The sequence below is a fragment of the Oryctolagus cuniculus genome, chromosome 3, assembly GCF_051225735.1.
Source record: "Oryctolagus cuniculus isolate XC-2025 breed Fujian yellow rabbit chromosome 3, ASM5122573v1, whole genome shotgun sequence".
Taxonomy (NCBI): domain Eukaryota; kingdom Metazoa; phylum Chordata; class Mammalia; order Lagomorpha; family Leporidae; genus Oryctolagus; species Oryctolagus cuniculus.
This window is the reverse complement of record NC_142869.1, coordinates 144,461,430-144,533,518: the sequence shown is the minus strand read 5'-3', so window position 1 is coordinate 144,533,518 and position 72,089 is coordinate 144,461,430. Positions and strand designations below refer to the sequence as shown.

At 40.0% G+C, this 72,089-nt stretch overlaps 1 long non-coding RNA gene across 1 annotated transcript; it reads left to right on the top strand.

Annotated features, from left to right (window-relative positions):
* The first annotated feature begins 13,956 nt into the window (after nucleotides 1–13,956).
* Nucleotides 13,957–67,394, top strand: LOC149127542 (uncharacterized). Its single transcript, XR_016231720.1, has 3 exons — nucleotides 13,957–14,461; nucleotides 26,288–26,485; nucleotides 66,369–67,394. It is a non-coding gene; the product is annotated as an uncharacterized LOC149127542 (long non-coding RNA).
* Nucleotides 67,395–72,089: the final 4,695 nt, after the last annotated feature.

Below are 72,089 nucleotides of genomic sequence, written 5' to 3'. Positions count from 1 at the left end.
GTGGAGTTTCCTCTGCCATTTTCTCCCTAACTCTTCCCTGAGTTTGCATTCTCTCCACGTTGTTTTTAATTGTCTTCCCCTAGACTACTGCATCTCTATTCTGTCATCTTGATTCTCTCCAACATTACATCTTAATTCAGGGATTTACTTCAGTTAATTAAGAAAACTACCTGGCTAGCATAAATACATAATGACAGATTCTATTCACTGTTTCTTTTTATAGACTCCATGGAATCAGTACCCTTTTGCTATGACAATATTAATTTGAATCTTTAAAAAATTAAATTATTTGTCTAATATCAGCTGAAATATGATTGGTCAACATCAGCTTTTGAAAAACTTTAATCACTGAAGGAGACATTTGAAGGATGGACTTTGGTGCTTAGACTTTGGTACAGTTTACTATGCAGCTCCTATGAGGATTGCCAGTGATCCATTCCTCTTGATGTTGGTGCCATTGTGGGATCCTTGTGTGGCCTGGACTTAACAGTGAACTAAAATGAATGTAATGTGGAAGAAATGGGGGTAGGCAACAGCCATGTACATACCAGAATGCCTGCATTTGAAGGGCAGCTCTGGCATCTGACTCCAGCTTCTTTCTAATGAAAACCTTAGGAGGCAACAGGTAATGTTTCAAGTAGTTGAGTACCTGCAATTCACATGGGAGACCCAGACTGAGTTTCCAGTTTCTGGCTTCAGCCCAGCCCAGGTATGAGGAGTGAACCAGAGGATCAGAGTTCTGTCTGTCTCTTCCTCTTGAATAAATTGAAAAGGGAAGGGGAGGGGAGGGAAATGGAAGGGAAACTGTGGCTTCTGTCTTACATACTCATTAATTCATTCTGTCTCTCTCTTTCTCTCTCATTACTTTCAGTTCAACAAGCTACCCTATAGTGAGAATCCAATGGAGAAGCCTATAGGTGAAAATCTGGAGTCTTAGACAATCAAAGAGAACTTCATAACCTTGAAAACAACATGTGAATGAACTTGTAAATGAATCCTTCCATTCCGGTTGAGTTCTGAGATTATGGCAGTATTGCCTGATAGCCCAACCACAACTCTGAGAAGACCTGAGCCAGAACCAGTCAGCTAAGCCATTCCTAGATTCCTGACCATCAAAAACTGTGAGATAATAATTTTTGTCTTTTTCTGCCACCAAATTTGAAATAATGTGTTATGTGTCAATACCTAATCAGTAGGGTATGTGAGCTGTGACAGCATACTACCTTGAATATTTTTAAAACACAGATGACAGATTATGAGACCTCATTTGAATATTAAGATGATTGCTTATCAGTTTACACTAGTTGCTTTAATTACTTTCATTAGATTTAGAAACAGTCTATTTGAAAGAACACTTTATATATACTTAGATTTTTAATATTAGTTGGAAAGCATAAAACCTTACTTGCTTTCAACTTTCTGTCAAATCCGTATATATTGAATTCTTTTATATTATTTGTCTTACATGAAAGAACTGTATTAGTGATTTTTGTTTAGGTTCCTTTTGGGGAATAAAGAGAATCAGCCCTTAGCATTCAGCATATTTAGGGGCTGACACTGTGATGTAGCAGGTTAAGGCACTGCTTGCAATTCCAGCATCCCAAATTTGAGTGCCTATTGGTTGTTTGACTTGTGATCCAGCTTTCTATTAATAGACCTTGGAGTTGAGGATGGCCCAAATAATTAGGCCCCTGACACTCACGTGGGAAACTACCATTGAGTTCCTGGTTTCTGATTTCAGCCTGGCCCAGATCTGGTTATTGCAGTCATTTGGGGAATGAACCAGCAGATGGAAGATCTCTGGCTCTCCCTCCTTCTCTGTCATTCTGCCTTGCAAACAAGTAAATAAATACATTTTTAAACAAAAAGTGTGTGTGATGCTACACATGCAAAAGATTTTAAGCAATTTAGCACGTTAATAAGAAAAACATCTTTTGGTTTTGGCTCTCATGAGTTGCTTACTTCTGAAGGTAATCACACTCTCTTTAGCTTTTATAGTAACCTGTTTATATCCAATTAAGATAAATGCCAATGATGGAATAAAGACAGTTGCTTCCAAGAAACTTTCTTACACTACCTTATGTGTAACCCTATTCCTAATTTTCTATATACAGTCATGTAGGAAAAGAAAGGATTTTGGACTTAAGTTATATGCCACTTTAAAATGCTTATGCAGTCAACCTATTATTTATATTCATGTCTGTTAAATTCTCAGCTTATAAATCTGCTGGTTATTGATCAATGATGGTTTGGCTTTGACAGCCAAAATTTTATGTTGATAATGATAAATTTTGTGCTTTATTACATCTATCAAATAGTGTATTACTTTACTTTTGGGGTAGGTTTAACTAAACCTAGTCCAAGAAATATACTGACTATAGAATTATTATATGGCAACATCCCAATTCAATATGTGACTTAAAAAAAAAGAGAAAGGCAAATGTTGGGGTACACCAGGATAAGCTGGCACTTGGTGACAGCTGCATCCCATATTATAGTGCCTTTTCAAATCCTGGCTCCTCCACTTATAATCCAGCAGTGGGTGGTGGCCCAAGTACTTGAGTCCCTGCAGCCCATGGGAGAGCTCGTTGGAGTTCCACCTCTTGGCTTTGACATAGCTCAACCTCAGCTGTTGTGGCATTTGGAGAGTGAACCGGCAGATGGAAGATATTCATTCTCTCTCTCTCTCTCTCTCTCTCTCTCTCTCTCTCTTTCTCAGCACTCTGCCTTTCAAATCAATCGATCAACCATGAAAAAGAAAGGGATATAAATTAAATATAAATTATGTCATTTAATAATTTTTTTCACAAAATAGCAGCATCTAGTGACCTATAAAGAGCCTCCGTCAGGGTGTTTCTGATGTATCTTTGCTCTTCAGTTTGAATCTGGCATTAGTTGTCACAGTGAGTTCAGCTGACAGCCAGATTATCAGGATCTCTTGCTTTATAGATTCAGTTTTTTGTGAAACTAAATCGACCTCCCCCCCAAAAATTTATTTATTTATTTATTTGAGGGACAGAGACAGGACAGACAGAGCTTCTAGATATGTCCACAGCACTCCTCAAATGCCAGCAATAGCCATGCTGAAGTTGGAATCTGGGAACTCAATTCAGTTCTCCTATGTGGGTGGCAGAGACTCAGTACTCTGGCCATCACCTGCTGGCTCCCAGGATGTACCTTAGCAAGAAGGAGAAATGTGAAGTGGAGTGGTGACTTGAACACAGGCACTCTATTACTCTAAGCAGCATCTTAACTGCTGGGCCAAATGTCTGCCCTTGAGCTTTTAATTTTCAGTTGTGTTTTTAGCCTAATGTCCATATTGCTATTCTTCCTACTATTTTAAAATTATCTAATATAGACCCTTGTATGTAGACAGTGCCAATGAGTTTCTGTGACTAAAATAGATAAATTACTTTTGAAAAATCAAACTAAAGACTATCTTTGAACAAAGAGCTATAAAAAGAAATTTGTCTTTGAAAGTAATTAAAATCTGCCTTTTCAGTTTTTATAGCAGAACAAAGTAATGTAAGCTATTTTTATCACTGATTGGCTTAATAGTATATGAATATTCTTTAAACTTATTGCTTGATAATCCAACATCCTGACTATAATGTATTCATACTTTGAACTTTCTTAAATACTGCTTATTTGAAGAAAGTTCCTGACATTATCTTTAATTATGATGAATAATTATGGTGTGCACCAGTTTGATTAAAAAAACAATGTAAATACTGTCTTTTATATGCAAAGAAATTAGTAGTAATTGAATATTTTTTTCTGTCAAAATCCCTTTGCCAAGATCTGCATGATACAATCAATAAGACAATGTGAGACTGATTTCAAACTCAAGGCCTTACTCTGTGTTTCAGTACATTTTGCTCACTTATCTTGAACATTACATGCAGGGATAGGATCTCACTCTCACTGTATTCTTAACTCTGAAACGATTTTAAATAATTCTCATGGAAATCACCTCCAAAGTACGTGGAATGGCAATTGCTAACTTAAATTCATGTTCACACCTAGTTCCACATTAACTGTATAAAACAAGGGCAAGCAGTAGTTTCTGTCCAACTCTTTCTTTATCTGAAGGCTGCTTATATTTTGTGTAAATTAATTGAACTGCATAACTTGTTATGTATATATATTATAAAATGCTTATTATATGTTAAATATTTATGTTCAAAAACTGAAAGAAGCGCTAGCTTTGTGGAGCAGCCATTTAGGCCACTGCTTAGGATGCCATCATCCCATATCAGAGTGCTGGCTTAAGTCACAGCTACTCTGCTTCCAATCCAGTTTCTTGCTAATGTGCTTGGGCAGGCAGTGGAAGATGGTCCAAGTATTTGCATCCCTGCCATCCATGTGAGAAACTAGGATAGAGTTCCTGGTTTCTGGCTTCAGCCTGGACCAGTCCTGGCCATTGTGGCCATTTTTGGGGGGTGAACTAGTGGATGGAGGAGCTCTCCTTCTCTCTGAAGAAACTTTCTGCCTTTCAAATAAATAAATAAATAAATAGATGAAATTTTCTGCCTTTCAAATAAATCTTCAAAAAAACAGGAAGAGGCAAAAATTAAGAATTTTTGAGACATCCTTGATATTATAAGCACTGTTTTGCAGGGTCTTAGTCCACCCATACAAGGATGGACTGGGTCCAAGGAAAGGTAAGTGCTCGCCCGTTCTGCAGCCTCCTGATCCCAGAGACAATCAGACGCAGCGGGGAGTCAAGTCGTAACAGAGCCTTTTATAGCACAAAACTGCAAAGTCATTGGGGCAGGGCTAAGGACCAAACAATCACTTAAATGGTCATTTTACAGGGTGATTTCTATAGGACTAGCCATATGTCTATACACTTGTTACTAGTTTTGTTACCTCCCCTGATGTTGCATGGCCAGTTAGCTTTAGTGGTAAACAACTTTGGATTTCACCCACCTTACTTCCTCTGGGCACCATCTTTGAATTGCTTTGTGTAACTAATTTCCCCACACTGTTTGAATCTTTCAAGATTAATGGAGGGTATTTTTTAATGAAATAATTATTTTAATTCCTTTAAAATTTAATACCAAAAATTTCCTTATCAATATAATTTAATTCCATATTAATATTTACTTTTGTACTTGCCTTATAGACCAGGGGTGGAGAACCTTTTTATTTTATTTTATTTTTTTGCCAAGGGCTATTTGGATATTTATAACATTTTTCACGGACCATACAATGTTGTCAGCTTAAAAACTAGACTGCTATAGATTTATTGAATTTCTGGTCCTAAACAGAAGTTGCCTGACAGGGACAGACCAAATGATTTTGTGGGCTTATATGTCCCACTGCCTGGACATTTCTTATCCCATTTATAAATAATAGCTCAATTAATAGTTTGTAAAACATAGCCTTTTTAACACTGATCTATCCCTCAAATTCAGCATTAGTCATTTAGTTAACACGACATTGTAATTAAAGTTTGGAGTTTTAAATAACTTAAGTAGACTCATCTATTCCTGAGGTAACTTTAAAATAGGCAGCATTATCACTCAGTAGAAGCCTGCAGTAAAATTTAATGCCAAAGTGACTTTTCTAACTGTATAGATTTCACAACTGATTCACACAAAAATATTATTCTATTTGATGGTCCCCAAAATAGTAGATATAGAAATGGAAAAGAATCATTGAGGGAGGAGTTCGAATTGGAATTTTATGATTAGGCAGCAGGAATGTCGTGTAATTCGCTTTAGTCATCAACTTTCAAGACATCAAACAGACTGAAAGGTACAATTAGAACAAAATATAGTATCAGGTAGTTGCTAATTTGGGAACTATTTCAGGAAATGATTCAGAAGTCCTCTCTGTAAATATTCATGAAATGATAAGCTGATGGTCCAAAATGCCCATGTCTTTAAAGAATTTTCTGCCATTTTAAGCCACATATCAAGTTGACATTCATTCTAATATCAACTACCAGATAACGCTTCTAAATGACCTTTTCTTCTTCTAGTTAAAAAAAATACTCTGAAATGTGGACACAGAGGTGGCACTCCTGGCTGACTCCTTGCTGAGAGATGTGAATTCGATGGGTGTTTTGGAGGTGTTAACCATTACATCTGCTGGAGCAGTTTTGGAGGGGGTGGTTGTCACTGTTCACTTGCCTCCTCAGAACTTCCTGGCTGTACTTACCTTCTAGGTTCTTTCCCACCAGAAACACCAGTGCCATTGCAGAATGTGGAATCAGGTCCATCCTGGGCTCCCCTGCCATCATGGGACTGGATAATACAACATAGAAGTGCAGGGGAAATGTTTCTCAGGGCAAATGTTGGCCAGTGCTTGGCAAGAGACACAAGAGACCACTTAAATTTCCTCTCTGTTCTTCCCAATGAAGGCACCTTTTCCATACCTGTCACCTTAAAACTGTGGAACACTTAGTCAGCATTTTCTTTCCAAATTTGCTTGCTTAACTTTCTTTTTCTCTCACTCTTTGTGTTCTGTGATTGTACTACAAATTAACACGTTCACTCCAAAATTGTATACTACTAATGTAATCCATTAAAATATAAAATCTTGAATTGGAATTGCTATAGATTTAATATATAATTTTATCCACTTAATAATCTCTTTTCCCTTTAAATTTACCATCCTAGAGTTGCATTTACTGAGACATGAATTGTTTTGGTGGTGATGGAGAGATATTAGGAATTCATTTTTGGATATTTAAACTTGAGGTGACTACTAAACAATTAAGTATAGATATAATGAAGGTAGTTGATTATGAGTCTGGATTTTGGAACAAAGTATTCAAGATGGAGATGCCAATGTGAGACCTTTAGCATCCAGATGGTCAATCATACTGAGTTTGGATGAGATTTACTAAGGACTGAATGTTGACAAAGCAAGGGACCCTGCATGACAAATAGCTAGATTTCTAGATTTATAGGTTAAGAAATGATACAGGCCCAGCATTGTGGCACAGCAGGTTAAGCCAGCAACCGTGATGCTGTTATCTCATATTGGAGTGCTGGTTTGTATCCCGGCTGTTTTGCTTCTGGTCTTGCTCCATGCTAACATGCCTGGGAAAACAGTGGAATATGGTGCAAGTACTTGGACCTCTGACACCCAGGTGGGAGACTGGGATGGAGTTTCTGGCTTCAGCCTTGGCTATTGTGGCCATTTGAGGAGTGAACCAGTGGATGTAAGATGTCTCTCTCCCCCTCTTTGTCACTTGCTTTTCACATAAAGAAATAAATCCTTTTTTAAAAAAAGAAATTACAATAGAACATCAAGCAGACTGGCAAAATGTCCAGAGAGGTAGAAAAAAACACATAGAGTGTGAAGTTTTGGATTTCAAGAGGCAAAAAAGAATGTAATGAGGGACAGAAAGTCGGTTAATGAATTCACTGATAATGACAGGTCAAGTATAAACAAATAAGACTGAGAATCCAAGAATGGATATTTCAGAGTGAAGCATAATGTGAATTTCATTGAAGCATATTTTGTTGAGTAGAAGGAATGAAAAATTAATTAGAAGGTTCAAGGGCGAATGTGTGAAGGAGAGGCAGTTGTGTAGACAGACACCTCATTCAAGGAATTTGGGTGTAGAAGGAAAGAAAAAAGATACAAGAAGGAAGAGCAAAGATATTTATTTAAAAATTAGCATATATTGAGGGAAATGACCCAGAAGAGAAAGAAAAAGTGAATGCTTTAAGACAGCTAGCAAAAGAAGTATCAGTGGGGCAATATTCTTTAGGGTGGGAGCAGGATCGACTCTCCTGGCCACTGGAAACTATGGACAGTTCACCCTCAGTAACAAGAGAAAATACAGAGATTCAGATAGGGTATACATATATAGTGTTGTGGGTCCATGATCAGTAGTTTATGATTATTTCTATTATCTTAATTTGATAGAGATCATTAGCTGAGAGTATGGCTTGAAAGGGAATTTTTGAAAAATCCCATATGGGACTTCAGAGTTGCAGGCAGTGACTTAACCCATTATGCCATAATGCCAACCCTTCCCTGAAGATCTTCATTATGGTTGTAGAAACGAGTACTACAGTGAAATTGTGATTTAGTGAAAATTCAGCATTTCTTTTAGAATCTGTTATGTCAGGATTTATTATAATTTTGATTATATTTCTATTGTAATTTATTTATTTTTTATATTTCACAGGAATTTTATACACTTTTTATTAACATGTAATGAGTGTATGTATTTATGGTGTTTAGTGTGATTTTAAGATGATTTTATGGTGAATACTGATAAAATCACAGTAATTAGCATTTCCATCTCCTCTATGAGTCCTGTGACAGAAGTTTTGATTTTAAAAATATATTTTTTTAAATTTGCTTTTGAAAGTCAGAGAGAAAGAGGGAGAGACAGAGAAAGAAGGAGACACAGAGTTAGACAAATAGTGATCTTCCATCTGCTGGTTTATTTCCCAAATGCCTACCAAATCCAGCTTTGGCCAGGCTAAAGTCAGGAACCTTGGGGCTGGTACTATAGGGCAGTAGGTTAATCCTTTGCCTGCAGTGCTGGCATCCCATTTGGGCACCGGTTATAGCCCTGGCTGCTCCTCTTCCGATTCAGCTCTTTGCTATGGTCTGGGAAAGCAGTAGAAGATGGCTCAAGTGCTTGGGCCCCTGCACTTGCATGGGAGACCCAGAAGAAACTCCTGGCTCTTGTCTTTGGATTAGCTCAGCTCCAGCCATTGCGGCCATTTGGGGATTTCAGCCATTTGGCCATTCCAACAGATGGAAGAACTTTCTGTCTCTTCTTCTCATTGTCTGTAACTCTATCTCTAAATAAATAAATAAAATCTTAAAAAAATGCAAGGAACCTGGAACTCCAGCCTGTTTTCCCATATGGGTGATAGGGAAACAACTACTTGATACACCACCTACTACCTCCCAGGGTGGGCATTACCAAGAATTTGGATTTAGAAGTGGAGTTAGAACTTGAATGCAGGCATCCCAAGCAACATCTTAACTACCATGTTGAGCACTTACTCTAACAGAACTTTTAATAAATATGCTTATAAGAGTCAATTTTCATGTTTGAAATTGATATTACATACATACACTGTATGCTGGTCACCAGGCCACAAGCTGAGATACACTCAGTAAACTTAAAATCTGATGAGAGAGATTAAACTTTAAAAATCATTTTAATCTTCCTATAATGGAGGTATGTATAAGCATCTATGGGAATGGAGAGATGGGATAGGTAATTCATTTTTTCTTGTTTAATTTGGATATTTTTTGAAGAGTTTATTTATTTTAAAGGCAGAATTTCAGAGAGGAGAGATATTGAGAGATCTTCCATTCACTGTTTCATTCTTCAATTGTCCACAATCGCCAGGGCTGGGCCCTGAAGAAGCCAGGAGCCAGGTGCTTCATCTGGGTTTCTTAGGTGGATGCAGGGGCCCAAGGACTTGGGCCATTTTCTGCTGCTTTCCAAGGCATATTAGCAGGGCGCTAGATCAGAAGTGGAGCTTGAACCGGGGCCCATGTCTAAGGCTGCAGCTTAACTTGCTGCTCCACAATGCTGGCCCCATTTTAATCTTTATAACAATGATTCTTATATTTCTTCTCTCACTCATTCGAAGGTTGCAACTTATCTTCTCTCAATCTCAGTAACTTTCTTACTTAAGTATGTATGATGACAAGTCATCCTGTAGACATGAATCAGAATCTCCAAGTAGGGAGGGGACATGGAAGTTGGAAAAGCATTGCACCCTTACATGAATGTTCTCTGTGAGAATTTGGCTATGTAAGATAATTATTTTTTTTGCTAGTATTGAGAAGAGTAAATTTCAAGGGAATAGCTTATAAGTCCCCCCCTCCCCCCATACACATACACACAGAAAGTTGGAGATAGGGCATGGGTCAGAAATGGTTGTGGCAAGGGTGAGGTGGAATAAATAGAGACCAGAATCTAGTATGTGTTTAATTGTAGGATGACAAGGCTGGATTTAATTTTCTGGAGATTACTGGAGACGTGATATACTCATACTCATAATATTTCAAAGTGCTTTTTAGTAATAAAGGATGATTGTGGGATGTTAGTCTGCAAATTTGGAGACCAACTGAAGAAGTCGCTGATTCAAGTGAGCAACAAGGATGGCTGAAGATTGAGGAAGTGCTGGGGCCGGCGCTGTGGCACAGTGGGTTAAAGCCCTGGCCTGAAGCGCCAGCATCCCATATGGGTGCCAGTTCTAGTCCCGGCTGCTCATCTCCCGATCCAGCTCTCTGCTATGGCCTGGGAAAGCAGTAGAAGAAGGCTCAACTCCTTGAGCCCCTGCACCCAGGTAGGAGACCCAGAAGAAGCTCCTGGCTCCTGGCTTCGGATCAGCGCAGCTCTGGCAATTGCGGCCATCTGGGGAGTGAACCAGTGGATGGATGACCTCTTTCTCTGTCTCTGTCTCTACCTCTCTCTGTAACTCTGTCTTTCAAATACATAAAATAAATATTAAAAAAAAAAGATTGAGGAAGTGCTGAATTGAATGTGTGGTCAATGACAACAGAAGCAGGTGCTGACGTTGCAGTACAGTAGGGTAAAATGCCATGTGGAACACCTGCTTTACATATTGGAGTGCCAGTCTGAGTCATGGCTGCTCTATTTCTACTCTAGCTTCTTGATAATGTGCCTGGGAAGGCAGCAGAAGGTGACCCAAGTGTTTGAGCTCTGGAACAAACATGAGAGGCCAGTTTCAGCCTGGCCCAGCCCCTGCTGTTGTGACCATTTGGAGAATGAATCAATGGATTGAAGATCTCTCTCAATCTTTCTATCATCTATCCCCTTCTTCCTTTCTCTCTTAAAAAAAGAAGCAGGGAAAGTTTGTCCTTTTTTAAACTTCTGCTGCACGTTTCAGCAAAGATACTTTTGTGTACATTACCATTTAATCTCCACTACCCTGAGAAATTAATGTTGCTTCATTTTTAAAGAAGAGGAATTTGAAGAACAAAAGATTTTTCTTTTGACATCCCAATGATGGCCAGTTAGGTATTGCAAAAGCTGGAATTAAGTCAGGTTGCTTTGGTTTCAAAATACATGCTCTCCTCATTATATAATTGTTTTTAGATTTATGAAAGGAACGATAGGAATATCAGAGTTTTTGCTTGATCAGTGAGTATTAGGCCCATTAAAGTGTGCAATACTGGATGCAGGAGAAGATCATGCATGCAGTTTTGGATATGACAGTGTGAGTTATCTGTGAGTGATCCATTTAGATATATATAGAAGGCTTTTGCACATGAAACTCTATAGTCAAAAGATGTACCCTCTGGATGTAGATTTATAGTCACAGAAATTTAACAGGCTTCCAGAGATAAGCAATAGAAGGATAAGAAAAGAGAGCCTAGACAGAAATTTGAAGATCAGCAATCTTTTAACAGAGACAAAATGAGTCTACAAAGGAGACAAAGCTAATCAGACAGCAAGAGCACCAACAAGATTTCTCAGACTGTGAGAAAGGAGAGAATTTTAAAGCATCTCTGGTGGTTCACAGGGGAAAATGCAGCATTATATTCAAGGCACGCACATTCAAACATTTTCCATACTGTCAGAAATTGGGTCAGCGGAGCTGGTGAAAAAGGCAGTTCATTGGAATGGCAGAGGTAAAAGAAGGATTTTTCAACTTACTAGCACAATGCTTTCAAAAAGCTGGACTGTGGGTGTGGCCCTGAGGTTAAGGGGCTGCTTCCGAAGACAGCATTCCATTTCAGAGTGTGGATTTAAGTCCTGGCTCTGTTCCCAGTACCAGCTTCCTTTAAACCTAGAGGCTGCAGGTGATAGCTCATGGAGCTGGATCCCTGTCATACACATGGGAGACCAGGATTGAGTTTCTGGCTTGAGCCTGGCTCAACCTCAGCTATTGCAGGCATTTGAAGAACACACTTGTTGGTGGAGCTCTATCAGTCTGCTGTCTCTCTGTCTCTCTCTATGTTTCTATGCCTTCCAAATAAATGAAATAAAGAAATAAAATGAAGCAAAAAACTTATTTGTGAAGGAAAAAGGATATGAAAAGGAATATACAGACGTGGGACATCTGAACTTTTTAAGATGGGCTAGCTTTAAATATACTTTTATTTATTTTATGTGTGATTATTTTAGCAAGCACTTCCTATGTGTTAAACATTGCTTACACTTTGCCTGAATTGTTTCATTTACTTCTTTACTTACTTACTTATTTACTTAATTTAAAAGACAAAGAGACAGAAAGGCAGAAAAAGAGAGAGAGATCTAACGTCCACTAGTTCTATCCCTGAATGTTACCTACAAGCAGCGGTGTGCCAGATCAAAAGCAGGAGCCTGGAACTCAGTCAGGTTTCCCTCATGGGTGGCAGGTGTCCAAATTCTTGGACCATCACCTGCTGCCTCCCAGGCTGCGCATTAGTAGGGAACTGGATCAGAAGTGGAAGAGCCTGGACTCGAACCAGGCACTCCAGTATAGGATGTGGGCATGCCAAGTGGCATGTTTGCTGCACCAACTGTTCTTCTTTCAAATGCAAGCAAGGGAAGCACAAAAAGGTCACCAAAATTTGCACAAGATCAACTTGCTGCAAAGAATAAGAGCCATGATTTACCTCTGAGCAGTTTGACTCAGGAGCCATCCTGTGTAACCTTTGCCTCCTGAGGAAGTGTTCAGAGGGGAGCAGATGGAAGACCCTTGGGGGAGAAGCCTTAATGGGTGCAGTGAGAGCCGATCCACCCCAAGGGCAGTTCAGGGGAGGGAGCATGAGGCAGTTGAACTTTGTCAAGTGGGGCTTCCCAGCTGACCAGAACCTCCCTTTTCATACAAGAGATTTAATGTAAATACAGAGCTCCTTCCAAAGATTGGTTTTATAAGCTATCATTTTCTTTTCTAGACTGTGTTGTGTTTGTGTAATATATTATATTAGTTATATAATTATTTATATAAATTAACTACTGAAAGTGATTCAACTTATCAGTTTATTCATACATAATACTAAGCCCTGTTAGTGATTACGGTTTTACTTTGCATTTTATTTCATTCATGAAACAAATACTGAGTATCTACTATGTGCTTGGTGTATTGTTTGGTTATTCTTTGTGGATAATCCTCAGGCCTAGGCATATCCTCAGAGCCTAGGAGAGGAATAAAAAATACACTGATTTCTTGATACATATTCCAAACAGAATATTCCTGCTGGCTGCTCATGTCTCCTTTAAAAACCATTCTAGCTCAAATGCTAGCTTTGTCCCTATTGGGAAGCAAGGCAAGTATGCTATGAAGGTCAAAGTTTACAGAGGAAGTAATAATCCAATGAAAGAGTCTATTCTCAGAATATTTACATTCCTGTTTTCTAAATGCAGTTGGTTTTCAGAAAACAGCTGAGACTGAGATAAACATTTGAACTCAGAATGTTTGTCCAAACTAGATCTTGAAAGTTATAGTCATTTTAAGTATTTCCTGTTGATTCGTAAACCCAGTATTTTCTCTTTACCTGCTGCCTCTTCTCTGCCTAGCAAGACTAAATATCTCCTGTGTAAAGTGTGCCTCTTGTTGGTGCAGGCAGGATTAGTCACTCTGTCTTCTGTGCTCCCCCTGCCCCGTGACCCCATATTTATATACATACAGATGTCCTTCATTGCCATTGCTGATTTGTTCCAGGTCCTTCTGCAGATACCCAAACCCACAAAGCCTCCAGTCCCTTCTGTACAACACTCTAGAGTCTGCATATAACCTGTGCCTATATTTCATACACACCAGATCATCTCTAGATGATTTATAACGCCCAATGTAATATAAATATGTAAATGTTTAAATATGTACACAGCTGCTGTACTGTATTGTTTAGAGAATAATGGCAAGAAAACAATCTATGTGTTCAGTACAGACACATTTTTTCCCCAAATATTTTCTCCCTGTGGTGGGTTAAATCTGTGCAATCTGCAGCTACAGAGGGGCTGCCTGTACTTAGAAGCAGATTTGCTGTGAAGAGAAGGAAGCTTACTTTTCGGGATGAGCCCCAGGGAGAAAGCTAGCCACATGTCCACATAGTTATATGTTTTCATGAAATTGGCAAGTGGAATTTTTTAAAATCACAGCCTGGGGGCCTAACATCCTGTTGCACTCCCATCTTTTCCTGCTGACCACCTCCCTTGTGACCACCGTCTTGCTGAGGCTGTCGACCTTTCAAAGATCTGAGAAGGAACATATGGCAGTTAGTGGGCTGTATCTGTGTGCCTCACTGTCACTTCCAAGTGCAGTTGCATTGCGACCAGCCCAGCAGCTCCAGGCAGAAACATTCTCCAGGACTCCTGCTAACCCTGAGCTGGTTCCTGAAAGTGCAGCTCACAAGTTACGTGGTGGCAGGTAGGTGTTCTAAGGGCATGTCAAAGCATGTGAAAAGAGGAAGAAGAAAGAGGCAGATTCTGCTTCTGTGGCAGGGACCCTGGTGGCTGTGGTCACAGACTTGGAGGCAGCCAACAAGTGTGACTGAAGCCTAAAAGGTAAGTGACAAATATGAAATTTGATTGTGGGCTGCCCACTGGGTTGGGATGAGCAGTCCCAGGCCTGCTTTGCAATTTTACTTTTCCTCCACCCAATGCTGACTCTTCACTTTCCCTTTCACAGTTATTACTCTCTAATCAATGTCTTATACCCCAGTCTCTGTCTTGGCATGTGCTACTGGATAGTCCAATATTTGGCAATTGTCTTAGTTTGGAAAAATAATTTTCAGAGTAAATGTAAAATCGTGGCTCTCCTATGTCTCTAAAAGTGAATACATGTTAAAGAGGTTTATTTCACTTGTGGAATGAGTGAGCCAGGCAGATATTATGACCAATTCAAAGGAAATGTTAAAGCAGCATAAGTTAATACATATTTTGAAAGGAATTGCAAATGAAATCAGAAGTCACTTTTCCACATGGTGGATGAAGCCGATTAAATAACCTAGGGAGAAGAAAAATCTGGAATCAGTTACCTACAACTCACAGCATTGTAAAATTTCTCAAAGCTAACAAAGAGGCCTAGAGGATGATCACTGGGACGTGTATACTATAGAAGATGCATAGTTTTCCATTGAAACACACATTTTGGGGATACGTTTAGTACTTTTTGAACTTCTACACTTTTACTTTCAAAAGAAAGGATGGATGAAGTTTAGTCTGCAAATTCTGTTGGGTTTTCAGGACAGAGATGACAGATAATAGATACATGTTAGATAGACACGCAGACAGACAAAAGGACTTTTTGAAAGACTTGCAAACAGTTATAAATTAAATAATAAAAAATCCAACAAACATAAGTAGCTATAAATGACTCTTTGTCACCAAAATAATCAATATTCACTCTCGTATTTACCTTATCACTCAAATACAACATTTCTACTAAACAGAAATGTAAGTAACTCTCTCAAACAATTAAGTAGAAAATATCATGATCAAATTTAGCATCTTTTAAATAAAAGTATGAGTTACATGCGTGCTAAAACAGAAATATCTGGAATACAGATGGATGCATGATAATGTGCAATAATATTTTCACCATGTGGTAAGTGAAAGAGAGGGTTTGGAAATGCATAAAATTATATCTGAACAGACATTTCTTTAAGGTACAATCCGTTTGTTGCTGGGAACAGAGTTAGAATTTCACAAACAGGATTGGGGTCTGATTTGGTAGATTTTCAAGTCCGGTTTCAAAAGTATAAGTCCTGCCATGATTGAAACTTTAGGAAAATATGTAGGTTTTTCTGGAAATTTGTGGACTTTTAAAATTAAATTTTATGAAGTTGGAAATGGTCCATGGTATGTACTGTATTAATATTCTGTAATGTTAATGCTTAAATTTTCCAATTCAAATGTTTGAGGTGTGACAATAGATTTTAAATGATTGATTTAAGTAATTTTAAATGATGTGTTTGATATTTTAGGAGTGTTATTTATTCCTCACAATCAAGTGATGTGTATGAGTTGTTATTTGTACAATTCTTCACATTGAATGGAAGAATAGAGTCCTTTGTATTCAAGAAGATATTTGGGAGCCTGGTCTAACGATACAAAATTGCTCTTGCAGAACACTAAGACAAAACAGGCTGTATTGTTCTTTCTCAAAGAGCACAAAAGGCAATCAAACATGTGAGCTAGAATATGGTAATTATTGAGAATGTTGATGGCACTGTGAAGAAGATTACACCACAGAAGATAAATGCTTCTCTGTGGATGAATTTTCTGAAAAATCTGTGGGGGAGGGCTGGCACACTTCTTGTTTCTGCCTTGCACACAACCATCCATTTGTGTAATCTACCGAATCATATTTCTTGATTTAGTGATTTATTTTGGAAAGCATGGAGGTCACAATCGATTTATTCTCTAGCAGACACATCATAAAGGAAAACCAAAAGGTAGAGAAGGAAGAATTGACACGAACATGCTAAAGGTGCTCTTTTGCAAAAGAGCCTTGGCAGGTTGGGAGCCAAAGGAGCTCATATCGGTGCAGTCAGTTTGGTTTACAAGGCAGCCTCTCACCACCAAGACAGATCCAAGACTCAGGGACAGATGTCCTTGGTGTGACTTCCCTGACCATTATTCTCTCTGAAACTGCTAAGAGATTGCATAGATGAAACCTATTCTTATTCATGTTTTTGCAAAACTTGAAAATGAATTTCTGCCTGCTGCTTCTCAGATACTGACAACTGAATCCAAAATGTCAGAACTCAAAGTGCTAGATTTTGAAAGAATAAAATAGGAACAAAGAAGGAATCATTATTCCATATTAACGCTTTTAATCAATAGTGGCAATGGCTGGGCAATCACATCAGAATTTATAATCAGAGTTGGGAGTCAGGGGTGGCTTGCTGCCATCTGAAATCCCCTTGCATTGGTGATGGATTACTACTGATGAAAATGTCAGGGGGGCTAGGTTGTAAAACTTTGTGACTATTGCACATTTTCCCAGTTCTTTTTATTTTCCCAACCCTCCTATTTTTGACAAGATCAAAGGATTTCTGGTTTGTTCTCAAGCATAAATACTGCTGTAACTTCATCCCTCTCATTAGATCAGTGGACCAAGTAATAAATCTAGTTACTGTCCCACACAAGAGGCGGAAGACCTCTTGAGAAGTCCCTCCCTTCCTTTTAAAAGAAAGAAGCGTGCATTACCTTAAACCAGCTAATCCACCCCACCTAAAAATTTTGATTATGAACATGTTCATGACTTAAGAATAAGGATATAATATGAGGACTGAGGGATTTATTAGGTCTGTATATATCCATATCTACCACAAGCATGTGATTGCCCCATTTCATTGGATATAAACTTACAGAAACTTTACTATTGAGACTTCCACTGCCCCTTTAATTGGGACTATGCCCATTCTTACATATGGATGCACACTTATACTGAAATTTGGCTTGACTTTTCTGGTTGTTTTGGGTGATCACAATTTCTCATTTCAATTCCAAAATTAAATGAACTTGATTTTCAGTTAAGATTTTGACTCTTTCTTTCATTAGCTTTATCATTATTCTACTGCTTCCACTGTCAATAACACCACTTACTTGTTCAAAGAATCTTTTATGAGCATCGCTTCTGTCCTGGCCACTGTTCTAGGTCAAGGATGTTCAACAGCAAATCGGGCATCCATAGTCCTCCTTAAAAAGATATATTTATCTATTTTGAAAGTCAGAGTAGCAGAAAGGGAGAGGTACAGAAAGAGATCTTCCATCTTCTGGTTTACTCCCCAGATGGGTACAGCAGCCAGTGCTGAACCAGGATGAAGGCTGGAGCCAAGAGCTGCATCCAGGTCTCCCAACTGAGTGGAGGGGGCCCTAACAGTTAAGTCATCTTCCACTACTTTTACCAGGTTATTGGAGGGAGCTGGATTGAAAGTGGAGCAGCCAGGACTTGAACTGGTATTTAAATAAGATGCTTGCTTTGCAGGCGGTGGCTTTACTGGCTATTCTACAGTGCTGGCCCCATGGTCCTTTCTTTGAAATAGTCTGCAGTCTGTTTATGGGAAAAAGATAGCAAATGTTTAAACAAACCAAAAATAATTGTCATGAAATACAAAAATAAAACAAACATGTAAAAAGCTGGGATTGATTTCTCTGCAGGGACAGCAAAAATCTGATGATATCTCTGCAGATATACCTATTTCATCCACATGGAAGAAGCAATATTCGGAGTTATAGCAAATGCTAGGTTTTTGGAATTTAACCAGGTTTTACTGAAGGCTTAAGAACAGCTTGAATCGAGCAGATGGAACAAACAACTCTCTATAGCAAGTTTCAGGAGCTTCTGGACAAACCCTTTTTGCAAAGCATGTACTTTTTCCTGGTAGGCTTCTATAGAGTTATCTGCAGGCATTTCTACAGCTTATAACCTAGGCCCACCTCCTTGTGGACTAACAAAGCACGGTAATATTTTCTAATCAAAATCCAATACCTCAGATGACTGAGAGAGATTCTATTCTTTTCCTTAAAGGGAGTTTGCTCTCAGCATCAAGAACAGACCAAGAGATGCTCAGCAGTTCACAGTAAGCATCCACAACCCACATCATTCAGCCTTTCATAACAGTATTCCTAGGATGAAGCCCACTTACTCTAGGTAAACTTTCTCTAAATTCAGTCCAATTCCTTGTCGAAAACTTCATAGTGTTACAAACAGAAGAGAATCTCAGTTTTGTGTGTCTATCCTGTTATATCCTTCAGGAAAATTCTTGTACAAACAAACATAGATATCTCAAGAACATATACTTCAGGGCTGGCACTGTAGCATAGAGGGTAAAGCCACCACCTGCAGTGCTGGCATCCAGTTTGAATCCCTGTTCCACTTCTGATCCAGCTCCCTGCTAATGCACCTGGGAAAAACAGCATAAGATGGTCCAAGTGTGTGGGAGAACCAGAAGAAGCTTCTGGCTTCTGGCTTTGGATCTGCCCTGCTCTGGCTGTTGTGGCCATTTGAGGAGTGAACCAACAAATGGAAGATCTCTCTCTCTCTCTCTCTCTCTCTCTCTCTGTAACTCTGCCTTTCAAATAAATAAATAAGTAAATAAATCTTTAAAATACGAGCACATACTTCTTGAGATACAAGTCAGCTTAAACCCATACTTCAGTAGAAAATGTTTCGCATGATTTACATGTGAATTTGAAGTATCTGGTTTTCAGTCAGCTCACTAATGGTCAGGACTTGCCAGAAGCATGAATACAGGGTTACTTTATTCAATCCCATCTACAAGATATCATTAAGATATCACCTTTAAGGACAGAGTAAAGAACTTCCCTAAAGACATTTCATCAAAAGCTAAAACTGCTCATGATTTCCTCTGAAGTATGTTTTTTCTAGTTTAGTGTAACTGGGTACTTGCCTAATTGTGCTTGACCCTATTCACAACTGTGCCACTTAAGGGTCAAATGTTTAATTTTTTTTTTTTTGTCTTTTTGCTCTAGAATCTAGTCATTGCCTAGGACTAGATTCAAGGATTCAGTAAAATGATTTGCTCAGATTGAAGCAATCATAGGGAGGAAACCCTATAGGAATGATGATTTCTAGATGTAATCCAGCGAGGTAAGCAATATTTCATAAAAACCTGAGTGAAAGAATGAAAAAGTTATCTTTCAATGAAAGTGCATCCACCTGGCAGCTTCATGAATGGACTGAGAGAAGTTTCCTTTTTTTTTTTTTTTTTTTTGACAGGCAGAGTTAGACAGAGAGAGAGAGAGAGAAAGTAGTAATTCCTTTTTCGTTGGTTCACCCCCTAAATGGCCACTACAGCCGGCGTGTTGCGGCCGGTGCGCTACACAGATCTGAAGCCAGGAGCAAGGTGCTTCCTCCTGGTCTCCCATACAGGTGCAGGCCCAAGCACTTGGGCCATCCTCCACTGCCTTCCCAGGCCACAACAGAGAGCTGGACTGGAAGAGGAGCAACCGGGACTAGAACCCGGGGTGCTGGCGCCGCAGGCGGAGGAATGGCCAAGTGAGCCGTGGCACCGGCCAGAAGTTTCCATTTTGGTTATCTATAACTTTGTAGTGTGTTACTCCTTCCCTGATGTGACTTCTGTGAAAATTAAATGTTTAGCACATCATAAATGCTAGCTAATGTTATTTTTTTTTTTTTTTATATTTTAGCTTTCTTAAAGATTTACTTATTTGTTTGAAAGACAGATTTACAGAGAGGGAAAGGCAGAGGCAATGGCTGGGACTGGCCAGGTTAAAACAGGAGCTAGGAGCTTCATGAAGGTCTCCCGCACACAGGGGCCCAAGCACTTGGGCTATCTTCCGTTGCCTTCTCATGTGCATTAGCAGGGAACTGGATCAGAAATGGAGCAGCTGGGACTTGAACTGGTAGATTCGAGTCTGCCGACGCCACCCTGCAGAGTAGTGGCTTAACCTGCTATGCCACAGTGCCAGCCCCTATATTTTAGTTTTTTAAAAATTATCTATCTGTTTATTTGAATGGCAGAATGAGAAAGAGAGATCTTCTTTCCTCTGGCTCACTCCCCAAATGGCTGCACCAGCTGGATCAGGGCCAGGCAGAGGCTAGGAGCCAGAAACTCCATCTGAGTCTCCCAAGTGGGTGGTCTGGACGCATGTAGTTAGACCATCTTTTACTGCCTTCTCAGGCACATTAGCAGGAAGCTGGATCAAAAGTAGAGTAGCCAGGACTCTTAACTGGCACTGAGGTGTCTCAAGGGGTTGTTTAACCCACTGTGCCACAACACCCACTCCTATTGTTTTTAATGAAGGATGTTGCTCTGGTTAGTAGTATATTCAGAAGCAGTGGAATCCAACCAGGAAAGAGTCAAGGTGGGAAAAGATTCTAGGACTCAATAACATGATTCACTCAAAGTAAAGAAATCCTATAGGCACAATGGTAGAGTCCAAATGTGAATCAGTAAGCAGGAAACATTATTATGACCAAAGATATCCACACACTCTTTCATATGAATTGTTAGCCTTTCTGTTTTTATTATTATTGGCTAGCCATGGGTCCTTCCTTTTCTAACAGCAAAGACATGCTGGAGGTGCTCTGAAAGGTGGCCATAAAGAAATAGATTTTGGGGACCAGCACTGTGGCATAGTAAGTTAAGCTTCTGCCTACAGCATCCCATATGGGCACTAGGGAGTCCCGGCTGCTCCACTTCCTATCCAGCTCCCTAGTAATGTCCTGGGAAAGCAGCAGAAGATGGCCCAAATGTTTGGGCCCCTGCACCCGCACGGGAGACCCAGAAGAAGCTCCTGGCTCCTGGCATCCAATCTGCCCAGCTCCAGTTGTTGTTGCCATTTGGGAGTGAACCGGCTGATGGAAGACCTTTCTCTGTGTCTCTCCCTCTGTCTGTCTGTAACTCCACCTCTCAAAAACTCTACTTTTCAAATAAAATCTTAAAAAAAGAGAGAAATAGACTTTTTCACTTGCAAATGAGCCTCAGATCCTAGGGTTGTTAACAATTTTTCAAAATCTCAGGTCATTTAAAAATTTATTTATTTGAAAGGCAGAGAAAGAGGAGAGAGAGAAAGAGAGAGAGATATTCTTTTTGCTGATTTACGTTTCAAATGCTCACCACACAGAAGCTGGTGTTGGGCCAAGTCAAAGCCAGGATCCAGGATCCAGGATCCAGGAGCTTCTCCCTGGTCTCCCATGTGGGTGTAGGGGCCCAACCACTTGGGTCATCTTCTGCTGCTTAAGCAGAAGAGCTGGATAGGAAGTGGAGCAGTTGGCACTCCCCGGCTTCCATATGGGATGTTGGTGCTGCAAACAGAAGCCAGGAGTTGGGAACTCTATCCAGTCTTCTACATGGACAGAAGGGACCCAATTATGGATGCTTTATCCATTGCCTTCTCAGGCACATTAATTAATGGATGCTTTATCCATTGCCTTCTCAGGCACATTAATTAATGGATGCTTTATCCATTGCCTTCCCAGGCACATTAATTGAGGATCTGGACCAGAAACAGAGGATCCTAGACTTGAGCTAGGCACTTCAATATGGTAGGTGGGTGTCCCAAGCAGTGGTTTAATCTAGTGCACCACAATATCCCCATTAATGTTAATTAATGTCTGAAATATCATTGATAAGAATGTTATTGATAATATTAAACAAAAACACTAGTTGACAAGGAGAAACTTCATTTAGGTCAAATCTATGATCATTCTCTCCCTCTCTTCCTGCCTCGTTCTAGCTTCCACCTTCCTCTGGGAAATGTCCTGGAAACATTGAGAATAAATCACAGGTGATGGGGTGGTTAGACAGCAATGGTGATGTACTTAATTCTGCTTTCTCTTTCTCTCCAGTCATCTCTCATCAGCTACCTATGCCTACTGCAATGAATCAAATCTCTCAAAAATCTGGACAGTTGGTTATTTTTAACTTAGAATTAATGTGAGTCTTGGAGGAGCTCTGTGCTGGAGTAAGGAGTGACATGTTAACTTATTCCTTTGGAGCTGTATGTAATCTTTGGTTGGAATATGCTCAAACGTCAAATCCAATTTGTTGCTGATAATTTTGCTCATTGACAGGTTTAGGGAGCAGGTTAGGGCTTACATTTTTGAATGTAAAGAAAAACTTGGGGTGGTGCTGTGGCGTAGCAAGTAAAGCCACTGCCCGAAGAGCCGGCATCCCATATGGGCACCGGTTCAAGTCTTGGCTGCTCCACTTCTGATCCAGATCTCTGCTATGGCCTGGGAAAGCAGTGGAAGATGGCCCAAGTCCTTGGGCCTCTGCACCTTGTGGGAGACCCAGAAGAAGCTCCTGACTTTGGAATGGCACAGCTCCAGCTGTTGAAGCCAATTGGGGAGTGAACTAGTGGCTGGAAGACCTCTTTCTCTCTCCCTCCCTCTCCCTCACTCTACCCTCTTAAAAAAAAAAGAAAAACTTGTGCTTTGGTGGGAAATTAGAGATTGACTAGACTCTACATTATTATATCCCTTTGGGTTTTCTGTTTCTGATTTTATGGAAGCTATTTTATGACTCTGTAAAATGTAGATAGCTGATAAGAATGCAAAATGTTCTTGTCCATAGGCATAAAATTGTTTCCTGTCTGAGGAGAGGCTTGGTGGACTTCATTGTCCCTCCCATCCTTGTGGAAAGAGTTTTGTGTTCATTTGCACATTGACTTCAGTATTCCCGGCCTATGCATATTTCTGATTTTTGGATTATTTTTTGAACCAGTTGTAATGTCTGCCTGGTTCCCTCACTATGAGTTAAATAACAACCTTAACATCTGTTCATTCTTGTATCTGCATTAGAATTATGATTTTCCCTTTTGTGAAAATTATGATCCCAAAGACTAGAAAGACTTATTTATTTTCCTTTAGACATAAGGGAGAGACAGAGTCAATTTATCAATCTGTCATTTACCCAGGCCTGTTTAACAGATAGGAGGAAATTCTCATCAAAATTTCTATCTGTGATCAATATTGTTTCATTGACTAAAGCATGCTAATATGTAAAATGCTATTTTTTTCCAATGTGTTGTCTTTGGAAACTTTATTTAGTTGAAAGTTCATACTGTGGATAATTTGTTAACCAACTTCTGAAAGATAACGCAAAATGAACCATTGGTAATATATTAGTTTTTCTCAGAAGAAAATTTCCACTGCAAATAAGTTACTAGGAAATAAAGTGTACTGCAGATTTTGACAATAGCTAGCTAACTAAAATTCAAACTATCTCCTATACAATAAGATTAATATATTTTAATTTTAAACAAAATATGACACTCCTCTTCTTATTTAAATGTTTATGGATGCCACTAGTATGTGATTGCCATGTGTGGAGAGAGAGAGAGAGAGAGAGAGACAGAGAGAGAGGAGAGAGAGGGAGATGCCTGGGGAGACATTGTTGAAATGATTGAATTTCAAAATGCATGCTTTAGCTTCTACAGTGTCTTTAATAAGCACTTCTGAGATGGATTAAGCATTTTCTTATAAATGTAATGCTGCAAACATGAAAAAAGAATCATGTTACTACTGGATTTGGCAGACAAGGAGAAAATTTGCAGTACCTGTTGTTGCAGAAACAGTTCAGAAATTTGTATATCTGTGTATCTTGGAAAATATGCAAAGGCCAGCCAAGGCTTCTAAATATGTATACTGAGTGTATGCATTAATCATGCTACATCCATCAAGATAGCTGGATACATGGACTGAGGTAGCAAGTGTTGAGGATAATGTACAATGAGTTTGTTCAGTCACTATGCCATTGCCAAGATCCACACAAAGCTCTGTCAGTTTCTCCAGGGTAGGCACTAATCAGGATTCTCTACAGAAAAAAAGGCAACAGGAAGTATGCGATTGACTGCTACTACTGTGGAGACTACGAAGTCCCAAGATCTCTTATTGGCAAGCTAGAGAGACACAGGATCAGTGATGGTATAGTTCCCAACAGAAAGCCCTCAGGCTGAAGATCTAGGAAGAATTCATGGCTAGCTGGACTCCAAATGCAGGAAAGAACTGACATCCCAGCTCAACACAGCCAGACAGGAAGAATTTCTTCTTCCTCAAAGAGGGGTCAGCCTTTGTGTTCTCCTTATTCCCTCACCTGACTGAATGAAGCCCACTCACATTAGTGAGGGCAATTCCCTTTGGCCAGTCTACTGATTCCAAAGCTGATCTCATCTGGAAACACCCTCACAGTGCACCCAGAAATAATGTTTAACTAAATGTCTGCATGCTGCATGATCCAGGAACAGAAAATTAAGCATCATGGTAGATTAGCAAGGCTCAGAACCTGAAAGAGTGTGTTACAAATGTTCTATAACATGTGGCCGGCACTGTGGCGCAGCAGGTTAATGCCCTGGTCTGAATCATTGGCATCCCATTTGGGCACCGTTTCAAGGCCCAGCTACTCCACTTCTAGTCCAGCTCTCTGCTATGACCTGGGAAAGCGGTAGAAGATGGCCCAAGTCCTTGGGCCCCTGCACCCACGTGGGAGACCTGGAAGAACCTCCTGGCTATTGGCTTCAGATTGGTGCAGCTCTGGCCATTGCAGCCAGTTGGGGAGTGAACCATCGGGTGGAAGACTTTCTCTCTCTCTCTCTCTCTCTCTCTCTGCCTCTCCTCTCTGTGTAATTCTGACTTTCAAATAAATAAATAAATCTTTAGAAAATGTTCTATAACAACATGTGCCAACTACAACATCTCTAGATAAAATAGGTATAGAATATTCACTTGCCTATGGGGAGTTCTCTTGGTCAAAGTTGACTATGGGTTGTTCTGACTTGCTTTGATAATGTGGACTTGGCATTCAGGTTGGGTCTGTTGGTCATGAATTTACATTTGATTTTGAATAATGATGATGGTGTTCACTTTCCTGTTTCTGGAATCTGATACTTCTATGATTCCAGAAAATGTTGATAAATGAAATAGTTTTTCAGAGAGAGATCATGTAAGAAGTAGAAGATAGCATGTTTCCTAGTCTAAACAGAAATTGGGACAAAAGGACATATAATCTGATATATTGATATGAAGAAGGTTAAAAGAATGTAAATCAGTATTTATAGTCCTTGGGCCCCTGCAACCTCCTGGCTCCTGGCTTCAGATCTGGATACAGTGTATCCAGAAACTTATCACAAGTTGAATAATTGAATTCTCATAATAATCCCTTATTTGGTAGGCTTTGTGATTCCTCATTAATTGATAAAGAAACTCATCAAACCATACTTGGAATTGGTACCTTGATCTTTTTATTTTGAGTACACTATTTTCTTCCTACCTCATCATATAGTCTCACTGTATCTTCAGATTCAATCCTTCTCACTCCTTTTCCCTTTTTTTTAAAGTATAAAGTATGGAAATCATGTAAGAGCTGAATATTTTCATGTGTTTATTACTTCGTCTATGTTTCGTGATCATTCAGACCACTCTTTTTTTTTTTTTTAAAAGATTTATTTTATTTACTTGAAAGCCAGAGTTACAGAGAGAAGTAGAGACAGAAAGAGAGGTCTTCCATCCGCTGGTTCACTCCCCAGATGGCCACAATGGCTGGATCTGCGCCAATCCAAAGCCAGGAGCCAGGAGCCTCCTCCAGATCTCCTACGTGGGTGCAGGGTCCCAAGGACTTGGCCCATATTCCACTGCTATACCAGGCTATAGCAGAGAGCTGGGTTGGAAGAGGAGCAGCCAGGACTAGAACTGGCACCCATATGAGATGCCGGCACTTCAGGTTAGGGCTTTAACCCATTGTGCCACAGTGCTGGCCCCCAGACCACTCTTTAATTCAGAATATTTAACATGTGGACGTATGTCATCTTCAAAGCATGAATGTGTGTGTGTGTGTGTGTGTGTGTGTTTATGTATGCATATATTTTGGTAACTTGATTTTAATGAATTCTTTACAGAACCTGTCCATCACTAGATTAACTGGTGAGATTAAGATTCCTGATTTACAAAATTGAAAAGCAGACTGTGTATCCATGGTGACTCCACGAATGTGCTGACACCTGGCAAAGCTCACTCGGAAACATCTTGTCAGCCTCTTTCAGAAATGCACATGAAAAGAGAAACAGGATAATGAAAAATCCATTGCAAAGCATCTCGTGAGTAACAGAAAATTTGAAAAATACAGCTAAACACATGTTTACTTCCCATGTGCAAGCCACTACTGAAGCAAAGATGAATAAAATATAATCCTTGCCCTCAAAGAGCTAATATTTTTAATAGGGAGAGATGAGGATGTGCAAAAATCACAATGCACGTAAATCAAAACACAAAGTTAAATGGATCATCGATGGAAGAAATTTGAGTTGGGGCTTAAATAAAGGACACTCTTTCTGAAGGGGCTTTGGTAGCAGTGCAGTGAGAAAGTGATGTGATGAAGTACCTCGGGGTGGAGGTGAGATAGTCAGGTGTGTCACCTACTATCGTCTGAGAGTTTGAAATAATTTATTGTACAAGCACAATGACCTTCGTGTGGTTAATTCCAATGGACATATTTCAGTTACTATTCTCTGACATGTCAGTGGAAATTGGGATTATTCATCACTTCCTGCGTTCAGAAAAGCCTCCTTCCTTTAGCTTCTTTGACTTCCCAGTCTCTGCACATTCTTATTTTCATAACTGCTCTCCAATTCCTTTTTCTATCTATGCATTCTCTGAGCTCCATATGTCACCACTGCCAGGCTCTCTATAGGCAAATGAAAGTAAACTGATGTTCTTTATCATGCATTCTACTGCAATGTATGGCTGGGATCTCTCTGATGTTCTTTTTCTAAGCAAACAGGGTGTTCCTCTAACTAGTAGCTAAAACCAGAACTTCAGAGGTCATCCTGGATACTCACCTCCCCCCCCCCCCGCTCCCTAACAACACCAGGTCTAGTACATCAAAACTCAAGTCAATTTTTATTCCCAAGAATTTCTCTGCCTCCCTCAAAGTTCTTCAGCTGTACTGGCTTGTTTTGGTTTCTAGAATGTACCCTGCTCTTCCCTGCCTTGGTGAGTTTGAATGTACAATATACATCATTTGGGATTTTCTATCCCATACCTATTTTCAGATCACAGCTCAAATGCTGTGATTGGAAATGACTTTGATAATCCTCCTCATTAGATCCTTTTTATTAGTTATATCTTCTCATAAGTCCTATAGTCTCCTTCATATCAGTCATCCCAATTGTACTTACAGGGTCAATTTTGTAATCATTCATTAAATTAGTTCATGAATTAGCTGAGGACAGAATTCTCTGTCTTGTGCCAATGCCTAATTGAACTTAAATATGTATTTGCTGAATGAATGGCAGAATACATTAATAAATGAAATGGAAGCAGGAAGGTTGGAAAGGCAGCAGTAATCTAGGCTTGTAGTAGTACAGAAGTAGTTAGGTCAGAATAGATGGGAAAATTTTGAGATATGGTAAGAAAATAAAGTTGATAAAACACATTTACTATTTGTCTGTAGGTGTCTTAGGGAAAATGAGAATCTAGGAGGACCCCCCAAGTTTAAACATTAGCTGAGTTTGTTCATTGGCTACTTAGTGTGAGAAATGCTCAAAGCTGAGGCTAGAGATTAAGGAATAGCAATACAGAGCGATTTGGGGCAGCAGCAGAGGAGAATCAAGAAGAAAAACCTGGGGGAAGAGAAAGTTTTTGTAGTAAATGATAAAAATATACTACTCCTTATAAAAATTCCAGTGTAGGGGTGGGTGTTTGGCTCAGCAGCAAACATGCCACTTGGGATGCGTGTGTCACATATTAAAGTGCCTACACTTGAGGACCGTCTCTATTCTGAATTCTACCTTCCTGCTGATGCACACCCTGGAATGCAGCAGGTGATGGCTCAAGTAGTTACATTCCTGTCAACCTCGTGGGAAATCTAGACTGAGTTCCTGAGTCCACAGCATTTGGAAAGAAAACCAGTGGATGGTGACAACTAACTGAGCACCAAAGGGGAAACTTGTTGAAGTGAAATGGACACTATGAGAAACAGTGACTTGATCAGCTCTTGTCCTGATGGTTGATGTACAATGTAATACTTTATCCATGTTAGTATTTTTTTTTGTTCTAGTACCATTGGTTGAACTCTGTAATTAACACACAATTATTCTTAGGTGTTTAAATTTTAACTGAAAAGTGATCCCTGTTAGGAATTTGGAAAACATTATGCTGACTGAAATAAGCCAATCCCAAAGGGACAAATACCACTTGTTCTCCTTGATAGGTGACAACTAACTGAGCACCAAAAAGGAAACCTGATAAGGTGAAATGAACACTATGAGAAACGGTGACTTGATCAGCCCTCACCCTGACTGTTGATGAGCAACTTAATATGTTATCCCTCTTAGTATTTTTTTTGTTTGTTTGTTCTACTTAATACTTTTGGTTGAATACTGTAATCAATACACAATTCTTCTTAAGTGCTGAAACTTAACTGAAAAGTGATCGCTATTAAATACAAGAGTGGGAATAAGAGAGGGAAGAGATGTGCAATTCGGGACATGCTCAAGCTGACTTACCTCAAACGGTAGAGTTAGAAACATGCCAGGGGATTCCAATTCAATCCCATCAAGGTGGCATGTACCAATGCCATCTCACTAGTCCCAGTGATCAATTTCTGTTCACAATTGATCATAATGATAGGACTAAGAACCAAAGGGAGCACATAAACAAGAATAGTGTCTGCAAATACTAGCTGATAGAATCAAGAAGGGAGAGTGATCCAACATGGGAAGTGAGATACACAGCAGACCCATAGAATGACAGATGTCCTAAACAGCACTCTGGCCTCAGAATCAGCCCTTAAGGCATGCGGATCTGGCTGAAAAGCCCATGAGAGTATTTCAGGCATGGAAAGCCAAGACACTCTGGGGGGAAAAAAAAAAAAAACCTTAATGAAAGATCTCTGCGAGTGAGATCCCAGTGGAAAGAATGGGTCATCAAAGAAGGAGGTACCTTTCTCTGAAGGGAGGAGAGAACTTCCACTTTGACCATGGCCTTGTCTAAATATGATCAGAGTCAGTGAACTCAGGGGGCTTCCATAGCCTTGGCAGCTCATGAGAAGAGCCTAGGGTGATTACTGATGCCATAAACAAGAGTGTCAATTTGTTAAGTCAACAACAGGAGTCACTGTGCACTTACTCCTCATGTAGGATCTTTGTCCTTAGTGTGCTGTACATTGAGATTTAATGCTCTAACTAGTACTCAAACAGTATTTTTCACTTTATGTTTCTGTGTGGGTGCAAACTGTTGAAATCTTTACTTAATGTATGCTAAACTGATCTTCTGTATATAAAGAGAATTGAAAATGAATCTTGATGTGAATGGAAGGGGAGAGGGAGTGGGAAAGGGGAGGGTTGCGGGTGGGAGGGACGTTATGGCAGGGGAAGCCATTGTACTCCATAAGCTGCACTTTGGAAATTTATATTCATTAAATAAAAGTTAAAAAAAAAAAGAAAACCAGTGGATGGGCTTTCTCTTTCTTTCACAAATATGCTATTTTTTAAATTCCAATATATGTAATTGGTAAACTAGTTGTTATGGATTCATGGAGCTTGATTTTATTCAATGGTTATCATGGATGAATGTCATTATATATTTTGAGGCTCAAATGATCCAGAATTTAGCCCAAGGGAGCCCTTTCAATCCAGCTTCAGTGACCTTTTGTCATGTGCCCATCATTGAGCATTTCATTATTCCTGACCACAAATATGTTTAAGGCTCAGCTTATACCTTATACATTTTTTTTAACCTAGCCTTGAAATCAGCCACTTGTTTTTAAACATGAAAGTTCTGGCTTTTCCTGTAATAGAGGATGATATGAGAAATGAAGATCTGGGCACTGGGTGTATGTATACTCATGCAAGCATCATAGTGGACCAGCCTAACTGAGAGAATCAAAAGCTCTGACACAGTTTATAGTCACCAGACTTGAAATACTTGATCATAGTAATTTTAGATAACCTAAGATCTCCTAATCTATAGGCACATGGGAGGACACTTCAAAAAATTCGTGTGAAATAAGAGTAAATGGAGGGGCCGGCACTGTGGCACAGCGGGTTAACACCCTGGCCTGAAGCACCAGCATCCCATATAGGCGCCAATTTGAGACCTGGCTGCTCCACTTCCAATCCAGCTCTCTGTTATGGTCTGGGAAGGCAGTGGAGGATGGCCCAAGTGCTTGGGCCCTGCACCCGCATGGGAGACCAGGAAGAAGCACCTGGCTCCTGACTTAGGATTGGCGCAGCTCCGTCTATTGCAGCCAGTTTTGGGGGAGTGAACCAGTGGATGGAAGATCTCTCTTTCTCTGCCTCCCCTCTCTCTGTGTAACTCTGACTTTCAAATAAATAAATAAATCTTTAAAAAAAAGAGTAAATGGAAAGTCTGGTGCAAACATTTTTTGAAATCCATCCATAAACATTTTTTATACTGCGCACTTTACATGAACTTTTTTGAAACCTCTCTTATACAAGAACTTTAATAATAATTTGTTGCAGCAAAATAAACATATTTTAATCTGATTTTCCATGAACTGTTTGAAATACCCTTATATGTACAATTTGTGGACTGCATTGTACCTCACCCACTCCCCCAAGTTCACGTGCTGTAAGCTCCAGTGTGCCTGGATTTGGAGAAGGGCTTTTAGGAGGTTATAAAGGTTAACTGAGGTCATTAAGCGTGGGGATACTAATCTGATTGAACTGGTGGCCTAAAATGAAAAGGGAGAAAGAGAATGTCTCCATGTAATCTCCATGTAAGCATACTGAGAAAAGGCTGTGTGATGACACAACAAGAAGGCAGCCGTCTACAAGCCGGGAAGAAAGTCCTAGCCAGAACTGAATCTGCAGACACTTAAATCTTGGGCTTGCCAACCCCCAGAACTGTGAGCAATAAATTTCTATTGTTTTAGGCACCAAGTCTCTGTTCCAAACCCCCAGTGGATGTGTGAAACCATGGATAATACCAAATCCTATATATACACTGTTTTTTCTTACTCATATATGCCTATGAAAAAGTTCAGTTGAAAAATTAGGCACAGTAAGCTATTAACAATAATAACTAATATAAAATGCTAATTGTAACAATATATTTTAATAAAAATTATGGAAATGTGAGCTCTCTTTAGATCAAAATATCTATTGCATTGTACTGTACTCTTATTTTTGAATCACTGTTGACTGAGGATAGCTGAAACCCCGGAAGGCTAAACCCAGATAAAGGTTTAGTATTGTGTATATGTATATACATTTACATTTGTATTTTTCTATCATCTATCTGTCTATCATCTAACTCTTAACCATGATTCTTTATCTTTTAAAAAGAAAAAATACTTCATTGAAAGACAAAGTGACAGAGCAAGAGTGAGAGCGAGAGTGAGAGTGAGACTGAGAGCGAGAGCGAGAGAGAGAAGGAGATATCTTCCATTTTCTTGTTCACATCCCAGATGGGCACAACGACTGGGGCTGGGACAGACTGAAGCCAGGAGTCAAGAACTCCATCCAGTGGGGCTAGCACTGTGGTGTAGAAGGTTGAGCCTCCACTTGCAGTGCTGGCATAACATATGGCACCAGTTTGAGTTCCAGCTATTCCACTTCCTATTCAGTTCCCTGCTAATGTGCCTGGGAAAAGCAACAGAGGATGGCCCAGGTGCTTGGGCCCCGAACCCGTGTGAGAGACCTGGAGGAAGCTCCTGGTTCCTGGCTTCGGCCTGACCCAGCCATGGCCATTGCAGCCATTCGTAGAGTCAATCAGTGGATGGAGGCATGTGCTCACTCGCGCTCTCTCTCTCTCTCTCTCCTTATCTCTCTGTATCTCTGTTTTTCAAATACAATAAATACATCTTTTTTTTTTTTTTTTTTATTAAAGAACTGCTTCCAAGCCTCCCATGTGGGTGGCAGGAACTCAAGTACCTGGACCATTCCCAAGTGCGTTATCAGGAAGCTGGCTCAGAAACACAATAGTCGGGACTCAAACTAGGCACTCTGATACGGGATATGGGCATCTCAAGCTGTGGCTTAACTCTCTGTGCCACAACATCTAGCCCTGGCTATCATTGTTCTTAGTATACTGGTTAATTTAATATCAATATCCCGAGTGCAACAAATCTTGTTCCACTGTCACCATTTTCCCTTGCACAAATGGCTGTATTTCCCTACTCTGGATATGATTCTCTTCACTGGTGGATTTCTGCATGGAAACCCTCCTGATTCTTACTCCTGATACTTGGAGCCAGATCACCATCCTATTATAGAGCCCTCCTCACACTGCTCATGGTCCCATACCCAGTGTGAGGCCACCTCCCACTCTCCATGCCATGCTCTCTCCTTTAGGGATAGGGTGCCTCTCACTGGTTTATATGCCCACTGGACATGTGACCTCTACAAGTCACTGGGGCTCCCATTTCCTCTCTGCCAAAAGCTACATAGATCAGACTCAGCCAGTAGCTTTTGGGCAGAATGGTAGTAGAGACCCAAATTACCTACTCTTTATAATTATTTATCAGATATCATTATCATCTCCTACACCTTTGCACAACTGTCTACTGCATGACTTCTTGGCTAATCCATTTTATCCATGCTTCTATTTGTATAGGGCAGTGTGGGTTTTTTTTTTTTTGAGGTGATTGGAGTGATTAAGGATATTTTTTTTTAACTTTTATTTAATGAATATAAATTTCCAAAGTACGATTTATGGATTACAATGGCTTCCCCCACATACCGTCCCTCCCACCCACAACCCTCCCCTTTCCCACTCCCTCTCCCCTTCCATTCACATCAAGATTCATTTTCGATTATCTTAATATACAGAAGATCAGCTTAGTATACATTAAGTAAGGATTTAAACAGTTTGCTCCCACACAGAAACATAAAGTGAAAAATAATAGATGATTTTTTTTTAAATGATGATGAAATCAGATCAGACCTATTGTAATTTCTTTTTTTTTCTTTTTTTTTTTTTTTTTACAGAGGATCAGTTTAGTATACATTAAGTAAGGATTTCAACAGTTTGCACCCCCACAGAAACACAAAGTGAAATATATTGTTTGAGTACTCATTATAGCATTAAATCTCAATGCACAGCACATTAAGGACAGAGATCCTACATGAGGAGTAAGTGCACAGTGACTCCTGTTGTTGACTTTACCAATTGACACTCCTGTCTATGGCATCAGTAGTCTCCCTATGCTCCAGTCATGAGTTTCCAAGGCTATGGAAGCCCTCTGAGTTCTCCGATTCTTATCTTGTTTAGACAAGGTCATAGTCAAAGTGGAGGTTCTCTCCTCCCTTCAGAGAAAGGTACCTCCTTCTTTGAAGACCTGTTCTTTCCACTGGGATCTCACTCGCAGAGATCTTTTGCCAGAGTGTCTTGGCTTTCCATGCCTGAAATACTCTCATGGGCTTTTCAGCCAGATCCGAATGCCTTTAGGGATGATTCTGAGGCCAGAGTGCTATTTAGGACATCTGCCATTCTATGAGTCTGCTGAGTATCTCACTTCCCATGTTGGATCACTCTCCCCTTTATTTATTCCATCGGTTAGTGTTAGCAGGTACTAGACTTGTTTATGTGCTCCCTTTGACTCTTAGTCCTTTCATTATGATCAATTGTGAACTGAAATTGATCACTTGGACTAGTGAGATGGCATTGGTACATGCCACCTTGATGGGATTGAATTGGAATCCCCTGGTATGTTTTTAACTCTACCATTTGGGGCAAGTCCAATTGAGCATGTCCCAAATTATACATCTCTTCCCTCTCTTATTCCCACTCTTATGTTTAACAGGGATCACATTTCAGTTAATTTTTAACACTTAAGAATAACTGTGTATTAATTACAGAATTAAACCAGTCATATTAAGTAGAACAGACAAAAAAACTACTAAGAGGGATAATGTATTAAGTTGTTCATTAACAGTCAGGGCTATGCTGATCAAGTCACCCTTTCCCATAGTGTCCATTTCACTTCAGGAGGTTTCCTTTTTGGTGTTCAGTCAGTTGTCACCGATCAGGGAGAACATATGGTATTTGTCCCTTTGGGACTGGCTTATTTCACTCAGCATGATGTGTTCCAGATTCCTCCAATTTGTTGCAAATGACTGGATTTCGTTGTTTCTTACTGCGGTATAGTATTCTAAAGAGTACATATCCCATAATTTCTTTATCCAGTCTACCGTTGATGGGCATTTAGGTTGGTTCCAGGTCTTAGCTATTGTGAATTGAGCTGCAATAAACATTAGGCTGCAGACCGCTTTTTTGTTTGCCAATTTAAATTCCTTTGGGTAAATTCCAAGGAGTGGGATGGCTGGGTTGTATGGTAGGGTTATCTTCAGGTTTCTGAGGAATCTCCAGACTGACTTCCATAGTGGCTTGACCAGTTTGCATTCCCACCAACAGTGGGTTAGTGTCCCTTTTTCCCCACATCCTCACCAGCATCTGTTGTTGGTAGATTTCTGCATGTGAGCCATTCTAACCGGGGTGAGGTGAAACCTCATTGTGGTTTTGATTTGCATTTCCCTGATTGCTAATGACCTTGAACATTTTTTCATGTGCCTGTTGGCCATTTGGATTTCCTCTTTTGAAAAATGTCTGTTGAGGTCCTTGGCCCATCTCTTAATTGGGTTGTTGGTTTTGTTTTTGTGGAGTTTCTTGATCTCTTTGTAGATTCTGGTTATTAACCGATTAAGGATATTTGAGTATAAAAATTTTGATTTTATGTAGGCCATGTAATCCATGCACTTAACAGTCATTTTTTTTATTCTTTCAAGAAGAGAAATGTACTTTGAGTGAAGATATTTTAGTTTGAATCACAATTTTGCAGTCTGCTCTTCCATCCTAAGACTTTGGATTCTCCTCTTGAAATGAGGACGTTGAATTTACTTTCTCATGAGGGATTTGATGCTGGTTTGTTCCTTCTACCTGCTTCACCCTGTTCCAGGATGTTGCATATGTGTCCTCTGGTTGTTCAAGTCTCAATTCTCTGAAGAGTCGGGATTTAAATAGGGAATTTTCCTTACTTCCTGTCTGTGTTTGGTGTGTGGCGCCTCAAATTAGCTGGCAAAGTGATCTCATTCTCTGAGAGTCAGTCTCTTACTGAAAGCCCTCCTGGGGATCCTCGCAGTGTTCAGCTTCTATGACCACAAGTAACAGTGTGCCTCGCATGCAATGAGAGTTTTTCAAATCTTGATTAGCGAGTTAATGACTTGGTGGCAATGGAGGGTGCAAATGATGTTTAAAAATAGCAATCAAATAAGGAAAATGCTGTTTCAGTTTAATGAACATAATACATTGACTGAAAATGCTGTCACGTTAGGGGAAATAGTTGAAAATGGCAATGATGATGGAAGTGGGGCCAAATATCAAATACACTTTGAGGAAGCTTTTGTAGGATATAGGCCACCCAGGAATACATAATGTATAGATCTCCCCATGGCCTCTTCCTTGAGGGACTTAGGGATTCCCATTTAAAGTTTTTTGTGAACTTCAAGTGTGCTGGATTAGAGAAATTATGGAAACAGAGCTCCCCTCTGACTATATTTCTCCACGGCCTAGCTCCTCCTAATCCATAGTCTCAATTTCTTGTTCTACTTAATGTACTCAATATAGCATGCCTCTTAAGACCCTGGACCTACTTCCTGACACCATTTCACCTCTGGTTCCCACTAATAATCACTTCATTTTACCCCCAGCTCTCCAATTCACATCTGAGAGAGAACACAATCACCTCGGCCATCAGAGGAAGTGCCCTATCACTCCCACACCCATCCGTGGCCAGAGGGGATGTTGTTGGTTTTCACGGGTCTTGGCTGTAAATGGCACAGTTTTTTTTAAAGAGGATAATGGCCAAGACAGTCCCTAAAACTGAGATGCCTATCCTAGAACCAAAACAATAATAACAATGAAAAGAAAAACAGAAATGGAGACTGGAAGAACATTGATGTTAGAGTGATGCAGGTGATCTAGCTCACCCACTTACTTTTTCCTAAGTACACAGAATCATTTAGTCATTGGTATCATGATGAATTTGATTCTTCATTGATACAACATTAACAATGTTCCAAAGGCTTTCAAGCATACAAAGCCACTTATTATCTGTGCAACCTTATTTGTTTCAGGGACACGGTTATCTATCTGATTCTACCTTTCAAATTTTCATTATGATTTCTACTGGGGTGGGCCCTATAGTGCAATAGGCCCACATCCCATATGGAAGTGCCAGTGTGAGTTCCAGCCTCTCTGCTTCTGATCCAGCTCCCTGCTAATGCACCTGGGAAGGCAGCAGAAGATGGCCCAAGTACTTGGCCCCGACCATACATGTGGGAGATGCAGAAGTTCCTGGTTCCCGGCTTCATCATAGCCCAACTCTGGTTATTGTAGCCATTTGGAGGAGTGAATCAGTGGAAGGAAGATTCTCTCTCTCTCTCTGTTCTGTGTGTGTATGTGTGTGTGTTTGTCCATGTCATTCTGCTTTTCAAATAGATGAACATAAACATTAAGAGAATAACTCCTGCTGTACTTGGTTTACAATAATAAGGGAGACTCTTCCAGAGGACCACTGAGAAGCCACATGAAATCCATGTGCACAGGCTACAGATGTGCTCTAATCCAAGCCTGGTTCTTCAGGTGTCAGGACGTTAGGCTGTCTGTGTAGCCATTGTGCTTCTCCTGGTCTCCCATGTGGGTGCAGGGCCCAAGTACTTGGGCCATCCTTCACTGCACTCCCTGGCCACAGCAGAGAGCTGGCCTGGAAGAGGGGCAACCGGGACAGAGTCCGGCGCCCCGACCGGGACTAGAACCTGGTGTGCTGGCGCCGCAAGGCGGAGGATTAGCCTAGTGAGCCGCGGCGCTGGCCTGACCTCCAACATTCTTTTGCCCTGATTTTTCTCAAACATTTATACATAACTTCAACCCATGTCCTTATGAAGTGAAATAGAGGGCCTAACTCTCCCAATATAAAGGAGAACTTACATGGTGTTTCTTTAACAGCAGGATAGGCAGCTCACCTAAGCATTCTGAACTCTTGGTCTAAAACTGAGGTGCCTATTTGTGGTGCTCTGGTCATAAGAAGGGGCTCTCATCATCCTTTCCTCATCACCCTTGTTGTTGAGGTAAGAACTCTTGTCCAGCAGTACAGCAGACGTGTCAATCCAGGGGACACTTTCTCTGATGCAGGAGACCATGCCAGGCAGAAGTGGGAGGATGGTGACTGTGGTTGTGAATAAAGACAATTGTGTCAGGAAAATACTGAAATCATCTCGCTGATCAATTTTAGCCTCTTTTACTAGACTCGTGGAAGAAACATAAAAAAATTCATCGTTTCTGATTATATCAAATATTTTCCTCTAATAGGGATGGTTAAAGACTTCTTCGCATTTCCCCATAGAGGATTCTTGAAGATTTGAATGGGGCCTAGTTCAGTATCTCGTGGGACTCCAGTCCTAAGACAAAGCAAGGGTAGATTTCTTGCTATTGACTGACAAAAAGTAAACCCTGTTGACAGATACCAAAAAAGTTACTATCATTCATGACAGAATTAGGTAATGAATTAACAGTGAATTTGTCAGTCTAAAATGAAGTTAACCCAAAGGTAGGTTGTGTGAATGGATCAGAATGCTGCAGAACATTTTGGAAGTGCAAAGGAGATAATTCACACCATGTTGGATATTATAGAAGTATATAAGGAGTGAATGAGAAATGTGCATAGAACTCAAAGGAAAAGAATAAAAAGATGAAAAACAGGAGAAGAGATTTGATATAGATCCAGAGGATGAGATATACATGTACTCAAGCCATCATCTGTTGCTTCCTATGCACGTTAGCAGTGAGCTGCATTGGCAGTGGAGTCACCAGGACTTGAATTGTTGCTCTGATATGGGATGGGGGTGTCCCATGCAGTGAGTTAACTGCTGTGCCATGCCTACCACATTTCTAATTTCTTGAAGTAAATGCCCCATTTGGTTATGTCACTGTTAGTGTTGTTTAACAAAAAGACCATCAAAACAAAAAAGACCATCAAGACACACATACATATTGTTCCTATGTGAAGTTTTGGCTACTGGCTGATATGAAACCTGCTTGTAACTTCAGTTTTGATTCAGGTATTATGCAGAAGATTGTTCAAGTGTTTGCACTCCTGGGGCAGTGGTGTATTGTAGCACAATGGGTTAAGCCACTGCTTGGGCTGTGCAAATCACTATCACAGTGCCAATTTGAGCTCCAGCTATTCTGGGAGATCCAGATGGATTTCCTGACTTCTTGCTTCAGCTTGGCCCAACTTGGAGGCATTTGAGTAGTGAACCAACAGATGGGAGATTGATTGATCTCTGTCTCTTTCTCTGCCTTTCAAATAAATTGAAAATAAATAAAGTTTAAAAAAATTCAGCTGTTCTTTAGGGTTTTGTTTGAAGTTTATTTCTTTCCAGTGTATTTGTACTGTGAGTTAAAGAATGTGGTCTATAAAGAATTTGTCATAATTCAAGTGTGTGTGTGTGTTTATGTATGCTACACATAATTATTTTATTTTAAATAAATACAAGAAGAGTTTGGGATAAATAGACATAGTCTTTTTTGTTGATGATAGCCTACTCATTCTGATATCATTCATTAAATCAATCTTATTAATTATATTATTTTGGTCTTCTATCAGGATAGGGAAGTCTTTTCTATAGATGCAGATAATTGAAGTTGGGATTTTTCAGTTCACAACCACTGAACCCTGCTATTGCAGTGCAAAAGTGTCCATAGTCATGCAAGTAAATCAGCATAGCTGTGTCTCAAAAACAACAACAACAACAACAAAAAACAAAAGCAGGCCACAGGCCAGATGTAACTCACAGTGCATGATTCTCCAACTCTTGCTCTACATCCTTGCTTACTTTCACCTTCCTGACCTGCTGAAATCTACTGTTAAGTTCAAGTCCTTTTGTTTTCAAGGCCTCTATGTATCTGTGTGTAGCTGTTACTTTCTTTTAAACAAATGAAGTGAGGTAGAATTTACAAACAAGAAAATTCAGCTTTTTTTTTTTTTTAAGATTTTTTAAATTTATTTACTTGACAGGTAGAGGTGCAGACAAAGGGAGAGACAGAGGAGAGGTTATCTGTGGGGAGCAACTCGGACTAGACTGTTACTGGAATTAAGACTTATTCTATGCATCTGCTCTCCCACAATATGGCGCTGAGAAGGGAGTAACAACTTCTACGCAGCTGCCTCTCGCCAACTTGAGTGATGACCTGCAGGAGCTGATCCTGCTCCTGATTGGAGGAGAGCAGCGTACTCGGCGTGTGGGTAGCAGAGTTGGGATTGGTGGAAGAGGACTATAAAGGAGGAGAGAGACAACATGCACCAAGAACATCTAAGAGGAACACCTGTGCAGCCCCTGAGAGAGCCGGCCGGCGGTGTGCCCCTCCCTCGCGGAAGTGGGGAGTGTGGCAGGGGGAACCGCCCTTCCACGGAGGTGGAAGGGTCGGTAGCCAACCCGGGAAGAACCAGCAGCAAACCCGGGAAGGGCCAAGCAGACAAAAGAACAGCGCAGGGTCCTGTGTCGTTCCTCCACAAAGACGGGGAGTGACAGTTATCCATCCTCCCCAGATGCCCACAATGACCGGACCTGGGCTGATCCACAGCCAAGAGCCAGGAGTGTCCTCTGGGTCTCCCTCATGGGTACAGGGGCCCAAGGACTTGGGCCATCTTCTACTGTTTTCCCAGGCCATAGCAGAGAGCTGGATTGGAAGAGGAGCAGCTGGGACTAGAACTGGTGCCCATATGGGATGCCGGCACTGGCGGCAGCTTTACCCACTTCGACACAGTGCTGCCGTTACTTTATTTTTATTTATTTATTTATTTTTTTTTTGACAGGCAGAGTGGACAGTGAGAGAGAGAGACAGAGAGAGAAAGGTCTTCCTTTGCCGTTGGTTCACCCTCCAATGGCCGCCGCTGCAGCCGGGCGCACCGCGCTGATCCGATGGCAGGAGCCAGGATCCAGGTGCTTTTCCTGGTCTCCCATGGGGTGCAGGGCCCAAGCACCTGGGCCATCCTCCACTGCACTCCCTGGCCATAGCAGAGAGCTGGCCTGGAAGAGGGGCAACCGGGACAGAATCCGGCGCCCCGACCGGGACTAGAACCCGGTGTGCCGGTGCCGCAAGGTGGAGGATTAGCCTATTGAGCCACGGCGCCGGCCTGCCGTTACTTTAAATATTAATTTTATTACACTTACATGAATGCTGTATTATCACTACCCATAAAATCAAATCATAAAATACTTTAATCACCCCCAAATTTCCATTTCACTTTTTTTTTTTTTTTTTTGACAGGCAGAGTTAGACAGTGAGAGAGAGAGAGACAGAGAGAAAGGTCTTCTTCCCATTGGTTCACCCCCAAATGGCCACTACTGCCGGTACTACGCCAGGAGCCAGGTGCTTCCTCCTGGTCTCCCATGTGGGTGCAGGGCCCAAGCACTTCGGCCATCCTCCACTGCCTTCCTGGGCCACAGCAGAGAGCTGGACTGGAAGAGGAGCAACCGGGACAGAATCCGGCGCCCCAACTGGGACTAAAACCCAGGGTGCCGGCACCGCAGGAGGAGGATTAACCAAGTGAGCCACAGCGCCGGCCTCCCTTTCACTTTAAAAAAAGTTACAGACAGGGAGAGAGAGAGAGTGGAGAGAGAAAGCTCTTCCATCCACTGGTTCACTTCCCAAATGGCCACAACAGTTAGGGCAGGGCCAGGATAAAACCAAGCACCAGGAACTCCATCCCTGTCTCCTACGTGGGGGCAGTGGCACAGTAGCTGAGCCATAATCCATTGCTTTCCCAGGAACGTTACCAGGGAGTTGGATCAGAAGTGGAGCAGCCAGAACTGGAACCGGTGCTCATATGGGAAGCAGGCATATGAAATGGAGGCTTAATCAGCTGTGAAACAATGTCAGCCCCTCCCAGTCTCTTTTTTAATCAGACCCTCCTATGACCCCTATTCCCAGTCAATCACTGTTTTTATCTTTTGTGTGAGTTTGCCTTTTCTGTAACTTTTAGTAAATAGAATCACTCCGTATGTAATTATGTCAGCTGTCATGGCATTTTTGTAACCCCTTTATGTTGTTGTGTACGTTAGTAGTTCAGTCAATGTTATTTTTTTCAGTAGCAACCAGTCCATTATGTAAACATCATAATTAATGTATCCAGGTCTGAGATAGATATCAGGCATGTAGATTCTTTCTAGTTTTTCCTATTATAAATAGTGCTGCTACAAACACATTCTATTTTGAGAATTTTTCCTGCATGCTTGGCTTTCATCTAGGTATGTTTAGATGAGGTTTCTGTTGTGTCTATACTACTTGGGGCTTATTGAGGTTTGGCGAACTACACGTTTTCTGTGAAATTTGGAGTTTTCATCTGTTATATATTCTAAAAATTGCTTTCCCCTTTTTTGTTCTTCTCTTTTTTTAAGATTCAAAATTCCCATATGGTAGACTGTTTGATATTGAACTATGAATCTTTGATGCTTTGTTTTCTCCAATCTTTCTTGGTTCTTTGACCTGGATCTTTTTAATGAGTTACCTTCACGTTTAGGTTCTTTCTTCTGCTACCTGAAATCTGCTGCTCTGTACATCTAGTTAATTTTTCATTTCAGTTACTGCGTTTCTTAACTTCTGGTATACAGCTTCTGTTTCTCTTAAAATTTCTTATTTGTTCAACCATAAAATTACATTTTCATTTCATTACCTGAACATATGCATAGCAGCTACTTTGAAATCTTTGTGTTTTAAATCCAACAAATGGAATCTTTCAGAAATTTCTATTTCTGTGTTTTTGTGCATCAGATAAGTTTTGTTCAACTAAAAACATTTTTAGGTATTACTTTGAAGAGGTTATGAAATCTCTTTTGTTCTTGTGAGGACTTTTGCTTGTTTATTAAAACAGGAGTTATCTTTCTTAGAATCAGACAACAGCCAGGATCTCTACTCAGTTCTTTCACTTGCTAGATTCTGCTTTTTCAGATATCTCCCCTGGATCTGTGCAGTTTAATGATGCATCAAAGATTTAGGTTTGGAGGCCTATCCTTTTGTGGGTTCCTTTGCTTCTAGCATGTCTCCCTGAGTCACTAGAAATTACTCTGCCTGTTCCAGCTTCTGCTCCCTGACATATTAAAAGGTGTCCACTTGCTAAGCCATGTACAGGCTGAGGGGTACGTTTCGTTGGAGGCACAAGAAGCTTGGATCTCACTAGGATTAGTTCTGCTTTTCAGAGAAGTCTTTCCTCTCTGGTTTCTGCCTGCCTTTTCACCAAGCTCCCGGGACCTTCCCTGTATATATAACATATACATATATACATATTATATATATACATATTATATAATATATATATATACAATATATTTACAACCACGGACTAGGACTTGGTTTGTAGTCATATTTTGCAGTAATATCACTTTCAAATATTTTCTGTTAAATTTCTAGCTACTCCATTTATCAGAAATCCATCATCTGCCATTGGGGTGCAGGACTATTGTTTTCCACTTCCTGATCTAGGGTATGGTAGTGACAGAAGAATGCTCTAGAAAGAAAATCATCCAATGGCCATTTTCAGTGAGTAAACCCTTCTCAATTTTTGCCTGTCTTTGGTCATTTTCAGTGCCTTTGAAGACCTGCTTGTCACAGTTTTGTCCAGTGTTTAGTTCCCTGAGTGAGAAAAAAATCATCAGATTCCTTCATGCTATCACTACCAGAATTCCCGCTTTTCATTGCTATAAATACCTTGATTTAAAATTTTTAAAAGTATCTAATTTTAATTTATTTGAAAGGCAGAGTGACAGAGGGAGAGAAAGAGAAAAAGAGATTTTCCATCTGCTAGTTCACTCCCCAAATGGCTGTGACAGCAAAGGCTAAGCCAAGTCGAAGTGAGGAACTGCATCTAGGTCTCCCAAAGTGGGAAGCAGGGACCTGAGTACTTGAGCTATGACCTGCTGCCTCCCCGACTGCATATTAGCAACAAACTGGATCAGAAGTCCTTAATGTGTTGTACTATGAGAATTAACAGTAGAGCTAGTCTTCAAACAACACTTTATAGTTTGTATGTCTGTGTGGGTGCAAACTGTTAAAATCTTTACTTAGTATAGAGTTGATCTTCTGTGTATAAATATAATTAATAATGAATCTTTATGAAGAATGAGATGGGAGAGGGAGTAGGAGATGGGATGGTTTGGGGGTGGGAGGGCGGATATGGGGGGGGGGAAGAACAGGTATAATCCAAAAGTTGTACTTGCAAAATTTGTATTTATTAAATAAAAGCACTCTCTCTCTCTCTCTCTATATATATATATATATGTGTGTGTGTGTGTGTGTGTGTGTGTGTGTGTATGTATATAAAAGAAGTAGAGGTGAGACTTAAACTCCAACATTCTGATATGGGACATGGGCATCCCAGTTGGTGGCTTATCTTCTGTGCGACAATTCTCACCCCTTAATGTAAAATTTTAATTACCAAAACTTTTAGGAGAGTACTATGTTTTTGGAAAATTGTGGTACAAAATAACCAATTTTGTCCATTTGTATTTTAATGTGTATCCAAGAAGAATTCTGTTTTTATTTTCTTTTATTGTCAATTTTTTGTTCCATCTTTCCTGAAACAATTCCCCTATCTATTTAAAGTAAAAGAGGAGTGGGTGATTAGCACAGCAGTTAAAGTACTGCTTAGGATGCTTGCATCCAACATCTGGTGGCCTGGGTTCAAGTCCTGGATCAGCTTCCAGTTCAGTTTCCTGCCCACGCATACTGTGGGAGACAACTGGTGCTGGCTAAAGTACCTGAGTCCAGGTTGATTTCTTGGCTTCCAACTTTAGCCCATCACAGTCCCAGCTGTTGCAGACCTTTGGGGAGTGAACCAATGGGATGAAAGATTTCCCTCTGTCTGTCCCTGTCTCTCTGCTTTTCAAATGAGTAAACATAAAATGGGACTAGCGTTGTGGTATAGTAAGTAAAGCCAATGCCTGCAACACTGGCATCCCATGTGGTGGTTCATGTTCCAGCTGCTCCACTTCAAATTGCTCTCCCTGTTAATGGCCTGGGAAAAGTAGCAGAAGATGGCCTAAGTGTTTGAGCCTCTGTCACCTATGGGGCAAATTTTTTTAAAGATTTATTTGTTATTTGAAAGTCAGAGTTATACAGTGGAGGAGTGGGGGGAGGGATGGGAGAGCGAGCTTTCATCTGTTGGTTTACTCCCCAGATGGTCACCAAGGTGGGGTCTGGGCCAGGCCAAAGCCAGGGGCCGGGAGCTTCTTCCAGGTCTCCTGTGTGAGTTGTAGGGGTCATAGCACTTGAACCATCTTCTGCTGCTTTCCCAGGCCACTAGAAGGGAGCTGGCTCAGAAGTGGAGCAGCCAGGACACGAACCAGCTCCCTTATGGAATTCTGGCATCTCAAGTAGAGGCTTTACCTGCTATGCCACAACGCTGATCCCCTTTCACACACATTGGAGATATGGATGGAATTCCAGGCTCCTGGCTTTGGCTTGGCCCAGCCCTTTCCATTGTGGCCATTTGGGAAGTTATCCAGCAGATGGAAGACTTCTCTCTGTGTGTCTTTCCTCTCTCCCTGTTGCTCTTCCTTTCAAATTAATAAATAAATCTCTGGGGGAAATATCCTAAAGCCAGTGTCAGCATAAAGGAGAAACCTAGTTTAGATGATATCATAAGTCTCTTTATACTGGAGTATTTTGCTCTATTACACAGTACAAAATAATTTTATTTTCTTTTAATTTTAGTTTTATTTATTTTCATTCTATTTGAGAGAAAGAGAGAGAGAGAGGGAGAGAGAGATCCATTGGTTCACTCCCAGGTGCCAGCTGGGAGGCCAAAGCCGGGAGCCCAGAACTTAACTCAGGTCTCCCACATGTTTGGCAAGGACCCAGCAACTCTTGAGTTATCACCTGCTGCCCCCAGGTGTACATTACTAGGAAGCTGAAATCAGAAGTGGATCTGGGACTTGGATCCAAATGGGATGCCCAAGCAGTGTCACAACCACTGAACCAGGGAACAGTCCCCCCAGAATAATTTTTAATTCAAGTTTATCTCTGACTTCAGGATAGATGGCTTAATTCCATATATTTGAATTCTGGTGTTTTAAAAAGTTTATTATAAAGATTGGATTTCCTTAGAAAATGTTATCAAGTTAGAATCCAATGACCATCTCTATTTTAATTATAATATTGAACATAGTTTAGGCCTTGCTTCAAATTTGGCATCAGAAATGTTATTTTGCCACCTAGTGGTTTATCCTGATAAGTTGCTTAGGAAAATAAAATTAATATTTTTCTTTGTGCAATGTATGAATTAGACACTATTAAAATGATAAAGTGAAGAATATTAAAAAGTTTATGGAAAATGTGTATTATGAAAAAACTATGCATAGATTTTCAAAAAATTTCACAGCAAAATAAACTCATCTTTTAATTCCATTTTTCCATGACATTTTGGTAGTACCCTGGTATTTTACTATAGTCATGCTTTGGATGAAATAATATGGGAAATAATTCAGTTTACACTTACACATGTAAGAACATGATATATACAATATTAGTTTTATTCAACATAATCAAATTGGTGAAATTTAGAATTCTTAGCTCAACAGTTACTTTGAAAAACATAACAGCCAATCCTTACTTAAAGGATTAAAACTCTTGAAACTGTAATAGCATTTTAAAAATTTACAAAAGGAGGCCGGCGCCGCGGCTCACCCGGCTAATCCTCCGCCTTGCGGCGCCAGCACACCGGGTTCTAGTCCCGGTCGGGGCACCGGATTCTGTCCCCGTTGCCCCTCTTCCAGGCCAGCTCTCTGCTGTGGCCAGAAAGTGCAGTGGAGGATGGCCCAAGTCCTTGGGCCCTGCACCCGCATGGGAGACCAGGAGAAGCACCTGGCTCCTGCCATCGGATCAGCGCGGTGCGCTGGCCGCAGCGTGCCAACCGTGGCGGCCATTGGAGGGTGAACCAATGGCAAAAGGAAGACCTTTCTCTCTCTCTCTCTCTCTCACTGTGCACTCTGCCTGTCAAAAAATAAAAAAAAAATTTACAAAAGGAGTAAAATCATATCTCCCATAGAGATACAAAAAAAAGTGTTTATTTTATTTAACTTATTAATGATGAAACTGGTGAGATCAAAACTGGTTCAATGGGAGAAACAAAGACACAGACGTATTACAGTTAAATGAATGTGTAAATGGAGGGGAAATTAGAGTCTACAGTACAGGAACAGTAGAGGAAAGAAGTCAATAGAATCTTTCAGATAGAATTTGTATGTCTATAGTTAATAATTTTGCATTGCTATCAGTGGTGTTCTATTTACAGTAGTAAAATCATTTCCATAGAATAGTTTCCACAATACTCAGAAGGATGAGCTATAGACATGCATGGTTTTCCACTGAAAAACAAACTTCACTCTACCTCGCACAAGTTCCTTTGTACTACATTCTGTTTGTTTACTTGAAAAGCATAGACACACACACACACATACACAGCACACAGAGGGAGGGCAAAAGAGAGAAAAAAGAGAGCTCACACACACACACACACACTGTTTCACTTTTCTAATGGCTGCAGCAGCCAAGGGTAAAGGAACACAACCACTTGTGCCATTACCTCTGCCTCCCAGGACCTGCACTACTGGGAAGCTGGAGTCAGAAGTTGGAGCAGGAATTGAATACAGGTACTCTGGTGTAGGATCCAGGAATGTTAACCACTAAATTATACCCACCCTTCTAAGTCTTCTTTCTATTTTTCAAATCTCCTCATTTATGAGGCTATATATTTTTCATCTTATTCCAATCTAGAGTCTGCAACCAGGAACATGCAAGTCTACAGCCAGTTTCTCCCTACACAATGCCCGTGTGTTAAAGGCACCCCCAGTGTCTACAGCAGTGACTACCCATCCCCATTGTGCACTGAAATCACCTACACAACTGAACTCAGTGGGATTTGATCAGTGGGAAGCTGTCCTAGATACTTCTCACATACAGCCAGAGAACCATAGACCCTGAGAGGTGATAGAATCATCTGGAGACATCTTTAATAAATGCTGATGTCAACTGGACTTGGCATGCTTCTTTTCAAAAGGCTTTTGGTTCTTTGCTTCTCAAAACTAAACCAAAAAGAAAGATAACTGAGTTTAAAAGGAAACCTTTAAAATATACTTAAGAGAGAATGCCGCAAGGCATATATGACAGCTCTTCAGAAAGTTCATATCAGGGCAGACATTTCGTTTAGTGGTGAAGGCATCTGGGTGTGGCATCAGAGTCCCTGGGTTCAGTACCCACGTCTGGCTCCTGAATCCAACTTCCTGCTCACATAGACCCTGGAAGGCAGCAGAGATGGCTCAAGCAACTGGGTTCTTACCATTCACATGGGGGATCTGAATTGAGTTTCTGGCTCTGGGTTTTGGCTTCGTCCAGGCCTGGCCATCATGAGCATTTCAGGAGTGAATCAGCAGATAAGAGCTCTAACTCATTCTCTTTCTCTCTCTCAAACAAATACATTTTTTAAAAAAATCAGAAAAATGTTTATTTTGTTGTAAAAATTTTGAAATTCTTGCATATCTTTTCATAATATGCATCTACATGGACTTTTTGAAGATTACTTGCCTATAACACTACCCATTCTATAGATGGATTAATAGACACAGATCTTTAGAGTTAGCTCTGCTTCTCATAGCAGGTGGAAAATAAAATAAATGTCAGAAGCTTAGCACATGAAAGAAGCAGCAGACAAGCAAAGCTTAGATTGTGGGGCATTGCCTGGCAGAGCTCAGTTGGGTGTGGTGCAGCAGGGTAGGGCCTGGAGGATTGACAACACTAAATTGGAAACACTCGAACTAAATAGAAGCCCTCCAATGAAGGAACTTGTTTGGAGGAAGGAACAGGGAAAATAGTAACACCATTTCCCAAGCAGCAATTAAAATATATCGACTGTTTGTGTGCACTTGGGAAAGATTTTGTTTCTCTATCATCATCAAACCACAAATAGTAGGCTTAGACAACAAAATATGCATGCACTGGGTCATGTAGGGCATCATCTCTAGAGAGATAGGACTTTTGGTCTCCATCTCTAACCATATTCATATTAATCAAGTTAATAAAACTGATATAAAATAAACCCAAAGCCAACTTTTTAAAAAGATTTATTTATGGGCTGGCACTTGGCATAGTGAGTAAAGTTGCCACCTGCAGTGCCAACATCCCATATGGGCACCGGTTCAAGTCCCAGCTGCTCCACTTCTGATCCAGCTCTCTGCTAAGGTCTGGGAAATCAATGGAAGATGGCCCAAGTCCTTGGGCTCTGCACCCACATGGGAGACCTGGAGGAAGTTCCTGGCTCCTGGCTTTGGATAGGCTCAACTCTGGCCAGTGCGGCTATTTGGGGAGTGAACCAGCAAATGGAAGATCTCTCTCTCTTTCTGCCTCTGCCTTTCTGTCATTCTGCCTTTCAAATAAAATAAATGCATCTTTAAAAAAACCTTGAAAAATTATTTATTTGAAAAGCAGAGTGACAGAGAAAGAGAAAGTGAGACAAAGAGAGATCTTCCATCCTCTGGTTCACTACCCAAATGGCCACAACAGAGAGTGCTGGGCCAGGCTGAAGCCAAGAGCTGTCATTTCATCCTGGTTTCCCACATGAATGCAGTGGCCCAGGTGCTTGGGCCATCTTCTGCTGCTTTCCCAGGCACATTAGCAGGGTGCTGGATTGGAAGTGGAATACCAGAGCCTATATGGGATGTCAGCCCTGCAGGAAGTGGCTTTACACACTACACCATAGTGTCAGCGCCCCAAGCCAATTTATTGTCTAAGATGGAATGTTTTCCCAAGAGGATTAGATTTGCTTTCAAACAACATGATCAAAGTATTTTCTTAACTCCAGGCATGATACCTAAGAAATCAGTGATAATCAGTGGTTTCCTTAAAGAATACAGGCTCAGGTTAATTGAATGTTTAATATCAAGTCGCATATCTCAATAATGGTAATTTGCTAATGGCTTGAACTGCATTGTTCTAAAGAGCCAAGGTATGCCCAGGGCTAGGGTCCTTAAGGGCTATGGCTATATCATCAATGGCCACCAGGGCAGTGGTACTCAATCCTGGTTGAATGTTAAAAGTCATCTGGGGAGTTATTTTTGCTTTTGCTTGTTTGTTGATATTATTGAGACAATACTTGGGTTGCTTTAATGTTTTAGCTGTTGACAGTAATACTGCAATAAGTAACAGAGTGCAGATATCTCAAAATTCTAATTTCAGTTCTTTCAGCTAAATATTCTTAAAGTAGGGGAGTAGGTGTTTGGGCTGGCAGTTCAGACACCACTAGGGAAACCTGCATCCCACATTGGAGTGCCTGGTTTTGAATCCTGACTCCACTCCTAATTCTGACTTTCTGCTATTGCATACACTGGGGGACAGCAGGTGATGGCTCAGGTATTTGAGTCTGTGTTACCATATGAAAGATCTGGATTCAATTTTAGTCTCCTGGCTTCGCTGGGCCTGGCAGTTATAGGTCTTTGAAATGGAAACACTGTGTTGGTTTATCTTTCTTTGCCTCTTAAATAATTTTTTAAAGGTTCATTTTTTGAAAGATGCATTACTCAGAGGCAGAGAGAGAGAGAGAGAGAGAGAGAGAGAGGTTTTCCATACGAGATTCACTCCCCAAATAGCTGCAACAGACATAGCTGGACTGAGCCTGGAGCTTTCGCCAGGTCTCCCACACAGGTGCAAGGACCCAAGGACTTGGGCCATCTTCTATGCTTTCCCAGGCCACAGCAGAGAGCTGGATTGGAAGTGGTGCAGCTGAGATTCAAACCAGCACCCATATAGGATGCTGGCACTGCAGGTGATGACTTTACCCCCTACACTACAGCACCAGTCCCAATAAATTTTTTATTTAGTAAATATAAATTTCCAAATTACAGCTTATGGATTACAATGGCTTCTCCCCCTCCATAATTTCCCTCCCACTCGCACCCCTCCCATCTCCCGCTCCCTCTCCCATTCCATTCACATCAAGATTCATTTTCAATTCTCTTTATATACAGAAGATTGATTTGGTATATATTAAGTGAAGATTTCATCAGTTTGCACCCACACAGAAACACAAAGTGTAAAATACTGTTTCAGTACTAGTTATAGCATTACTTCACATTGGAGAACACATTAAGGACAGATCCCACATGAGAAGTAAGTACACAGTGACTCCTGTTGTTGACTTAACAATTTGACACTCTTGTTTATGGCATCAGTAATCTCCCTAGGCTCTAGTCATGAGTTGTCAAGGCTATGGAAGCATTATGAGTTCACCGATTTCGATCTTATTCTGACAGGGTCATAGTCAAAGTGGAAGTTCTGTCCTCCCTTCAGAGAAAGGTACCTCCTGCTTTGATGGCCCCGTTCTTTCCACTGGGATCTCACTTGCAGAGATCTTTTATTTAGGTGTTTTTTTTTTTTTTTTTTTTTTTTCCCAGAGTGTCTTGGCTTTCCATGCCTGAAATACTCTCATGGGCTCTTCAGCCAGATCCGAATGCCTTAAGAGCTGATTCTGAGGCCAGAGTGTTATTTAGGACATTTGCCATTCTATGAGTCTGCTGTGTATCCAGCTTCCCATGATGGATCGTTCTCTCCCTTTTTGATTCTATCAGTTAGTATTGGAAGACACTAGTCTTGTTTGTGTGATCTCTTTGACTCTTAGACCTATCAGTGTGATCAACTGTGAACTGAAATTGATCACTTGGACTAGTGAGATGGTATTGGTACATGCCACCTTGATGGGATTGTATTGGAATCCCCTGGCACATTTCTAACCCCACCATTTGGGGCAAGCTGATTGAGCATGTCCCAGATTGTACATCTCCTCCCTCTCTTATTCCCAGTTAACAGGGATCACTTTTCAGTTAAAATTTAAACACCTAAAAATAATTGTGTGTTAATTACAGAGTTCAACCAATAGTACTAGAACAAAAAAATACTAAAATGGATAAAGTATTACATTGTATATTTTTTTAAAAAGTGTGATTTCTGGGTCGTAAGTTCATTCTATTTTTGATATTTTCAAGAGCTTCCATACTCTTTTCCAAAGCAGGTGTGCCATTTTGTATTCCTAGCAAGAGTGGGTAAGTTTCAATTTTACTATATTCTTCTTTTTAAAAGATTTATTTAGTCACTTGAAGGGTAGAGTTACAGACAGAGAAGGAGAGACAGAGAGAGGTCTTCCATCTGCTGCTTCACTCCCCAAATAGCCACAATGGCCGGAGCTGAGCTGACCCGAAGCCAGGAGCAAGAAGCCAGGAGCTTCTTTCAGATCTCCCTCTAGGGTACAGGGGCCCAAGGACTTGGACCATCCTCTGCTGCTTTCCCAGACACATTAGCAGGGAGATGGATCAGAAGAGGAGCAGCCAGGACTCAAATGGGATGCCAGTGCCACAGGCAGGTGCTTAACACACTATGCCACAGCGCCAGCCCCAGTTTTCCTATATTCTTGGTAAACACTATTTTTTTTTAAAGTAATAGCCATCTTAACAGGTACAAGGTTATATCACATATGGTTCTGATTTTCATTTTATCTGGGGAATTTTTAAAAAGCACTGATAACCGGATTCTACCTCTGGAGACTCTGAGTGAGTTTATTTGTGGTAGGTCCCAGATGTCAGCATTTGTTAAAATTTCTCCAGGTGATAACCGTGTGTCATAGGGATGCCGGTTCTCAACCATGGCCTGGTATTAGATCAGAAATTCTTATAGCCTGCAGCAGAAACACCCAAATGACTCATTGGAACACAAATTGCTGAAAATGCAATTTTACCAGGTTCTCTGTAATAATGCTGTTGCTTGTTGCTGGCCCAGGAACCCTACTTTGAGAACTAGTGATCCCTACAATGCCAGTGTCTTCTTTGACTTTCCTTCTACAACCTATTTGAGCTTTCAAGCAAGCTAAAATTACTTTTTAAAAAGTGTGGTGAGGGGCTGGCGCTGTGTTGTAGTAGATAAAGCCATCACCTGGAGTGCCAGAATCCCATATTGGTGGTGGTTCATGACCCAGCTGCTCCACTTCCAATCCAGCTCTCTGCTATGGCCTGGGAAAGCAGTAGAAGATGGCTCAAGTCCTTGGGCTCCTGTCCCAGCATGGTAGACTCAGAAGAAGCTCTTGGCTCCTGGCTTTGGATGGGTCCAGCTCCTGCTATTGCAGCCATTTGGGGAGTGAACCAGCAGATGGAAGACCTCTCTCTCTCTCTGTCTCTCTGTCTCTGCCTCTATGTAACTCCACCTTTCAATTAAATAAATATGTCTTAAAAAAAGTGTGGTGAGCTACATATAGCATAAAACTTACCAGATTCTTTGATTCTTCCCAGAGGAACAAATGCATATATTTGTATGTGTAGGTATATTCTTTTATAAATATAAAAATAAGTTACAAATTTTTGATAAATCTTTTCTAATATTAAAAACTGTATAGATAACTTGACAACACAAGACAGTGGGGTGTTAATTTTTCAAAGATGTTTTGCTAAAATAGAGAAAATATCTGGGAATTTGCACCCAATGAACCACAAATGGACAAATCTTAGCACAAATGAGTCTACTTATCTTTTCAATGAGCTTTCCTAAGAATGTTAATGGGTGTAAAAACTTGTTATGCTAAGCAAAATAGAGTCAATAACATTATTACTGGTTAAATCCATCTTTCTAGCATTAAATAAAATCTGTGGGAGGCCACAGATCTAGATTAGGCACTTGCCCTAGACCCAGCAGACCTAACTATCGTAAAGTTTAATCACGGGAAGGGAGATTTGGTTGTTGTTTGTTGTAAGCAATTAACTAGTTAAGCGGTAACGTATTAACTAGCTGGTTGATTAACCTGTGATTAAATGGTCTCCTCCCTCCTTCTCTTCCTTCCTTCCTTTCTGTTTTTTATTTTTATTTTTTTGAGATTGATGTATTTATTTGAAAATCAGGAATGAGGAGCTTCATCCAGGTTGTTAATGTCGGTGGCAGGAGCCCAAATACTTTGGCCATCTTCTGCTGCTTTTCCCAGGCCATTAGCAGGGAGCTGGATTGGAAGTGGAGCAGCTAGGAATCGAACTGGTGCCCAGATGGGATGCTGATGTCACAGGTGGCAGTTTTACCCACTGTGCCACAACACGGGCCCCATTTCACAGTTTTATTACTTTATTTGACCACCAGCAGTTGGTTTTAGTCCACATTGATCTTAGATTTTTTTTTCTGTTTAAGATTTATTTATTTCAAAGGCAGAGTTAGAGACAAAGAGGGAGAGATGTAGAGAGAGATAGCTCTTCCATGTGCTGGTTCACTCCTTTCACTCCTCAAATGGCTGCAATGGCCAGGGGTGGGCAAGACTAAAGCCAGAAGCCTAGAACACCATCCACGTCTCCCGTATGGGTGACAGGGGACCAAGGATTCACACCATCATCTGCTGCTTTCCCAGGAGCATTAACAGGGAGGTGGACTGCAAGTGGAGCAACCGGAACTCAAACTATTGCTATGATATGGGATACTGGTATTGCAGGTGGCGGCTTAACCTGCTATGCAACAACACTGGCCCCTGGTGGTAGATTTTTGAAGGTGCTGACAGTACAGAGGTAACCAAAGTACAGAGCTTGTTTGGTGAGTCAGTACTACGGACAATCACACATGGATGCAGTGTGAGACATTCCTTATTCCTTTTGCCCAGACAGCTTTGTCAAACCTGGTGTCAATGCACACATCTCAAGTCCCCATCTCCTTCAATGCAAGTTCTCAGATCTCTCTGAGTGCCTGTGGGGCACATTTCTTGAAACCTACTCCAAGGATGTGTTTATGAATGTCGATGCTACACTCCAGGGTCACCATTCGAGAGAAAGGAAGAGATGTATAGAGATCTTCCATCTGCTGGTTCACTCCTCAAATGGCTGCAATAGCTAAGGCCGGAGCAGACCAAAGCCAGGAGCCAGGAGTCTCTTCCAGGTCTCCCATATGGGTGCAGGGACCCAAGCACTTGTGGCTTTTTCTGGTGCTTTCCCAGGCACTTATTAGAAGCATTGATTCATGCAGCAGAATAGAAAAAACTTAAAAGTATCATGCTGTGTGAAAGAAGCCATCCACAAAGTACCATAAATTATTTGGTTTTATTTACATGAAACATGTAGAACAGGCAAATCTGTGTGGATAGAAATTTGATTACTAGTTGTCTAAGGCACACTGATAGAACTTAGTTCAAAATTCCACTCACTCTGTTCTTTTTAGCTGAAGGAATTGTGATACATTTGTTTAACATCTTTGGAACTTCCTAATATATAAAATAAAAAATGATTTTTGTGAAAATTTAGTAAGTTACATTCATGAAAATCTCTAGCCTAGTGGCAGGCAGATCAACACTGAGAATAATTTTCACTTTCTTCATTTGTCACATTATTACAGACTCTGCATTATAGGATCTATAAGGAACAAACAGATGTATATTCACACACACACATACCTGAATATATTACATCAGTTTGGTCAGAAGAAACACTAACATAGCTGTTTGGAATACGAAGGAAAAGGAAGACTGTATCTAATATATTTTATTCTATTTGGAAAATATTTTCCTGGTTGAACCTTGCTCTAAGGCAGAGTCAGAGGACATTAAGGGCAGCCTGCTGCTTTTCCTCCCTAGCAACCACCCTCTGCTGTGCTGTGCTCCTGGAGGCTCAGGCCGTGCTGGTGGGAGGGGCCTCTTCCCAGGTGCTGGTGAGGCAGGCAGTGAAGTGGCCTTCATGGCTGACTTGCTGGTGTGTTAAGTGTTTTTTTTTTTTTTTTTTTTTTTTTTTTCTAGAGAGCTGAACATAAGGTTTGGTGTGAACTTTATTGGATTTCTGTGAACAGACTGGTGTGGAGTACCAGGTTTTCATGAAATTCATGGAGTGAGTAGAACAGGGTCTAAGGAAAATGATCCCAAATGTGGTGTGAGATGATCACAGGGAAGAGGACTAAAACGTCTAGTTTCTGTTTTCCAGCATTAAATAATTAATTAATTTTAGTGTGAGCTTGTATCAGGTACTTTGCTTCAAAATAATTCTTTTCTTTACCTGGATTAAGATATCTAAAAATAGGGGTCGGCATTGTGATGGGTAAAGCTGCAGCCTGCAGTGTTGGCATCCCATATGGACGTGGGTTGGAGTCCTGGCTGCTCCACTTCCCATCCAGCTCCCTGCTAATATGCCTGAGAAAGCAGCAGAAGATGGGTCAAGTGGTTGGGCTCCTGCACCCATGTAGGAGACCCAGAAGAAGCACCTGGCTCCTGACTTCGGATTGACACAGCTTCAGCTGTTGCCGCCATTTGGGGAGTAAACCAGCGGATGGAAGACTGATTCTCTCTCTCTCTCTCTCTCTCTCTGCCTCTGTTTCTCTGTAACTCCCTTACAAATAAATAAATAAATCTTTTTAAAGAAAGATATCTAAAAATACCACACATATCTTGTTTTGTTTTGCTTTGTTTTTCCAAATAATTGTAAATATTGACTTGCAGTTATTTTGAAAATATTAATTGAAGAGAGGAACTGCTGCAATTATTTTGTATTTATAAAATGATTTTTAAATATAAAGTTCAAAAAAAAAGCACTTAACACACAAGATTCTTACTTTGGGAAGTACATTCTAACAAGCCCATGCTTACTATATAAGAATATTATTTTCTGAAAAGATAGCAAAGAAATCATAATTTTACCAGATAAGCAGCCTCAATTTTCAAAATGGAATATTAAGATTTATTTATAATATTTTATCAATGAAAATAAATTTAAAATATTAGCTTAGTAAAGAAAATTAACACAATCACTTTGACATTATTTCCATTTTATGATAGTCAGACTACTGGTAGATAAAGGAGAATGACATTGACTAAAACCAAATTGGCTGTTTGCTCATTTGCTGCCAACCAATCTCAAAAGTTGGTAGTCAATCCTGTCTCCCACAATTACCAAGTGAGACTTATCAATAAAACAAAAGAAACACAACATAAATTTTATATGTTGCTTTTCACTTGAAAAATTCTAATCAGCCTTTAATCTGAACATGGATTTTGTTTCATAGTAATGGCAGTTGAATGACAAAATTTTTATAACATTAGCATGAACTAAAGAAGTTAAGCTTCACGTGGATGTATAAAAATGTGTAACTTGTACCTCAAAGATTTAAAAACAAAAATATTATGATAAATATTTTCTGTTGCACTAACTGATGGGAGGAATAGAATTTCTGCAGACACAATGCCCGTGTGTAATTGCTTCATGTTCTTTTGGAGAAGGTGGGGTTCAAAGACCAGCATCTCAGTCCCAAAGGGCAGAGATTGGAAAATGCAGAAGGGCATGAATTTTAATATGATAATTATGCTTTCTCATCCACATGCATGGTTTTGCATTTTCACTTTGTATTTCTGATATCAATGGGGACTTTTGACTTCCTTTATTCACACAATCCCTGAAGCTTGGTGGATGGAAGCTGTCAGTGGGAGATAAGAGCAGAAATCATCTTTACAATCAGAATCAGATCTCACATAGATCACTACTTCAATTCACATTAAAAGACTGCTGGACAATGTGTCTTCTTTATAAGCCAACTGTGTTAAAGTAATGGTGATTACTGTATTAGGTCATATCTATGATGTATAAATCTATAAACATATATGTTCATTAGTTTCTGAAGCATCTAAAGTTTCCTCTGAATGTAATTCAGTTCTTACTTTTTCTCAATTCATTTGTGACTTAAAAATATTTGAAATAGAGGAATAGGAAAATTAAGATACTCATATTAATCCTGAAATTCTTATGTATTGACTTTGGACGTTGTTTTAAAGTAATTATTTTTTTAAGATTTATTTATTTATTTGAATGTCAGAGTTACACAGAGAGAGAAGCAGAGAGAGAGAGAGAGAGAGAAGTCTTCTATCTGATCGTTCACTCCCAATTGGCTGCAACGGCCGGAGCTGTGCTAATCCGAAGCCAGGAGCCAGGAGCTTCTTCCAGGTCTCCCACTTGGGTGCAGGGGCCAAAGGACTTGGGCCATCTTCTACTGCTATCCCAGGCCAAGCAGAGAGCTGAATCAGAAGAAGAGCAGCCGGGACTCGAACCGGCACCCATGTTGGATGCCGGCGCTTCAGGCCAGGGCATTAACCCGCTGCGCCACAGCACCGGCCCCGATGTTTATATTTTAAATGGTATATAAATTACAAATTGCTCTACAAAATATTATAGTCTGTATTTTAATAATTTAAATCTAAATGCTAAAATGTGTAATACTGAATATAGTCTTTATCTTAGAGTCCAAATATTCAGTCAACAAATTTAAATAAAATTATGATATGAACTTTGTATATTTTTATGCTTCCAAAGCATTAAGGCATTACGGCTTAGCATTCTTCAACTGCAAGGCAATGGCACAGTACCACAAATTATTCTTCTAAAATTTTCAGTAAGACCAAAATCATGCTGGTGTGGCAAAGAGCATCATGATGCGGTTAACTCAATTGCTGTAAAGAGACGGGAAAACATCCCAAGTCATATGTCATCAATGACATATATGTCATATATGAGAATAAGTATTCCAAACCACTGAATTATGATGGAAAAACTACTTAAATTGCTAAGTAAAACCTTGTGGAAAAGATTTGCTGGACCACTTGATGCAAATTTTGACAGACTGTGTGCTAATGAGCTATGCTAGCATGTGGTGCATCAGTTAAAGGCTCACTGCCTTGGCTGCATTCTTCGTGACCATCTAACCAACACACAGGATAGGTGTGAATACCGCACACCAAGAGGAGGCAGAGGCAGGCTTCCAACCACTTCCTACATGCATGTTGTTTTACACTGATATGAATTAATAAATTACCTTAAAGTGGGTAAAAATACATATATACATATGTATATGTGTGTGTGTATGTGTGTGTGTGTATTCTCCAAATAATATGTGTCACCTGCTAATAATTGTCTTCTTTATATAAGAATCTCTACAGCTCAATACAACTTTTCAACAATGTATACATAGATAAAAACATCACATATCCCATAAATATGCATAATTGTACTCTATAAATATATGTAATGTTTGTCCATTAAAAATAAAAATTCCTGGGGCCAGCGCTGTGGCACAGCGGGTTAATGCCCTAGCCTAAAACGCCGGCATTCCATATGGGCGCCAGTTCGAGTCCCGGCAGCTCCACTTCCGATCCAACTCTCTGCTATGGCCTGGGAAAGCAGTAAGAAGATGTCCCAAGTACTTGGTCCCCTGTACCCTCATGCCTCTCCTCTCTCTGTGTAACTCTGTCTTTCAAATAAATAAAGATAAATAATGACAGAGAGGTCTTCCATTCGCTGGTTCACTCCCTAGATGGCAGCAATGGCCAGAACTGTGCTGATCCAATAGCAGGAGCCAGGAGCTTCTTCTGGGTCTCCCACGTGGATGCAGGGGCCCAAGGACTTGGGCCATCTTCTTACTGCTTTCCCAGGCCATAGCAGAGAGCTGGATGGGAAGAGGAGCAGTTCCGGACAAAGCCGGAGGCATCACAATACCAGATTTCAGGACACACCACAGGGCAGTTGTAATCAAAACAGCATGGTACTGGTACAGAAACAGATGGATAGACCAATGGAACAGAATAGAAACACCAGAAATCAATCCAAACATTTACAGCCAACTTATATTTGATCAAGGATCCAAAACCTATCCCTGGAGTAAGAACAGTCTATTCAATAAATGGTGCTGGGAAAATTGGATTTCCACATGCAGAATCATGAAGCAAGACCCCTACCTTTCAGCTTACACAAAAAATTCACTCAACATGGATTAAAGACTAGTAATATTTTTTAAAAAAGTACACTGACAATGCTGTAGTAGTATGCATTTTGAGTGAGGATTGACTGGTTAATAATTTTAAGTGACACCTTGTGGCCACTAGATAGCAGTGTAAGTCTTTGGACTCTAATATGAAAAACAAGCTAAATAATTTTAAAAGTATATGTTTGATAATAGCTTTCACTAAGCTTTACCAAAAGGAAAAATCTGCAGCAAAACGTCGTTGTAATAATATAACATATTTCTGTATCACATCCTACTTTGGTTTTGTATTTTCCTCTCCCATTTAAATAATAGTCTGGAAGTAAATTTTAACTATTGATAATTACCTATATTGACTTTATTACTCATTAAATATAAAACAGTATGTATTTGTTACTAAGTGTGAAATTCAACTATAGTGTTAATAACATTTGATGTTATTGTTTAATTAATATGCATTGTATATTCAATGCTGTTGTTATGGCAATGAAATGCATTGCTAATTTAAAAACGTATGCATGTTGCAAATAAACTTTTGACTCATGCAAATATAGAAAATAAATGTAGTGGTTTAGGCTTTTGAGCCACTTCTCAAAATCTCATAGAGTCTAGAAGAAACAAAAATAAGAATGGATCACATCATTCCACATAAAAATATGTAATTAATGTGATAGAAGCATTTTACTATTCAGGAATAGAAAGGAGATGGATTTCAATGGAAAACAATTGAAAGCAGAACAAAAGAGAACTCTGAAAGGTCCAACACAGGCAAAGAAGCAGGGCTGCAGAAAGTGATTTGGCCATTTTCCCCAACAGTGCTAGAGAAAGTTGGTTTTGGGAGCAGCAATGGGTAATATGACCACACACAGCACACAGTTCCCGTATTGATGCACAGCTTTGTATAGTGAGAACAGCTGTGTGCAGTGTTTACTTCCAGACTAGAGATGGAAAAATGATGGCAAAAATGCTCTTGACATTAAGTGCATCATATACTTTCAAAGACCTTACTTTGGGTACTGGGGCATGAAAGAGACTGACTATAAAGCATTTTGAGACTACCACAAAGTGTTTATGAAATGAAATTATTTTTGTAGTAGGAAGGAAAAATGCCAGAATTTAACATTGAGGTTTGGACTTATATGTGTAACAATGCTATATGGACATGGGTTTCCTTAAAAGTTCAATGGAATTAAGTGAAAGTTAGTTCTTTATAATATTATAATATTCAGCAAAAGAATATTCTTCATTAAAACTATTATATTTTAAAATAGATTTATTATTAAAAATATATAATTGAATCATTCCTTTATGCCAAAAATGTTTCAGACTTTGAGTTACTAGCTTAAGTGCTCACTATTATAAGAAAGATTTTTTTCTCAATCACTTTGTCAAATACTTTGAGTTCTGGCAGGAGAGTAGCAATGATGTAGGCATTACTATCCTCGTAAGAAGTCTACAGTAATAAAGGCAGACATTCATGCAGATTTGTAATCCAGCCATGTCAATATCCCAATCCATGGGTGTGTTATTTTTGGTAGACAGAATATCCTCTCCCCATCTAGATGCTAATTATCTGAACCCATGACTGTATCCCATTACAGGGCAAAGAGAAAAATTAAGATAACAGATGGAATTAAGGTTGCTGATTTTTTTTAAACTTTTATTTAATGAATATAAATTTCTGAAGTACAGCTTATGGATTACAATGGATTTTTCACCCCCATAACTTCCCTCCCACCCACGACTCTCCCCTCTCCTGCTACCTCTCCCATTCCATTCACATCAAGATTCATTTTCAATTATCTTTATATACAGAAGATCAATTTAGTATATATTAAGTAAAGATTTCAACAGTTTGCACCCACACAGAACATAAAGTGTAAAATACTGTTTGAGTACTAGTTATAGCATTAATTCACATTGAACAACACATTAAGGACAGAGATCCTACATGAGGAGTAAGTGCACAGTGACTCCTGTTGTTGACTTAACAAATTGATACTCTTGTTTATGGCATCAGTATTCACCCTAGGCTCTTGTCATGAGTTGCCCAGACTATGGAGGCCTTTTGAGTTCGCCATCTCTGATTTTAGTTAGACAAGGTCGTAGTCAAAGTGGAAGTTCTCTCCTCCCTTCAGAGAAAGGTACCTCCTCCTTTGATGACCTGTTCTTTCCATTCTTTCCACTGGGATCTCACTTGCAGAGATCTTTCATATAGGTGTTTTTTCCAGAGTGTATTGGCTTTCCATGCCTAAAATACTCTCATGGGCTCTTCAGCCAGATCCAAATGCCTTAAGGGATGATTCTGATTCTGAGGCCAGAGTACTGTTTAGGACATCTGCCATTCTATGAGTCTGCTGTGTATTCCACTTCCCATGTTGGATTGCTCTCTCCCTTTTTTATTCTATCAGTTAGTATTTGCAGACACTAGTCTTCTTTATGTGATCCCTTTGACTCTTAGACCTATCAATATGATCAATTGTGAACTGAAATTGATCACTTGGACTAGGGAGATGGCATTGGTACATGCCACCTTGATGGGATTGAATTGGATTCCCCTGGCACGTTTCTAACTCTAAGTCCAATTGAGCATGTCCCAAATTGTACATCTCCTCCCTCTCTTATTCCCACTCTTATATTTAACAAGGATCACTTTTCAGTTAAGTTTCAACACTTAAGAATAATGTGTATTAATTACAGAGTTCAACCAATAGTATTAACTAGAATAAAAAAATACTAAAAGGGATAAAGTATTAAGTTGTTCATCAACTGTAAGGGCAAGGTCTGATCAAGTCACTGTTTCTCATAGTGTCCATTTCACTTCAACATGTTTCCTTTTTGGTGCTCGGTTAGTTGTTACCAATCAGGGAGAGCATATGATATTTGTCCCTTTGGGACAGGCTAATTTCACTCAGCATGATGTTTTCCAGATTCCTCCATTTTGTTGCAGATGACCGGATTTCATTGTTTCTTACTGCTGTATAGGATTCAGTAGAGTACATGTCCCATATTTTCTTTATCTGGTCTACTGTTGATGGGCATTTGGGTTGATTCCAGGTCTTAGCTATTGTGAATTGAGCTGAAATAAACATTAAGGTGCAGACAGCTTTTTTGTTTGCCAATTTAATTTCCTTTGGGTAAATTCCAAGGAGTGGGATGGCTGGGTTGTATGGTAGGGTTATATTCAGGTTTCTGAGGAATCTCCAGACTGACTTCTATAATGGCTTAACCAGTTTGCATTCCCACCTACAGTGGGTTAGTGTTAAGGTTACTGATTAACTGACTCTAAAAGAGAGTATCTTGGACATTCCATGTGAGCTCAATGTAACTAGAGGGCTCCTTGAAAAGAGCGAAAGAGGGGAATCAGAGAAGTGGTAGCATTGGAAGGACTCTTCCCATTATTTCTGGCTTTGAAGGCAGAGGAAGGGGCCAAGCCATGGAATATGGGTGACCTGTAGAAGCTGGAAGAGGCACAGAAACAGATTCCATCCAAGAGTCTCCAGAGAGAACACAGTCCTGCCAACACCTTTTTTTTAAAGAAACTTTTTATTTAGTAAGTAAAAATTTCATTAGTACAACTTTAGGAATATAGTGATTCTTCTCACCATACCTGCCCTCCCACCCCCATTCTCACCCTACCTCCTCCTCCCTATCCCATTTCCAGTCCCATTCTCCATTGAGATCATTTTCAATTAATTTTATACACAGAAAACCAATTCTATACTAGTAAAGATTGCAACAATTTGTACAAACACACACACACACACAATATAAAAATACTGTTTGAGAACAAGTTTTACAGTTCATTCTCATAGTACAATGCATTAAGGACAGAGGTCCTGCATGAGGAATAAGTGCACTGTGATTCCTGTTGTTGATTTAACAATTAACACTTATATATGATGTCAGTGATCACCTGAGGCTCTTGACATGAGCTGCCAAGGCTATGGAAACCGTTTGAATCCACAGTTTCCATCAGTATTTGGACAAGGCCATAAGCAAAGTGGAAGTTCCTTCTTCCCTGCAGAGAAAAGTACATCCTTCTTTGATGGCCCCTTCTTTCCACTGGGGTCTCACAGAGATACTTCATGTAGGACATTTTTTTTGTCCACAGTGTCTTCTGCCAACATCTTGATCTTACCTAGTGATCTCAGTGGAGCTTTATAGGCCATTGTCTCTGACTTAGCAGTATTTAGAGAATAAGTGTGTTATGTTTGGGGTATGATATTCAAAGGATAACTAAGTTCCAATGGAACAGCCTTACTCATGTTAGACAGTAGACATAGATGAAGTAGCTGGTTAAATATTTTAAAATCTAAAATTTACTTCATTTTTGAAAGAGTTTCATCATGTTTCATCTTTACTTATGTGAAAATGTTTAAAATATGAATTATTTTTCATGTGCCTTCTTTTAGAGTCATGTCAGATTTTAAATAGACATGTTTAGTAACTTAGAATATAATAAATTGTATTGAAAATATAGATGATGATGGTTACATTCTTTGTTAATCCATGTTCATTTAAATACAAGAAAAATTCATTGTAAAAAAATAAAATAAAATCTAATAAATTAATCTAATAAATTAAATTCTTAAGAAAGAAGTAGAAGATATCTACCAGGGAATGGGGAACAAACCTTGGAAGAATATATAAAGGTTTCGGGGAACAGTAATGAAAGGAGTTAGACAATGTGGACAAAATATTGTAAAGTTGTGATCCCCTCTCCACCCCTCTTTTTTCAAAGAATACTGTAAGCAAGAACTCTCTACAAGCAGATGTTTTTTAACCCCCATAATGTTATTCTTGAGAAGTTGGATAAAAGAAATAAAGATGATTCAGTATTTTAAGGCATCTGATACATATTTAAGTATAGAATAACTCAGGCAAAAAAGTCTATATACTATATACTTTTTATTCTGAGTCAAGTTTGTATCATTAGATTCTGAGACAAGTATCATCATTAAAAGTATTTAGTAAGCTGCTATTATGTAAATATTTGACTGTGTATAAGAAGTTATATTGATGAATTGAGTGATAAATACTTTCTGTCCTGGAAGAATCAGCAGTTTAAGGTTTAATGGTTTAGTTCCATGGATAGTTCATAAAGGGACTGAAAAAAAAGATTAATTATGTTATGCTTCCTACATATTTCCTATCACTTAGAATAAAAGAATCACGGCTTCTGAATAGAAATGGTACTTCATGTGACCATTTAATCAATGCTCAATGGGAAAGAAAACGGAAATATCTTAGACCTGGAGTCATGCGTCTGTTTTATATGAAACTCTAGCCAATATCAGCATTTTAAACTATTTTCTCTTGTGTACAACACATTGCCAAAATCATCCTGCTGTGAGAACAATGAAAAGATATAAATGGAGAGAGAGCTTTTGCTCTTGGTGTCATGCTTCCTGTTCATATATCTGCATTTAAAGTGCCTGCCAGTGCCTTTGTGTAAGAACATAAGGAAAGCAAGACTAACAGGTCAGAAAGCTGACCTACTTTCTTCATCTTTGTGCTTAACAGCGCATTGCAAAGCTTTTTTTTTAAAGATAAATCTCAATAGTTTTGAAAATTTGAAAATGGTAGAAACAGGCAAAGAAAATGTATTCTAACCTCAGTCATCTCTAGAAAACAAAACAAACAAAAGATAGCCTTTACATATGATGCTGGAGTAGATTTGCAAAAGGTAATTCATCAATCATTCCTATTCAAATGGAGAATGATTTCTGTACAGAAACTCTAATTCCCAGTTGTTTTTACTTTGATATAAACTTCTAAAATATACAACCTAATTTATACAGTTCACAAACTTCATTGGAAGACAAGTGTGGGACTTTTGTTATGTGTTGATTTATCACATGGTCTTTCCCTTCAAAGATCACACACATTGTTACAATCCATATGATGAAGGCTGAGATGTGTGTATTAACAGAAGCTTGTAGCATTGGGAAATCACCACAATGGCAATATTACAGCTTAGATCTGAAGCATCATTTTTAATTCCCTAAGTGTTTTAAGGTAAAGGGAGTGAAGATGCAGAGTCTCATGAGCAATGGGTTCACTGAGGTATCGGTGTGGAGCACAAGGGTGCACATAATTGTGGGGTTAGGAAGGCTTACTGAGCTTTGCATCCATCAACAATAATGGCTGCCATGGACACACTCCAGGATCTCAATAGCTGAATAAACACAAGGCGACTTCTCTTTTAGTTGTAGTCCAAAATGCATGTTCCTAGTTGTGTTTCGCTGGAGGTTTGCTAAACCTCTTTTTACAGGGATCCTGGCTGACCAACCCTCACTCATTTTTAAGCTAGAACTTCTCAGGTAAGCCCCAAGCCTCCATATACAGCTGGCATTATAGACTAGAATTAGTCAGCATTACTTCTTCCCACAACGTGCTAACTAAAATTCACTCACTCCTGTGGCCAGTTCTAATTGTAAGGAAGGCTAGGCATAGTAGTCTCACTGACAACCTGTGAGGGAAGAAAAATGAAAAACAGCAGGCCTATCTGTGCCACAGGCCTGCCATGCTATTATAATGGAGACCGATGACTTTCCAATGATGACATGACCATTTGGATACAGCATAAAGGGTATCCTAATGTGGGCTAAGACAACTGAGGGGAAGCTATCTCCTGAGAGCTGGTGTTAGAATACAAAAGCAGTGGCAGCCTCGTTGGAGAATAGAGTAGAACACAGACACTGTTTCTGAAATAGAATCAACTGGGTTTGGTGAGTGGCTGCATGCTGAGCTGAGGTATAGAAAAGAGTGGAAAACAACGAACATTTAAGGGACAGAATGTGTTGATGTGGCTACCATTGACTTAAATCAAGAATGTCAAATCAATGTAAAAGAGAAGTGCAGTTCTGGAATTGACAGATGTCTTAGTCCATTTACTGGTGCTAAGAGTCCAAAATTCACAGACGGAGAAGACTGGGGAGGAGAGAGGTTTACTTTGGCTCAAAGTCAAGGAGTGCATCTAGTGATGGCCTCCTGGCTGACAGAGTCCTGAGGCTACAGAGGGCATCACGTGCCCAGGAACAGGAGGCTCATGTGTGTGTCTTCAGTCTCTTGCTCTCTTCATTTGAAGCCACCAACATTCAGTCCTGAGAGTCCCACTAGCTTACCTTATCCAAATGCCCCAATTCTCACCTCCCTCTTCTGCTTTATTCACAGTGAGGATCACCTCCCACATGAGCTGTGGACAAATCCTGTTCAAACTATTTTTAGGAAGTCAATGGTTTCTGCAGGACATCTGATTGGAAATGCCCAGTGAAAAAATGAAGTCACATACCTGCAGTTTAGCATAGTGCATGAAATACGGTTTTTGGGGGGAAGTGCCATCAACAGAGTCCACAGGTACAAAACCAGAAGCTGACACCCAAAGAGATGTTATGGAGCAACATAAGAGGAACCCTGCGGGCCGGTGCTGTAGTGCAGTGGGTTAACACTGTGGCCTGAAGCGCTGATATCCCATATGGGTGCCGATTCAAGACCCGGCTGCTCCGCTTCTGATCCAGCTCTCTGTTATGGCCTGGGAAAGCAATAAAAGATGGCCAAAGTCCTTGGGACTCTGCACCTGTGTGGGAGATCTGGAAGAAGCTCCTGGCTCCTGGCTTCAGATCAGCACAGCTCCAGCTGTTGCAGCCAATTGGGGAGTGAACCATCAGATGGAAGACCTCTCCCTCTCTCTCTCTCCTGTCTGTGTAACTCTGACTTTCAGATAAATAAATAAATCTTTAAAAAAAAAGAGGACCCCTGAAGATCCTAACTTCTACCTGTGTGAGAAAAATGACAATCAGGAAGATCCCAGTTGGGAACATTAACACCATCTTTCTTAATTGTGTTTTTGTAGGGAAGACAGCAACCCCATGGTGCACTGAGTGGTCATCAGCCCACTTTGACTTGCAGTGTTGTATGGGAATGGTTCTGTTTCTGCTCACACCTATCTCTGCTGTTACTGATCCTGCAAGCAAGGCTTTTCCTCACATGCTCCCTAGCAGTTCTGCCATAATTTCTCCAAACTAAGGAAAACTGCCCCTTATACGGATGGCACATTTCACACATTAATTCTTCACAGTGCTGTGCCTCCTGCCTGGCACTGTAATTGCCTCTCAGAGAATTCTGATGTTAATATCCTTTATCAAGTGATTTCTTTGTCCATGGTTACTGTGTTGAAAAACAATAAAAAATAAAATTAAGTTCTAAGACAAAAAGTTGAGATGAATATATCCATATTTTTATGCTAGAAAGAAGAATGTATCTAAGAGTTCTTACATTGACTTACAGTGTACCTTTGCTTAAATTTAATTCCTGTGAATGTACAGCTAATATAGAAACAACAAAACCAATCTGATTTCCTACCTTAAGTTTTGCCATTACATTGACCACAATTCATGCATTTTTTGTTCTCTCTAGACTCCCCTTAGTTGAGAAACTAGTATTGCTATATGAAATAACACACTGAAAAGAATGAATTTAATGTCCAGGGCTGCTGAAATTTGTAATTTTATCACTTTGTAGACAGACTAATTTGAGACCATGGTGCAGATTTTCAGTCTATTCAGGAAATCTCTTGCCGTGCATAAGACACATTTCTCCCAGGAACCTGAGGAAAGGGAAAGGGAAGAGCCCTGCACTCTAGAATTATGTCATGAGCCTGATTTGAGATATAAAAAGCTATGAAAGTAAGAACCAGAGATTCACCTGAACATAGCCAGAGGCTAAAGCAAAAGGGTGACTGGATCAGTGAGGGAATCCCTCTCAGTAACAGGTATCAAGGACATCAGTGAGATGACTATCTCTAGTTATAGTTTCATGCTCATAAACAGGAAAATCATACACATAACTTTTCTTATTCTGATTACATCATCATAAAGTGATATTTTTGATTATGATTTGGCTTCCTACAACATTTCTGTTAGGGAGAGCCTGTTCTGGCCAGAGGATGCACACTTTAATCTTCTGTCCTGCTGGCAGATGTATTCACAAATGTTAAATTTTTTTTTGTTTCTTTTGCTAAGATTTTTTTTTAACTTTTATTTAATGAATATAAATTTCCAAAGTACGACTTATGGATTACAATGGCTTCCCCCACATACCGTCCCTCCCACCCACAACCCTCCCCTTTCCCACTCCCTCTCCCCTTCCATTCACATCAAGATTCATTTTCGATTATCTTAATATACAGAAGATCAGCTTAGTATACATTAAGTAAGGATTTCAACAGTTTGCTCCCACACAGAAACATAAAGTGAAAAATAATAGATGATTTTTTTTAAATGATGATGAAATCAGATCAGACCTATTGTCATGTTTAATCCCAGTGAGAGTCAAGTTGGGAATTGATAATTTCTTTTTTTTTTTTTTTACAGAAGATCAGTTTAGTATACATTAAGTAAAGATTTCAACAGTTTGCACCCCCATAGAAACACAAAGTGAAATATACTGTTTGAGTACTCGTTATAGCATTAAGCCTCAATGTACAGCACATTAAGGACAGAGATCCTACATGAGGAGTAAGTGCACAGTGACTCCTGTTGTTGACTTTACAAATTGACACTCCTGTTTATGGCATCAATAATCTCCCTATGCACCAGTCATGAGTTTCCAAGGCTATGGAAGCCCCTTGAGTTCTCTGACTCTTATCTTGTTTAGACAAGGTCATAGTCAAAGTGGAGGTTCTCTCCTCGCTTCAGAGAAAGGTACCTCCTTCTTTGAAGACCTGTTCTTTCCACTGGGATCTCACTCACAGAGATCTTTTTGCCAGAGTGTCTTGGCTTTCCATGCCTGAAATACTCTCATGGGCTTTTCAGCCAGATCCGAATGCCTTTAGGGCTGATTCTGAGGCCAGAGTGCTATTTAGGACATCTGCCATTCTATGAGTCTGCTGAGTATCTCAGTTCCCATGTTGGATCACTCTCCCCTTTATTTATTCCATCGGTTAGTGTTAGCAGGTACTAGACTTGTTTATGTGATCCCTTTGACTCTTAGTCCTTTCATTATGATCAATTGTGAACTGAAATTGATCACTTGGACTAGTGAGACGGCATTGGTACATGCCACCTTGATGGGATTGAATTGGAATCCCCTGGTATGTTTCTAACTCTACCATTTGGGGCAAGTCCAATTGAGCATGTCCCAAATTATACATCTCTTCCCTCTCTTATTCCCACTCTTATGTTTAACAGTGATCACATTTCAGTTAATTTTCAACACTTAAGAATAACTGTGTATTAATTACAGAATTAAACCAGTCATATTAAGTAGAACAGACAAAAAAAATACTAAGAGGGATAATGTATTTAGTTGTTCATTAACAGTCAGGGCTATGCTGATCAAGTCACCATTTCTCATAGTGTCCATTTCACTTCAGGAGGTTTCCTTTTTGGTGTTCAGTCAGTTGTCACCGATCAGGGAGAACATATGGTATTTGTCCCTTTGGGACTGGCTTACTTCACTCAGCATGATGTGTTCCAGATTCCTCCATTTTGTTGCAAATGACTGGATTTCGTTGTTTCTTACTGCGGTATAGTATTCTAAAGAATACATATCCCATAATTTCTTTATCCAGTCTACCGTTGATGGGCATTTAGGTTGATTCCAGGTCTTGGCTATTGTGAATTGTGCTGCAATAAACATTAGGGTGCAGACCGCTTTTTTGTTTGCCAATTTAATTTCCTTTGGGTAAATTCCAAGGAGTGGGATGGCTGGGTCGAACGGTAGGGTTATATTCAGGTTTCTGAGGAATCTCCAGACTGACTTCCATAGTGGCTTGACCAGTTTGCATTCCCACCAACAGTGGGTTAGTGTCCCTTTTTCCCCACATCCTCCCCAGCATCTGTTGTTGGTAGATTTCTGTATGTGAGCCATTCTAACCAGGGTGAGGTGAAACCTCATTGTGGTTTTGATTTGCATTTCCCTGATTGCTAATGACCTTGAACATTTTTTCATGTGCCTGTTGGCCATTTGGATTTCCTCTTTTGAAAAATATCTATTGAGGTCCTTGGCCCATCTCTTAAGTGGGTTGTTTGTTTTGTTGTTGTGGAGTTTCTTGATCTCTTTGTAGATTCTGGTTATTAACCCTTTATCTGTTGCATAGTTTGCAAATATTTTTTCCCATTCTGTTGGTTGTCTCTTCACTCTCCTGACTGTTTCTTTTGCAGTACAGAAACTTCTCAATTTGATGCAATCCCAATAGTTGATTTTGGCTTTGACTGCCTGTGCCTCCCGGGTCTTTTCCAGAAATTCTTTGCCTGTGCCAATATCTTGAAGGGTTTCTCCAATGTTCTCTAATAACTTAATGGTGTCAGGTCGTAGATTTAGGTCTTTAATCCACGTTGAGTGGATTTTTGTGTAAGGTGTAAGGTAGGGGTCTTGCTTCATGCTTCTGCACGTGGAAATCCAGTTTTCCCAGTACCATTTATTGAATAGACTGTCCTTGCTCCAGGAATTGGTTTTAGATCCTTGGTCAAATATAAGTTGGCTGTAGATGTTTGGGTTGATTTCTGTTGTTTCTATTCTGTTCCATTGGTCCATCCATCTGTTTCTGTACCAGTACCATGCTGTTTTGATTACAACTGCCCTGTAGTATGTCCTGAAATCTCGTATTGTGATGCCTCCGGCTTTGTTTTTGTTGTACAAGATTGCTTTAGCTATTCGAGGTCTCTTGTGCCTCCATATGAATTTCAGCATCATTTTTTCTAGATCTGAGAAGAATGTCTTTGGTATCTTGATTGGGATTGCATTGAATCTATAAATTGCTTTTGGGAGAATGGACATTTTGATGATGTTGATTCTTCCAATCCGTGAGCATGGAAGATTTTTCCATTTTTTGGTATCCTCTTCTATTTCTTTAAGATTTTGTAATTCTCATCGTAGAGATCTTTAACGTCCTTGGTTAAGTTTATTCCAAGGTATTTGATTGGTTTTGTAGCTATTGTGAATGGGATTGATCTTAGCAGTTCTTTCTCAGTCATGGCATTGCTTGTGTATACAAAGGCTGTTGATTTTTGTGCATTGATTTTATATCCTGCCACTTTGCCAAACTCCTCTATGAGTTCCAATAGTCTCTTAGTAGAGTTCTTTGGATCCTCTAAGTGAAGAATCATATCATCTGCAAAGAGGGATAGTTTGACTTCTTCCTTCTCAATTTGTATTCCTTTGATTTCTTTTTCTTGTCTGATGGCTCTGGCTAAAACTTCCAGAACTATGTTAAATAGCAGTGGTGAGAGTGGGCATCCCTGCCTGGTGCCAGATTTCAGTGGAAATGCTTCCAACTTTTCCCCATTCAATAGGATGCTGGCTGTGGGTTTTTTATAAATTGCTTTGATTATATTGAGGAATGTTCCTTCTATACCCAATTTGCTTAGAGTTTTCATCATGAAAGGGTGTTGAATTTTATCAAATGCTTTCTCTGCATCAATTGAGATAATCATATGGTTTTTCTTTTGCAGTCTGTTAATGTGGTGTATCACATTGATTGATTTGCGAATGTTGAACCATCCCTGCATACCAGGGATGAATCCCACTTGGTCTGGGTGGATGATTTTCCTGATGTGTTGTTGCACTCTATTGGCCAGAATTTTATTGAGCATTTTTGCGTCTATGTTCATCAGGGATATTGGTCTGTAATTTTCTTTCAGTGCTGCATCTTTCTCTGGCTTAGGGATTAAGGTGATGCTGGCTTCATAGAAAGAATTTGGGAGGATTCCCTCTTTTTTGATTGTTCTGAATAGTTTGAGAAGAAATGGGATTAGTTCTTCTTTAAATGTCTGGTAGAATTCAACAGTGAATCCATCTGGTCCTGGGCTTTTCTTTGTTGGGAGGGCCTTAATTACTGTTTCAATTTCTGTCTCAGTTATGGGTCTATTTAGGTTTTCTATGTCTTCATGGTTC